This window comes from Sphaeramia orbicularis, chromosome 6 (genome assembly GCF_902148855.1).
Source record: "Sphaeramia orbicularis chromosome 6, fSphaOr1.1, whole genome shotgun sequence".
NCBI lineage: Eukaryota > Metazoa > Chordata > Actinopteri > Kurtiformes > Apogonidae > Sphaeramia > Sphaeramia orbicularis.
Genome location: NC_043962.1, coordinates 44,868,191 through 44,940,279, shown reverse-complemented (window position 1 = coordinate 44,940,279; position 72,089 = coordinate 44,868,191). Strand labels below are relative to the sequence as shown.

General features: G+C 37.4%; 2 protein-coding genes across 11 annotated transcripts; both read left to right on the top strand.

Moving 5' to 3' along the window:
• Positions 1-36,619: 36,619 nt before the first annotated feature.
• Positions 36,620-67,846, top strand: ankrd26 (ankyrin repeat domain containing 26). Of its 10 annotated transcripts, XM_030137589.1 has the most exons (45): positions 36,620-36,701; positions 37,790-38,078; positions 38,909-39,023; positions 39,219-39,392; positions 39,693-39,799; positions 39,903-40,040; positions 40,277-40,437; positions 40,598-40,624; positions 40,980-41,016; positions 41,100-41,169; positions 42,056-42,107; positions 42,474-44,620; positions 44,746-44,905; positions 44,987-45,051; positions 45,130-45,229; positions 46,076-46,143; positions 46,225-46,288; positions 46,381-46,425; positions 46,533-46,544; positions 47,409-47,675; positions 47,789-47,890; positions 47,975-48,039; positions 51,240-51,418; positions 51,683-51,898; positions 52,829-52,859; positions 52,955-53,096; positions 53,211-53,424; positions 53,576-53,759; positions 54,138-54,284; positions 54,392-54,854; positions 55,042-55,547; positions 56,049-56,201; positions 56,345-56,520; positions 56,920-57,013; positions 57,192-57,218; positions 57,616-57,693; positions 59,426-59,560; positions 60,182-60,294; positions 61,960-62,098; positions 63,495-63,785; positions 64,407-64,642; positions 64,829-65,042; positions 65,429-65,485; positions 66,716-66,761; positions 67,137-67,203. In XM_030137589.1, exons 2-43 carry the CDS (start codon positions 37,879-37,881, stop codon positions 65,480-65,482), a joined length of 7,968 nt encoding a protein of 2,655 aa, XP_029993449.1. In that variant the 5' UTR covers positions 36,620-36,701; positions 37,790-37,878; the 3' UTR covers positions 65,483-65,485; positions 66,716-66,761; positions 67,137-67,203. The 10 variants fall into 10 exon arrangements, with proteins under 10 accessions (XP_029993449.1, XP_029993444.1, XP_029993451.1 ...); XM_030137584.1 differs by lacking the exon at positions 65,429-65,485 and having other exon boundaries at positions 42,477-44,620; positions 67,137-67,846; XM_030137591.1 differs by lacking the exon at positions 65,429-65,485 and having other exon boundaries at positions 42,474-42,820; positions 67,137-67,846.
• On the top strand, positions 48,860-51,232 carry LOC115421620 (coiled-coil domain-containing protein 144B-like). Its single transcript, XM_030137594.1, has one exon. The coding sequence runs from the start codon at positions 48,935-48,937 to the stop codon at positions 50,084-50,086; it is 1,152 nt and encodes a 383-aa protein (XP_029993454.1). The 5' UTR covers positions 48,860-48,934; the 3' UTR covers positions 50,087-51,232.
• Positions 67,847-72,089: the final 4,243 nt, after the last annotated feature.

The window sequence follows — 72,089 nt, the reverse complement described above, 5'->3', positions numbered from 1 at the left end:
AGTTGGTTTATAATGTTGACATTTGTCATCACATGATGTAAGGATGTGCTTACATCTGTGTGTGTGCACTTTGTACTCCACTGAATGATCTACAGTCCATTTTCTGACAAGGAGATAAAAGACTTCAGAAAAGTAGAAACAGACACGCTATAATGAAATGGACACCAACCTGACATACCATCCTTTTCACCCATAATCCATGTTAATCCCATCTTTGTCAGGTCAAGCATCATTCCAGATGAGCCGTGTGGAGGAGACAGCAACTGCAACTTTAGTGTAACTGTGCTGCAACATGTGAGAACCTTCAAGAACCTCTCATTAGTGAGGACTTCATAGCCCTCACCTTCTGCAGCTCAGTGTGGTCTTACCCTCATTAATGCAGTGACTGAGAGATACATGCACCAGCAAAAAGAAAACACTAACTCAGACACTTAATGTACTTATAGTGGCTTTTGAACTGAAGTTTCTTATGGATCCCTTCCCCCTTTGAACAGTTTAGACCAGACAGATGTAAATTTACGATACTGAGAGTTTGATGACTGAATCCTGGCTGTTGTTTGGAGGTTGCTCAACCGAGTTTGAAACATGAAGCATCTGAGGGTGAATTAAGGCCACTCTATTGAAAGCCAAAGAAAAATGTTTGCAAAGGGTTGGCATTGATCATAAATTGGTTCAGTGGGATATAATGACACATAATATGAGTTCCTTGACCTGCTGTTTTGAATAAAGGCTCAGACCTTCACTCTCAGTAATTACAGTCACTGAATCTCACCCAATGGCTTTTTTCAGAATCATATTTTTGCACATATGTTCATATTTTTACTCTTTTTCTCTCCGCAACTGGTGAGTTGATACCAGATAAAGGGAGTCTTTCTCATTCACAGCTGTGATAAACAATATATTTGCCAAGTTTCTGGTATCGTTCTCAAATCTACAGCGAAGTTTTGCAAGAACAAGGATCATTATACGTTATTTTTGTGTGGCTGCCAACTGTTGACTCCTTTATCACACTCACTCATGATCTGTAGGGAGAGATAATGGAATTATTTTGAGTTAAAATGCCTTTAAACCAGCACATTTTCCAAAAACAATTGAATTGCAAGAGCTCTTGACTTTGAAATAAAACTAATACTGCTAAGATGCTTATTTTACTTTAATCTCATACTGTTTACAATCATACTGGAAGGGTAATACAGGGTCAACTCAAGAATGTGTAAAGACACAAAGCAGCAACTTTTAGACTGTCACTGGCTGACTCCGTTTACAGGCTGAACTTTCAGTGTTCATCAACCCACTTACATAAAACTAAGTGCAGAAGTTAAACATCCCCCAGTCCTAACAAGTGGGGCTGTAGCGATACACTAATCTCACGATACGATACGATACACGATATTCAGCTCATGATTCGATATATATCACAATAATCAGCCAAAGATATGATTCAATGTGCTTCGATACAATTTGATACACACATAATTTTCTGAAAGATTTTAAAGGGGCAGAGTGATTTTGGGGACATCTTGTGAGTGTTCCATTGACTTGGATTGAATTACTTGAACTGAAAACTGAAAGCATCGATCAATTACACAATATATGGCTCTGACTGGACAGAGAGTCTACAGCTTGCAAATGCTGGACAAAATTAATCAAAGATCTGACTAGAAAATTTGTTTGATTTACTGAAACAGTACAAACTGTGGCTTCCAAGCCTTTGAAAAGTGCAGAATCTATAACCCCCTTATTAAACTTTTTATAAACGTATACAAATCAGAACTCCCATGAGGGATTATATCACAGCTTTATAAGAATATTTCAAATCTCAATAATCATTCTACCAAATACATTAAAGAACTAGAAAAGCACTCGGAAAGCACTTTTTTTTTTTTTTTAAATCACACGATGCCGATTAAAAAAAAAAAAAGAAGAAGAAGAAAGAAAAAGCACCAGAATTTTAGTTATATCTTACATCTGTGGTCTTATCTGCTCTTGGCATAAACTCTCCAGTCCTCTTTGTCTGAAACCAAGATAAGATAAGACCATGTAAAAGTGTACTTTCAAGTGTAAGATGAAACCAAGACCTTCAATAAGTGGTTTTGAGAAGCTGCAAAACCTATTAAAAACCTATTACACTTGTACATTTGTATTTATCAGTGTAATAGCTTAGATTTTTTTCTTCTTAATTAATCATGGGTGATTTGCATAAATACTTGACTTGACTAAGTGATACTCAGTACAGAGAGAGACTACTATAGATTTTATTAACAATGCATGAATGAAATGAAAACAACCTCTCTTATTTCAAGTTGACTTTGCTACAGGGCTTATTTGCAGGTGATAATAAAGGCAGGATTGAGTAAATTATAGTCACTTTTGTATTGAAGCAAAAATAATAAGCCTAGAAAATGAACTGAGGGTAAGGTCAAGGTCACGGTTACTTTATTTATACCCGTAGGTAGATTTGTTTTGCAGTCTAGGTTATTGCCTTGGCATTACAACAACACATACATTGAACATGCAAGACAGGCACTTGATCACGCTTACAGACAGGACAAAAAGTGCTCAGTGTTCCACCATTCGTCAGTATAGCAGCATGGATAAGTAAAAGAATAAAATAAATAAGATCAAATAAATAAAAACAAGATGCAATAAAAACACAATAAATACCCCTAAGGGTTAGGGTTGAACTGCATCACCAGTAGGTCAGAAAGGAGATATATGTAAAATATTTCTGATGCAAAACACATATGTGTAGATTATTAATAAATATCTACTACACACCAATCAACTCTGTTCTGCAGCATTCAGCTTCACCTACATAGAAGATGGTCACATTAGCATTCAAGCCCTGAACTTACATGGTTAGTTCAGGGTCAGTGTTTAATCTGTTACGGTGTTTTCCTGTTTCCACCACTGAAGAGCTGATCACTTCCACAGAGGCACCAGTTCTTTGCTGGGCAGTGGTGGGGCTAAAACCAAACATCAGTGCATCAAGAGAAGCAGGACTGTCATGACCAAAGGATCAACTAAAATTTGTAAATACCACATATAAACAAGTGGTGCCAGGTACAACAAACTCCACCTCTTGCACGTATAGAGGGTATGCACATATGTGACTTCCTGCCCGGGCCACGTCCCTCTATGTCAGACTGAGTGGCAAAAACCAACCTGCTCAACATGACGGAGTATAGCAGTAAACACAGCGAGACCGGAAAAGTGTGAAATATGAAATTAAATTACAGACAGTTGGACTGGACATGGATCCATATGAGCTACCAAAGAACAAGGTCCATGAACATTGACATGTGGACAGAAATCGCATATCCGGACATCCAGGGTGTAGGGATCATCACTATTTTTACCTGAAACAAGTATACATGGTTTCATCATTACTGACAACAGGGGCTAAAACTAAGCAGAGAACCAGCTGATCCAAAGTGCATTTACAGTAGACTGTGTACTGACCCCAGTGATTATATGCATGATCTACTGGTACTGAGGAGATTTACATCTAGTTCAGATCAAGTACTTTATACAACACAGATACTACTGCTTTGTACGAGCAGAGTACGACTTTATTCTTGTAAATTGTGATATTTTTCCCACCTGTTTTTAAATTACAACATTATTCTTGTTATATTATGGCTTTATTGTCAGACTATGACAACTTTCATCTCATAAATGAATGACATTTTTGTTAAATTTTGAGTTTTTTTATAACTACAACTTGATTTTCATAACATTGTGATTCTTTTTGTATTCTACTTTATTCTCATAAAATTACGAGCTTTATATCGATATTTTATGACTTTATTCTCGTAGTGACAAGCGTCTTTATTTTCTCATGTGGCCCTAATACGCCGTTGTAGCTTTATTCTCCAGTTCCCTTGTATTTGAAAAACTAGGTTAGCCTCAGTTTAAGTTAGTTTACTAATCATGTAGGAGCACAAGGTTCAGAATCACAAAATGAAAAAAACAAAAACCATGAAAGATCTGATCATGAAACTAAGAGCTTTACTAAGAAGTAACATTAGCCAAAACAAGACATAATTTAAGGTATGATTTTACCCCAAAATACAGCATAAATTAATGTTACTTGACATGAAACGGATCCACAAATCTAGGTTTGGTTTCCTGGATTTGTGGATCCATCTACTTCTCTTTTCTTTGTCTTTCAGTGTCTGTAAAACGATAGCTCTGACTGCTTTTCAAACCTGTTCATACAATCAATCGCACAACAGCTCTTCCCCATTTTTTATTAAATATTATTCTTAAGTTTAGACAGTATTGAAGCCAACGCTGCCACTCATCTCCCTCGTTCTGCCACTCAGTGGACGGAACTGCGGTGACTTCCGCTAGCAGTGACGTCATGTGCGTACCCTCTATTGTAGCTTGTTTCGGCATCAATCCAGCTGATGTCATGTCTATGCATGTGCTGATGTTAGCATATCAATTACCTCTATATATGTGCCAAGTTTGAAGTAAATTGAAACAAAATTGATGTTTTTTATAAACATTTGATATTCTGCCCATTATAAGTGAATGGGGGAAGACAATTTTTTTTTTAAATTCATAAAAATTTTGGAGCCTTGACCAACATTTTCCAAAATGTAACCACATCTATTTTGGATCATTGGCAATCTTTAAACCAAATTTGGTATGAATTCAACCAGTAGTTTAGCTGCTAGAGTGTTAACAAACAAACAAACAAACAAGCCGAACCGAAAACAATACCCCTTGCCTCCCTTTCGGGCGCAGGGTAATAATAAAAATAGAACATGAAAGGGGTTCAGTACAAAACTTGTCGTGATAAAGATGGCAATTTATTCATCTACAGTAGAAATTAAAGCAAATAAATTAATAGTTGTGCAAAACACACACAAATTTCAATAGTATGATAGTCAATGACATTATGTTACTAAGGCTTTATATTAATAAGCGCCACATAAACTTATATTTAAGGAACTAAAAATCAGTTTGAACCCATCTTTATTGGGCTTGGGCATACCTTTTTTTTTTTTTTTTTGCTCTTTCACTCCAGGCATACCACCAACCACGAAATAAAGCCCTGGCTCAGCTGCTACTTCCTGTTGACTTCTCTGCTTCATAAAGGTGCTTGATAGACTGTAAATCTGGTCATTTTGCCAATAACAAACAAATCACTCAGAACAATAGATATTATTTAACTGAAAATATAAAAGAACTGATAGTCGTCATTAATTAACAGCTCATAATTAAGCTTCTCTGTGGAGAAAGCAGCGGTCATCTGAAGCAATGACGCAACCAGTGAACAGCACTTTCTCTGAATTCTCCAGTGCCATCTCACTGTTTACTATGAGTAACACCAATGAATGGATTACAAGAACATGCCAGGCATTTACATTTCACCAGCTGTTTGAGCAGCTGGGGTGACGAGAGGAATGTTGGCTCCCAGTGAAAGCCTCTGTGGAAACTGAAAAAAAAAAAAAAAAAAAGCTAATATAATCTGTTGACATTTTTATTGAGTATTCATGGGTTAAAGGAATATTGGAAGCTGTACTGATTCCATGTATTTGCAGCCACTAAATCTGCAACTTTGCAATGTCTTTCTTAAGCTTTTTTGTGTGGTCCCTTCAGGAAAAATAGCCCTAATATCCTGACCTCATTTGATGGATGACACATATTTGTTGTTTTCTCAAATGCTCAGACAATATGAGCATTACAAACTTTTTCCATTGAAAAATTCATTGTATCCTGTCAAGTTGACTTAGTGTGCCAGCAATTCTTTCCCAAAGCAAAACGTTGGGCAACCTGACACTCATCTGTCATTTCACAGCAGCATCGTGCTGGGAGTTGCTATTCAGTGAATACCAGAATGATGTCACTGATGCCACTATTTTCTCTACACTGCTCGATAACAAGATGAATGATGCAAACTTGGAGCCTTCACCCCTCTATGGGGCTGTAATTCTGTGTGTGACAATAGCTGCATTCATTCGGTTCTGCTGTCATGGTTCTCTGAAATAGTAGCTAATATTTCACAGTGTTAGATCAGTTTTTTGGCATGAGTCTTTTCATATGATTATAATTATAAATAGGTAAAAGTATGTTGGAAGTTAACAACAGTTGACAAATTATTTTAAGGTCTTCATTCTTCCACTACATCTGTGGCTGTTTTACCCAAGGAACGTCTTGAAATTGAAGCCAGTGTGGAAGTATTAAAAAAAAAAAAAAAAAAAAAAAAAACTTGGCTCTCACTGACCTGTACTGAGCTTCCTTCCATCTATACACATTAAGACAATACTTTCTCCTGGATTTTGGTCTTATTTGCTTTATTTGAACCCACTAATACATACACTGGTAGTAGCCACTTTTTGGGATAACACAGGACTTGGATATTTTCTGAGAGCTTTCACTGACAGATGTGGTTGACAGCTCATTGCCTGCTGAAACTGGCCTTTCTTTATATTCTGTGTATTCAATCAAAGGTTTTTTTTTTTGTTTCCCTGACACACAACTCTACTGTAGTTGTAGCGAAAAAGTTACTCTAAAAATGATTGTGTTATGTAAAAGTTTCATGAAGTTTGTCATTTTACTGAGTTATCATGACCTTTGTACATTTCACCCATTCTACCAACCATGGATGGATGGAAGGATGTATGAAGTAGATAGATAGATAGATAGATAGATAGATAGATAGATAGATAGATAGATAGATAGATAGATAGATAGATAGATAGATAGATAGATAGATAGATAGATAGATAGATAGATAGATAGATAGATAGATAGCAGTGGCAGCTGCTCATCTTTCAGAGAGGGAAAGCTCATTGTCGGCTTACATAAAAAAAAAAGTCAAGTTATATAAACATAAATTCGACCCTCCATTCCTTTTTAAGAAAATGGTCAGTGACCTTATCGTACCAACTAAAGAAGAAAACGTCGAAATTATGTTAAATTGAAACAAAGAAGTACAATGAGTGTGTTTTATTCACAGTGCAAGAAATGAACAAGTAATTTTGTAGTGGTTTCTCTCTGGATTTCACAAGCAGAATGCGTGATGGTATTAAACTGAACTCTGTCAAGTGAAGGAGTGGATCACAAAATAGCTGTCAGTCAAACGGGATTCAGCCTTTTGACTGATCCTCCAATCAGCATGTGGAAGCCTGGCATCCAGCCCAGCCGAGCTCCGCCCACACCTCCATTCACCCCCAGAGACACTGAGCGTCTGGGGGCGGGACAACATCGTGGCATTTATCCAATTACCGACCATTTAATTTTCGGAATTTTAGTGGAAGCCAAGCTTCCCTTGCAGTCTTTGAGAAATTGTCTCTGATAGATAGATAGATAGATAGATAGATAGATAGATAGATAGATAGATAGATAGATAGATAGATAGATAGATAGATAGATAGATAGATAGATAGATAGATAGATAGATAGATAGATAGATAGATAGATAGATAGATGAAAGGATGGATGGATGGTGACTTACAAAATATAAACTCAAGGCTGCAAAATGTTGATATTAGGGTGAATTGACTGAAAGAATGGTCTGTTGTGATTGGCTGTTCCAGTTTTCACCAGTGTGGTTGTTAGGTTGTTGTGTTGACCTTAACTGAATTAGGCACGTAAGTGATCAAACTTCGTCAACAAATGATGACATGAACTGCAGGACACTGGATGAAGATTACATCATAATAATTCAAACATATTTTTGATTTCAGAGAAATGTCTGAGAGGTTTCAACAGCTATTCTTCCCCAAATAATTTTAAGTGGGGTGTCACCACTGCACCCCTTATGAGCCAACCAGTTATATTACATGTAGTTATATTTCAGCATAAGCTACCATATAAATTATATGAAGACCATCTTGTGAATATTAAATCCCTAGTATAAGTAAAGTTGAAATGCTTGGATGGAAAAATAATCAATTAAAAAAAAAATAAGCTGCCATTTTTGTGAACATCTATTGCATAAAATACAAAACCTTAACGAATCTACCTTTTTAAATGTATGAAATTTTTCCTTTTTCTGTTTTGATAATTTGGTCTGTTTGAGCCATTGGTAAGACAAAACAGAATTGTCGATAAAGTTCTGAGACTATTTTCTGAACTTGTACAAGCTTTTCCTTTTAGTTCAGAGGTACTATTTGTGTTTTCAGTCAGGGCTGTGAAAGATACAACTCAGAATGGAGTGGAGAGTGGTTGACCTTCTCAAATCAGCCCCTTGAAAACATAATCTCTCAGTGACTGTGTACTTCTATCCTGCCTGTGGTTTTAGGTTTTTCAGGTCTCAGTTGAAGTCCAATGTGGCTGCTTATATCAGGAAACGACCGTCTAAAAACAAACATGTTATGTACATTAGAAACCAGACTAGTGAACACATGCAATCCTAAGCCATTTTGGGCCAAATGTTTTCAAATTATACCCATTAAATGCTGACCATTAATATACATTTGACAGAAATTAGTGTCAGGCTCGAAGCCAGCGTCATTAGTTCTCTAGTAAATAAATGATGTGAATGATTTGAATGAAAAGTCCTCAGAGCCAAACAGGCTATTATTCCAGCATGCTTAAGAATGTTGTTTTAATTGCAGAAGTGGATTAGAAACTGTATTTGTTCAAAATCAATGTGGATATCCTTTTTAAGATCCTAATAAACATTCCTGCTTCAAATTAAAACAAACGTGACTTTACATTATTATTACTGACCTTTATTTAACCGGGAAATAAGACTCGTTGATATTAAAAATCTTTTTGCAAGAGTATCCTCACCAAGACAGCAGCAGCAGAAGTTACAGACAACACTTTTATTGTGCATATTATATATTTTATATATCTTCTATTCTTTTTCATCACTTCTTACCTTGTATCTCCATTGTTGGCCATCTGTTGGGATGGGTCAGTGTGTTTTTACTGCAGTCGTAACCAAATAATTTCCAGCAAAGGATCAATAAAGTATCTATCTATCTATCTATCTATCTATCTATCTATCTATCTATCTATCTATCTATCTATCTATCTATCTATCTATCTATCTATCTATCTATCTATCTATCTATCTATCTATCTATCTATCTATCTATCTATCTATCTATCTATCTAGAAATTCAAGCCATGCATCCACACCTAAAACCATACATAAAACACTATACCAACAACATAGATACGAAACACCATCAGCGAATCAAAAGGTACTAACTAATACAAGGTACTATACAACAATGTTCCTTAAAAGCATTTCAAAGCAGAACCTGATTCAATCAATTAGAAAAACATCTACTTCCAGATTTATCCCTTTCCAGTTCATTTAGAATGACTTTGAATGTATTTACAGAGGCCGGCTCCTGTATGAAGATTATTTTCAATGAAGCTTAGATTGTCAGAAACAAACACACTGTAAGACCGGATAAGTTGAGTTTACTTAAAAAATTTGGGGAAATCGGTTGCCTTAAGAAATTTAAGTAATGAGTAATGACAACTTGAGTGTATTAAACTTAAATGCTTGATTTCAATGGAATTGCTACTTTAAGTACAACACACTAAATGTCAAATAGGTTTAAATTAAAACAATAATATAAATTACTAAATTGCTTTGTATTAAACTATTAATTATTAAACTTAATATATTGTAATGATGTGACACACAAACGAATCGAATCTTTTGAATGGCTCTTTGAAATGAACGATGGGAACCGAGTCTTTGTAAAGAGCAGTTCTTTTATTTTAAGGAAGGAGTGTCCGATTGCCTGTCAATTTAACGTCACTGGGGAGGCATTGGGCAGGAGGAGAATGTTTGAGCAGAAAAAAAAGAATGCTTGCACACTGCACATGTCTCATGGCAAGAAGTTAGCAAAAAAAACAACAGTTTGAAGCATGAGGTGAGCATACTTGAGGAGGCGGAGCTGGAAGACTGGTCAAAACCAGAGAAAAGTTTGAGAGTGAGTGGGTGACCACCTGTGAGTAATGAGCCGAAGAAAAATGTTATTTCATGAGAAAATATTTTATTTTCTTCTTCATTTTTCGGATGGTCAGGAGGGAGGCGGAGGACATGACCGAACCAGCGGGTGCGAAGTTGCGCGGCCAGGCTGGATGCTTTGGGCTGGCATGTGCGGGCTAGAAGCACCTCACTGGAAACCCGCTGGGGCCACCTGATGGTTTCAATGGTTCTGAGAGCCCTGCTATCAAAGCCATCTATTCTGGCAACCAGAGTCTTGTTTAAGGGCCATGTTTCCGAGCCATAGAGCAGGATGGAGAGGACGGCAGAGTTGCAGATCCGGAGCTTCGTCCTGCATGAGATGGTCTGGTGCCGTCAGAGTGGTTTCCAGAGAGACCACAGAGCTGATGCTGCCAGGACTCTTCTGCAGAAAATCTCTGGTGTTAGGTCCCTGTTGTCTGTCACTATGGACCCCATGACACAAAGCTCTTGACAGGCTCTACAATGTCATTACCAAGCTGCAAGGCAGGTGGATCCAGCCCATCACCGACATGCATGAACTTGGTTTTTGTCCAGCTCACTTGGAGGCCAAGCTTCTCTGCCTCTTCACTGTATATGCCCAGAACATCTCTCAGCTGACTGTAGGATGTGCTGAGCAGGATGGTGTCATCAGTGTACTCCAGGTCAGTCAGGTGGTAGCTGCCAAAGGACACTCCGGGGACCCTCTCACAAACCCTGGTCATCAGATGGTCAATGATGCAGTTGAAGAGGTTGGGAGCAGCCACGCAGCCCTGGTGAACACCACTGGAGATGGAGAACCAGTCAGAGTGTTTGCCATTGATACAGACACAACTCTGTGCGTTGCTGTATAGCAGCTTGAACAGGGCAACGATCTTAGGTGGTGCTCCGAGGGCCTGTAGGACGCTCCACAGTGAAGCATGGCAGACAGTGTCAAAGGCAGCCTTCAGATCTATGAACCCGATGTAAAGATTGCGGTTTTTGCGGAATTCGTAAGTCTTCTCTATCAGCAGACGAACAGCGGAGATGTGGTCTGTTGTGGAGCGGTTAGGCATGAAGCCAGCCTGTTAGGGATGGTGGCTGCTTCTAATGGCTGGGAGAGCACAAGTGAGCAAGATCCTGGTGAAGACCTTACCTGGGACAAGACAAGAGCCATCCTTCAGTTTGACCCGAAGGCTGCAGACTGGAAACAACCACGAGGTAAGCCCTGCACCCAATGGATTGACGTCATTGCGGGTGACCTCCAACAACATGAAGTTACCATGGAGGATGCAGAGCAGCTGGCACAAGACCGCCAGCAATGGAAAAAACTGGTTCACCTGGTCGGCTCAATGCAGGAGCCCTAACTAACTAACTAACTAACTAACTAACTCTTCATTTTTAGGCTACAGACTAGTCCACATAATGTGATGTTTATGGTCAAATTCCAGCATTTGCCTAATGTCACCTCTCATGTCATGTATTTAGCCCACACATTTTAACTAACTATTCTTTTTTTACGGTAAGATAATATTTACTGCCGCGCTAATTAAACACCTTTAAAATGTAATGTCAATCATCACATGTAGCCTATTTAGTCATTAAAACGTTGGTGTCTCATAGTAATGCAAGAAAACATAAAAGAGCCAGTCTTTTGAACAGCTCTTTACAGTGAACGGCTCCTGAGTGAATGGCTCCCTTCAAAGAGCCAAATGTCACATCACTAATATATTGTAGCATGGATGGAAGTGAAGCAGGGAGTTTGCTTAGTGTAATTTGTCAGCACAGGAAGTACTCTTAATTTGGCTTGGCATGAAGAATTTTATTGAACACAAATACTTGAGCTGAACAGGAAAGCCATTGTTTGTCCGATGGCTCTCACTCATGGTGCAGCTCTACAACAATACAAAAACAAACACAAAAAGGCCAATAAACATTGCCATACACACATTAAGTCAAAATTAACACTAACACCACAACCCCGCTGAACCCCTGCACGTAAAAATAACACATTTTCAGCAACATACCCAATACCCACAATGCATTGCGGAGATAAAATGGTGTAGTCATGACTAAAACTTAGTGATTTAAATCCATTCAACTTCAACTTTTTTGTACTTTCAACTATGTCTACAGATAAGTAGAATATACTTAACATTTTATAGTAATGTAATAAACTTTAATCATTTAAGTAGACTGTAATTAAAGCATTTTAGTAAATACAAAGGCTTACAGTGCAGGGTTAAATTCATGCACATATCCTCGGTTTACTGTGTAATTTTTTTTTTCTACTAAAAAGAGCCCATTCTGTTCTAAAAAGCAGCTGAAACATGTTCAAGCCATCCATCAGTTCACATTTTCACTCTATATTACACAGCTCCCATTTCCTGTACAGTGGCTTTAGTGGCTCATATTGTAGCCTGTGCCTTCAAGGGTTTATTTTTTACAGCAGAATGCTACTTTGCTGTACATTTTAGAGATTATACTGCAGAATTCCAGTATATTATGTAATAGCTATGTTGTATATTAACAATGTGTAGAAAATCAAAGAAGGGGGAAAAAATTCCAGTAATTATTGTATGGCTTTTGAGGCGCAACCAAAATACCTGAGGGGATTTCTAATGATAATGAGTAAAACTTAATGTGCACAAACAATCACAACTTCCTTCTGTTCTTGTAAATATCTATGTACTCATCTATACATCATACTTACATAACCTGTCGGGTAACTTCTTGGCTATGAATTGAAGGCTCACATTGCTGTTGAAAAGCAAGTGTTTGGCCTCGGTGGGTCTGTCTGGCTGACTGAGTTGTTAGATTTTTTGGGGGGGATGAGTCACTTTCCACATATACAGACAGGGCCATGACATTCTCACAAAAAAAATTAGTTTTCCAAGTTTGAGGACCTAGAATTAAATTGTGATGATTTAGTCCTGGCATTGCAAAAGCAGCCTTTATTTCATAATCATAAGTTATTTTAAAAGCCAAAAATAAAATATGAGTAGAAATGTAAAGAGGTAAGTAGACCACAATATAATCATACTTGCGGCTCAGATTTTCATGCTATAATTATTAAATATTTTATGTCTGGTGATGAGCTAATATTAGACATAGATACTATACTCATCAAATATTCACATTCTAAAACATCTCCCTTTTTTTTACACTAAGATTCAAATTGCTGCTACTTCCTCCAGAAAACAAAATCAAAGCTTTTTTATTGTTTACAGCATGAACCAGTTCTGTCTCACATGAATTACACAAATTATTTACAAGAGATTTATGTCGACTGACACTTCCTCTACAGGAAGCAACAGGGTGCTTTGAGCCATATCCCATCTCCTACTTTAAATCACTCTAATTTTCCCACTATTTAACAAAGACCACAATATTTTCCCTAACCGTAGAGGCACACTCAGCCAAAACATGTTCATTCAACTATTTACTCAAACCATTCCTGCAGTGTAATCCAAGTCTCTGCTGTTGGCCTATATGTACTGTACACAATGTTCCAAATAATTGTTTATGAAAATAATGCCCTGTCCACACTAATGTGAATATTTTTCTGGACGGATATTTTCTGCTTTGATTTCTGAAGAAGAAATAAATAAATCTGTCCACATGATCTTCTTTTTACAAAATATTCACATAATCCATCCATGCAAGACTTACAAATTGGTCCAAACACTGAGACAAACTATAGTTTATGTTGGGCTTCAACCGGTTGGGGTTGGAGTTGTGGAAGCGTATTCTTTACATGATGTGGATTTGTGCAGTCTGTTCAATTTCCCAAAGGTATCTGTGCTGACCTCGATCTACTGCAGATCATACACTGATTTATACACCTGGATTTGATGCATTAGGTGCAGGTTTACTTCAAACAATAGTAGACATGAGAAAAATGGAGTGTGACACGTTTGTTTTCCAATCTCTGCGTTCCCCTGAACATATGGATGCACATGACCTAAAATGCCATTTTCGAGTGGACAGGAGGTCAAAACACAGAGAAAACTGCACATTTGCAAAACACTCACATTATTGTGGGTGGGACATACTGTAAATCTACTTCTTCTAGCAGAGTTTTTGGGGTGTTAGTACACAGCAACAACAATTTCTATCTCACCCTTTCCATCCATCCATCCATCCATCATCTGAACCCGCTTTATCCTCACTAGGGCCACGGGGGTCGCTGGAGCCTATCCCAGCTACTTATAGTCAAAGGTGGGGTCCACCCTGGACATGTCACCAGTTCATCGCAGGGCTGACACAAAGACAAACAACCAGTCACTCTCACATTCACACATATGGGTAATTTAGATTCACCAATTAACCTATCAGTGGAGGTTTTTGGATGGTGGGAGGAAGTACCCAGAGAGAACCCACGCAGATATGGGGAGAACATGCAAACTCCACACAGAAAGGTCCCACCCATTGACTGATAATGGAATCGAACCCAGGACCTTCTTCTGTCTGTATGTCTGCACCTGTAATTCAACAACTTCAACACTTTGACTTGAAATTTTTACAGAAGGTACATCGGTCTGTCCCATGTTTCAGTCCTTCTTGAAAATAGTCCAGATCCAAATCCACATCCAGGTTCTATTATTAAAAGAACTTTCACCATCAGTAGATAGGGCACTTCGTGACATTTTTGTGTTTTTCTCAGAAATGAAAGCAGTTTCTGCTCTGATAAAAAAATAATTGAAAATTTTCTCTGCTGCTGATGAATACGGTGGCCGACAAGGGCCAAACACAGTACAACGGCCCAATGCGTCTCATTTAGAGAAAACAGCTGTAAGTACAGAAACGATGCAAATTCACAAACTCAAACACAAGTCTAAACGAGATACAAAAAGAGGAACATGGTGCAAATGAAAAAATGTGCCAAAAACAAATGCATACCCAGATAGCAAAGAGACACTGGGACGGATCTGGAACAGAATCGCACCCCGACTCAGCCCGAAACCGTTTGGCAGATCTGTCCTGGTGTCCAAACACACATCGGGCCAAAACAGGTACTGCTCCGCGAAACGGATCTTCTACAGAAATGGTCCAGCTCTGGCCCAGCTCCATTCAATCACATCTAGAATATACACAAGAATCATGTTGGCCCAGATTTGTATTACGACTCTGGTCCAGATTCATATTACGATTCTGGTCCAGATCAGCATTACAACTTTGATAATCAGCCTTGGTTGTGTGATGGGGGACTATTCTGGGCCAAATCTGTAAGCCAGCACAACTCTGGAACTGCTAGAGAGAGCTGATAGATGGATCAGATGCAGATTTGGTCCAAAGTCAGAAAACGGATGTGAGCTATAAACGGATGTAAAAGCTTTAATGTGGATTTGGCCCAAAGGTAATTGCTATCTGGGTAATCATCAAATGTTCTGCAAATAGAGAAACGATGCAAAGCACAAAACAATTCAAACCAAGAAAACATCTGCAAATGAAAAACCACTGCATAACCAGTCACTACAATGGAAGTGCTCCAAACCTGTAGGGAGCACTGTCAGCAGAACAGCTCAATGCAGAGACACACAGGATGGAGAGAGAGAGAGAGACAGAGAACAGCTGACTGACAGTGTTTCAAACTACAGTGGGAACAAACTGAAGTAACAGCATAGTGCGGTAATGTTGCTTTTATTTGATTCTATTTGACACTAGCCTGTTGTCTATAAACACTGGCTGGCTGCAGGTTTGGAGCACTTCCTTTGTAGTAACTGGTTATGTAGCGTTTTTTGTTTGCAGATGTTTTCTTGGTTTGCATCGTTTCTATATTTGCAGAGCATTTGATGAATATGCATTTGTTTTTGTGTCCTGTGGCGCATTTTTTCATGTGCACCACGTTCCTCTATTTGTACCTCATTTAGACTTGTATATGAGTTTGTGAATTTGCATCGTTTCTGTACTTACAGCTGTTTTCTCTTAACTGAGATACATCGGGCTGTTGCAATGTGTTTGGCACTTGGCCACCATAGACTAATGAAAGAGATTTCTGCCGGCCGACAAGGTTTTTATGTCTTTGCAAAGAAAGGTCAGTCTGCACACGAGCGTTGATTGTGAAGAAACACTCCAGGATCCATCTGTCAAGATCCATCTTTATGGGGTGGATACCATCTCTCAGGTGACACCTAAAGGGGGCTTCAACGGGCCTTTTGATTCAGTGGTGGACCCCGGATTTTACACCTAGTCAGGAACTGGCACAGTCACCTTTGTTGCTTCGTATTTACATATGCAATAAAGTTGACACCTTCCTAGCCCTGTTGTTTTCCCATGACTGTGCATTTCCATCAGTGGCAGCTGCTCGTCTTTCAGAGAGGGGAAGCTCATTGTCGGCTTACATCAAAAAAAAGTCAAGTTATTTAAACATAAATTCAGCCCTCCGTTCCTTTTTAAGAAAATGATCAGTGACCTTATCATACCAAGTAAACAAGAAAACAATGAAATTATGTTAAATTGAAACAAGGTACAAGTACAATGAGCGTGTTTTATTTACAGTGCAAGAAATGAACAAGTAATTTCGTAGTGGTTTCTCTCTCGATTTTACAGCAGAATGTGCAACAGTATTAAACTGAAGTCTGTCAAGTGAAGGAGTGGATCTCAAAATAGCTGTCAATCAAACGGGATTCAGCCTTTTGACTGATCCTCCAATCAACACATGGAAGCCTGGTGTCCAGCCCGGCTGAGCTCCGCCCACAGCCCCATTCACCCCCAGAGACGCCGAGTGTCCAGGGGCAGGACAACATTGTGGCATTTATCCAATTACCATCCAGTTTTGAAGCAATGAAAAAAACTGTTCCACTCAGTCCCATTGAAGTGCATGGACGCCGGGCTTCTACGGGCAAATGCACTGACCATAGATCGTATGAGAAAACAGCAAAACAGGAATGTATGAGAAGTGAACAACATCGAGTCTGTTGATTTGTGATAAAGCTGATTCTGAACGAACTCGTCTCTGAGATGAACGTGTTCTAACACATTTGTAGTCAATGAAATGTCAACACAACCGTACAGATTTAACCATTTAATTTTCGTAATTTTAGGGGAAGCCGAGCTCCCCTTGCAGTCTATGAGAAATCGCCTCTGATTTCCATACATGTCCTGTGAGGGGGAAGACACCTTGGTAGGTTCCACAGAAAAGCAACGGTGGGGGGTGCTGGGGAAGGAGATGAGACAAAGAAGCTAAAATTCCATTGCAGTTGCAAAACAGTATCCATCAATATGATCTGTTTTCCTCCTGAAGTGTCAGTATCTATTATATTTGACGGGCATTCCTGACCTCAGTTTTGAACATAGTAACTTCATATTTGGTATTTGCAGTTATTGCTCATTCATTTATCATGTAAGACATTTTCATACTGATAATAGATCTGACAACACTGACACTGAAACTACATCCACTCAACCCCAAACAACCTCTAAAAACTGATGATAGAGACATGAATCAAATCCTTAGAGTCTGTTTCAAGGGTCAAGGAAGTAATTTATAACACATGTTTCTTTTAGTGTATTTACATTATAGTGGCATTATTGGGGGATATGAACTAATAAGACTGTGTTGGAATCACTCTGATTGTTTGTAAGACACGGCTCATTAAACAAACTGCAGAAATATACAAATATTCCTGTGTGAAGTCTTGTCTGCTTTCTGGGTGAACTGAATAACTCTGCTGACACAATAGTTGGGATATTACAACAGCAAAAAGCACATTTTCGAACATTTATCTCAGCCACTGTCTGTCAGATTATATAGACATAATAACATAAGACTTTAAGTGTGAGTTTATCTTTAAGTAGTGTAGCATTATATCCTTAAAATAGGCTTGATATCTTTGCTGTGGTGTGGATACGCTGAGTAAAATGAAAAATGTAACATATACAGTCTCAGGTCTTATCTCTAAGTTAGAGCTTACAGATGTAAAGCATGGAAAATCTTAAGTAACTCCACTGCTCATTTTGATCCTGTCAGGAGTTAACCTAATAAATACGCCTGGAGACGTTATCATAGGAGGTAAACTTTCTGGTGTTTTTACTGAATATAAGTCAATATTTTAAAAATGGCCCTTTACCATTTTAAATGTGTCAAGTGCTTTCCTTGTGCTTATCTTAACTACGCACTAAATCAAGTGTGACAGCATTTTATTCATCGCTCTCCGTGCTCAAATTCCATGGGATTTAACATGGTTCCCATTTGTTAACCGTGTTGTTGTCTTTCCATATGTTTAGACTTCAGCCCCTTCTTGGCAGACGCACGAAAACTGGCAAATGAGCATCTATCACGAGAACATGTGAGGATAAACAGCCCCTTCACTAAAACCAAGATCCTACAGTGAAATCATCCCCTAAACACAGGTGTACAGGTGGAAACAGTTGGGCTTCAGCAAATGTGTTTATGTTCTGAGGTTATTAAATATATTTTGGTTACCAGGGATTTATTATGTTTCTGCGTTTGTTTCTACGAATCCATCTTTCAGTCATGTATGGTTATGTTTTGAAAATGTGGGAATTGATAATAAACACTAGTATGCATGTCAAATGAATTCTGTGATAGTATGAGAACATCATTTCAACCAGTGATTACATTTACTAGTGATTAATGTTAGTAAATTCTTTTTTATGATATAATTCCGATGGTGAAATACCTTTATATGTTTTGGGATAGGAGGAAATAAAAACTCAAATATGCCAAATTTATCATATGGATTCTAGGAAAATGTAAAAATTGTAAATATTTGCAAATAGTTAACCTTCAAAGACCTAGAACTATTTGAGCGATGATTTCCAAACTGAATTATCATCATAAATTCTTATCATATTATTCTTCACATTTTGCGTGCTCAGTGAAAAATTAAGTATTTTCCTTTTTTTAATTTACTGATCATTTGGAAGTTCATAAGGTTATTATGTCAAAAAGAAAAAACTGAAGAAAAAGTGAACTTTTCAGCAAAACTATATAGTCATGTACATAAAAACAAGTGTTAATCATCAAACCACATGGATTTTTCTGATGGATAAATGTTGCAGAAGGTGAGTTTTTCCACATTGACTGCAGCCTCCGAATGTTGAAATAACTCATATCTGATGCTGCTGAAAGCTGAGAAGCCACATTTTACCTGAATCATTAAAAGCATTGATAGGATAAGTGATTAAAACGGCATTAAACATTTTGGGTCAGTTGTTAATTTTGGCAGTTTAGCTCTTTGAGAGTTTTCAAGGGGTCATATTTTGCTAAACCCACTTTTATTAGTCTTTAGTACATTTATTTGTATATTTGGGGACCCAGTAGTTTAAAAAGTTTGAATTTGAACCCTCCAGGTGCTGCAAAGCTATCTTTATATTAATTTAGGCAAAAATCGAGTGGATTTGAATTCCTTCTTAATTTGTTACATCTATAACTAGTTACATCATAACATTTGCACACATAAAGTCATGCCTTCCAATGAACATTTCTCTGAGTACGCCATAATTAGTCGGTTTTCCATTGACCCTCAAATTGCGCAAATATAAGTTGCACATAAAAAATGTACCTAATGGAAAAATGACAATTTCACCAAAAGTCTCATTTTTCAATTAAAAGTTTTTGCACTGGCAAGAGGTGGTTTTTCAGGCATAGCGCAAATGTTATATCACGCAAAACGGCAATGGAAAGACCTTTTTTCACAGCTAGAGTCAGGTGAATTAAAAAAACGGATGTTGACGGACGTTACAACAAGCGAAGAAGAAGAGGAAACATGTCGCGGTATGTGTGGACACACCAGGAAACCCAATCATTTTTTAATTTAGTACGAGATAGAGGGGTAATATATAATAATAATCAATATATCTATAAATTAACACTATATTTATGTTCGTCACCATGTTTATGGAATGACTTCTCGTGTCATCTCGCGATAAAAGTTAAAGAAATCATCAAATTTGTGATTTAATGGAAAAAACGATATTACGCACTTGTGTTTTTTCAACATTTAGTAAATATAAGTTTTGCACTGATGTCCAATGGAAAAGCGACTGTTTATCAGCAGCAGAAATTGTAGTCCATACTGAAAATATGTCCAAACTTCGAACCAGTTACCTAAAATGGTCAGCTGTTGGTTGTATTAACAAACACAAATGCCTGAACGGGACAGAGAAGCGTGGTCAAAAGCCAGCGCTCAAAACCACCTTTCTGGTGTCATTACTCAGAAATAGGGTTGAAGATGGACCTGTGGAGTTTAATTAATGAAGAATTCAGACCCAAGCATAGCATTTACAGTTTATGTAGACCACAAGGAAATGTTTAGAAATGCATAATTCCATTTAAAAAAGCAAAATATCACTCCTTTAAGCAGATCCTACAGAGTCAGTTCTTTCTTTTTAGGGCCACAAAAATGCTAAAAATGAACATCTTTTGCAAGGATGGCATGCTATGGTCTCACTTTTCGTCACCTACTGAGATCACTGACATGTAGAGAATCTGTTTTACCCAAACACAATTAAGCTTGGAGGGTGTTGGTCAAAATATCGACTGCGAAATGCAAATTCTAGAAGACCCGCTGTTCCATTGTCTTTAACATGTTTTCTCATGGTCGGTGTCAACTCATTAAACATTAACAGTTCCTCAAGGGTAATTGCATCCACTTTCACCATCTTTGATTCTCAGCTGATGTGACTGCTGTGCTTTCCTGATAGCGGGCCAAGGTTCCCAGCCAAGCAGGCGATGAGAAACAGGCAAATCCTTTCCAGATGTTCCAACCAATGGCCCTCACTTATCGGCAGAGAAGGCCAAAAAAACAGAGGTGATTTCCTTCTATAGCAGCAAGACTCGTCCCTTGTGAACCCAATTGATGGTGAAAATATACAGTCATGTTTGCGGCCTCACTCCACATCGCTCTGACCCCATAGATGCCTCTTGAATTGTAACAATATCCTGCTGATGCACGATGCTTAAATTAGCGCCACAAGCAGACAATGTTTACATGTTAAAGAGAGGAATAAAAACGGAACATCCTTAACATCAGATCAGACTGAACTTTTTTACTGAATGAAAGGAGTATTGTGCTAGGCTCAGCTGAGGGGCTTACAGTGTGTTATGTAAAAATAAACTTTGATTTTGTGGCTCATGCTTGTGGAGTTTCAGATGTACTCAAGTTACTATTTCCTTTTCCTTTCCTTGTCCTGCCTCACTCATACTGGCTGTCTTGCTTCTCTAAAAGTAAAGCGGTTAGAGTGGTTTTAACTTTATTTGCAAAGACACTTGAGATTAATAAAAGTAATTAAAGGCTTAGTCTTTAAGACTTTCCCATTAACTGCAGAAATGGGAGATCATTTTCATAATAACACTTTCACTAGTGTGTAATGTATTAAGAATAAGTACCATGGTGCTTTCAGATGAGAGGTTTTTATCAGAACGAACGTCCTTTTCTTTTTCAGGGACATCTAGTGCTAAAGTGCATTACTGTCACTTATAGTGGAGTGTGAATCAGAGTTATTATCCCTTCAACCAAAAACCCCAAACACTGACTAATGAGGGAAATTCACATTTATATTGGCCACCACAGAGGAAAATAACAAATTTAGAAAACTAATATTCCTAAATCATTGGATTCTGCAGTAAAATAGCTATACACCATACACAGATTTATTATATAGGTGTGTTCTGGTAATAATTATTTGTGTCTTTCTTGTATTTGTACACATATTTTGTTTTGTTCTCACCTCATTATTAACCCTTTCATGCATGAATTATGATAGCCTTAATAAAGATTTTTTTTTTTTTTTTCCTGAGTGTGTTTATTCCTCTAGGCATTAAAATAACAATGCGATTGATATTTTTTTAACCTATTTTTCATGGAGATGCAAAAATGTCCGTTCAGCTGGACACCACGCATTTAATTTTTGAAGCAAAGAAACGTCTTTACTGATATACTGTCTGAAAACTATGACATAAAAACATTTTTAATGCAGCTAATCTGATGTTTTCTTACATTTTAACATACTCTAATACTGGTCATTACTCACTTCATGGAGATAATATGCAACAAAAGAAAGCCTTTTGTTTAACCCATAAAAAACCCAGTGCTACTTTTGTCATCATTTTGTTAAAAGGGAAAAAAAAAAACAACTGCTAATTACAGTCTAATAACAACAACAAGCGACTGATTTACACTCAAACATGTTAGTGCAGATCAAGTTTATGAAGAACAGCAAAGTTACAGTAATTATATGAACTGCAGTGTATGGGATGATGCATGAGTGTCCACTGTGTTGGCTGATATGGAACTAAAATAACAAAATCCATGAATAGAACAGCTGTAAAATAGCTGTCCACTGTAGTGACCACTGTGTATGGAAGAGTAAACTGTTAGATATAGGTCTTGTTTTTGAGTTATGAGTAGTCTCTTCTTCTGTCCACATAATCAATCAAATTTATGTATATAGCGCCAAATCATAACAAAAGTTATCTCATGACACTTTACATTTAGAGCTGGTTGAAACCAAACCCTTACAGATTAAGAAACTACAGAAACCCAGCAGAATCAATCAATCAATCAATTTGTTACAAAATTATTTCAAACAGTCAAAATTGACAATTCATTTACAAGATACATTTTATAATAGGACACCCCAGAAGCAGTCCTCAGTTTATAAATGGGGGCTCTTAGACATGTGATGAGAGACACAACTTACATTATAATCTTTAATAAATTAAAATGTTCTAAATAACTACAAACATATTTTAAAATCTTTACCTATCAAGCTAACAATGTTTCATTTCCTTTTCCTGAGTCCTATTGTAAGCAGCCAATAATACCAATAGTACCAATAATAGAAACTTCTACCATCTATGAACTATATAATAAACACTATCACAAGCAGGACCACAGCAGCAGTTCCAGGGATGATCTAGGGAAAGCCTGTGAGGACATAAATCACAGAGACTCCAGGGAAAACGTTAAGTCAGTAACATGTATTTGCTGGGGTAAAAATAAAGGAGAAGAGGAGGAGAGAGGAGGTCAGAGAAGAAGAGGAACAGAAGGGAGGGGAGATAATGAAAGTGATCTGTTTAGTCAAATTTTTGCACTGCTTTTTTTTTTTTTTTTTTTTCTAACATGGAGACAAAACTGCTCATGCACAGAAAGCACATTAGGTGGTAAGTGTTGACTGAAATGTGAAGGAGCCATAGTGGTTTAAGGACATAAATTTCCCCATCCCAATATGGCTGCAATACAACTCAAACAACACATACACTCTGTGAATGATTGATTACACACATTTTGTAAATTGTATGTGAAAAAAAGCAGACTGCTCAAAACAAAAGGAGACTTTAGGTCAGGATGTTCTTTAAAGGAATTGCCTGGAAGCTGTTCAGATTCTTCGAATGCATCTCCAAACTCTGTTAAAAAAAAAAAAAAAAAGGCCATAACACACAGTGCAGCTGCTACTGCTTCTTATCATTTGTCTTTGAGCAGCCTCGAAGCCTACTGAGATAATTCAGCAACACGTGATGCAAATTCCATCAGTTATTTCAGCAGGATATCATTCTAGTTTGGCAACTGCGGCGTTAATGTCACCCCTAACTGTACAGTGAATTTGTGCAACTCAGTTCTAATGTTTATGTTTCTGTTAAGTGTGGTTTCACAATTTCTGTCTCCTTTACACACATCATTACATCTTAGTGATGAAAGATTAAACATATGATCCAAGCATATGAATTACTCTTTCAATGCTAAATATCAAACAGAGAATAAACACATTTATGCATTTGTCAATCAAGTCAACTTAGTTATTTATATACCAAAAAAAATCACAAAATTTCCTTTTGTAAGATATAACACTATCTGTCCTCAGAATGTGGAAAAACTCTTACGAAACAGATGGAGATAATGAAAGCCAGAAAGGGCAGAAGAGGCACATGATTTAGGATCAAGACTAGAGCGAGAAAACAGAGAGTAATGCAACATGTTGATAGAGTTCACAAGTTATAGGTATCACATCAGGACACTCATTGGCTAGTCTGTAATTATTTATCTTCAGCAGAGTCGGACTGTCATGATGTCAGCCAGGAGGTTAAGAAATGGAACAAAAAACAAGAAAAACTTGGCTCTTTTCTTGATTCTATGCATAGAGGAGGGAGGTTTAATTAGGTCTGACCAGAGTAAGACACATACCTCTTTAAAATTCTGTAAGTTATCAGAAGCACCTTGAAGACTAATAGGACATGAATAGGGAGCCAGGGAAGGGGAGATCAATGGTTAAGTCTGTAGAGCTTGATAGTTCTTTGTTTGTTTGTTTTTTTTAAGCATTATTCATTCCCTTATCACAGAAAAAAAATGCAGGCAATGGCAGAAGATTAATTCATCCATTGGCGACCAAAATCATTCACTGATATAAAATGTTAAATAACTGTTGATCCACTAATCCTATCAACACATGTAAATAATTGGTGTAAAATGCAGTTTGTCATCTTTTCATGGTCATCACATATGACCCATTTGGACGTTCAGAGGCTCTGTAGTGAACGTGGAAACACCGTCATCTTCTACAACATTGATTCACCAGTAAAACCCATGGAGTTGGATCAATGACAGTGGATGGAGACACTTCTTTTATGTTCAGTTAATGATATATTTGCAGAAAAAAAAAAAAAAAATCTTCGGTTTTCTCTGTTTTGGACGTAATAACCCTCTGAGCTTTAATGAACATAATCAGTGAATTAAATATAGGAAGAAATCTGATTTTCACTTAAAAATGAAAAAAATACAGAGCACAATATTAGAATAAATGGCGATAAATCACTCAAGAAAGTTTAAAAATAGAGAAAACTTCATTTGAGAACTGCCATAAAAGCAGCACTGGGTCTTTATCTGTTAAGTTATACTATCATTTACCCATATGGTATTTGTATTATGGCATATGAGAGCAGCTGTGGCTCTGTTGTATACTGATGTATGAGTGTGTGTGTGAATGGGTCAATGTGAGGAACTGTAAAGCACTTTGGGCACATTAAGGTGTATATAATGGGCTATATAATTTACCATTTTTTTTTAACCATTTGTCAGGAGGAGCAGCAGGCGCATGATGAATTAAAGGGGTATTTGTTCAAAAAAGGTTGTGGAACACTGATTTAAAGGATAATTTTACATGTCAAGAAAATCACAATTTGTAGCAAAACTGCTGAAGTATCAGAGTGTGAAAATACTACACATCTAAAAGTCATGGAGGTAATGTCATCGAAACTGTACAATCTGTTCAGAGCTGTTTAAGATTTTCTGGATTGTCAACATGACCAGAGTTGTAGTAATTTGCATCTCTTTTAATAGTTTTTCATCTCACTCTTTTTTTGACTGAGGCAAAATATCAGGGCTGTTTTGGTGTTGGTGACATGTACTGTATAATGTGTAACAAGACATGCAGTCCATTGAGCTGCTTAACCATAAGCTACAAGTTTCTTTGCAATTTTTTCTCCAAAGTGTGACTTTCCTGACTTGTAAAATTATCTTTTAATTTGACAAACATCATATGTTTAAATTGTGGCACCATTCAAGCAGGATCAAAGAATTATTTGTCTCTCACAATGCACAATTTATATTTTTTAGGCAGAAAGGGCTTTGACTTTCTATTGGAACTCATATGATCTGAGCAGATTCAAGAACTGTATTTTCTTCAAACAAGTAGGAGGGTTAATATTAGATTGACAGCTGTAATGACCAATCACAGATCACATTCTGTTACACTTGACCTGGGTGCAATTCTATGGTTAAACTTTGTGTTTCAACATGGAAGCTTGGAAAAGTGGCTTCACGTTTTCATACCAGCATAAAACACTATTATATTCATCTAGATGTATATTTAGTCCTTTAATTTATTGCAGAGCGGAGAGAGAGCTGTAGATGGAAGATGTTTTCAGATTTTGATGTTTTTACTTGCAGCTTTATGTGAGTGAAATTTTCTGGTTCTAGTCCAGCTTCAAATTGAACCGTGCAATTATACATTGTAATACGCTGCTGCATGATGCCGGAAAACAAAACATTTACACTAATTAAGCGTAGATTTTTAAATTTTCTGTGTCCACCAAAGAGAACAAAAATACAATGTGCTTTGCAATATTCACTATATACAAAAGCATTATAACGGAGAGCTCTTTGTGTTAACATTAGCTGCAACTGTTTCTCATTAAGTCAGTTCTGTTTCCAAAATGAGGCGTGTTAATCATCTTTGCTCCAGCTATCAAAGCTGAAATATTTATTTGCATTTTTACATGGCATAACATAGCAATGAAGTACTTCCAAACTAAATACAGAGTAGGAAATGTTCTCATAGCTTTTACTTCGGTAAGTCTGTTGTTTTGTGCAACAGTCTAATGCATCATGTATCATGAATGTTACAGAAATGTCTTAACCTAAATGAGTGGGTGACTAGAGTGAAAGCTTCCAGGTGAATTAATGATTTTTCCCCCCAATTATTTTAACTATCACCAGTGAAGTTCTAGGGATGTTTGACTATCACAGTCTTTTAAACAAGCTCTTTAAACATCACAGATCCAGGTCTAATTTGTCTTTGCTGGTGTTTTTTTCTTGGTACAGAACCTTTGAAGACACTGATTAGACCCAAATATTCAAGCCAAATTCATCTAAATAGAATAGCATGTAACTACTGAAGACTCTAATTCACAGTCCTATTCTACATCTACAGTTTGTAAATGCATAATATTGTGCAATTTATTTATTTATTTTTTGCTGTATTTGTGTGTGTTTGTTGTGTTCAATGAAACAATGTTGAATAAATGCTAATGCCTTATGCCATGTGTCACATTTGTTTATTTTTGGTGAAGGAATGACTGCATTAATAATGCACTGTTTGTTTTCTTCTATAATTGATTTGAACAGAAAATGAACCATGCAGCGTCAGGATTTATCGTGGAAATACAGTTTGCTAGTCTGAATACCTTTTGTTTCAAGTAGATGCTCTACTAAAGGCCTGCAAGGAGAGATAACTCACCTGACACCTGCTCTAGTAATCCTGTCACTATACAACTGTTGTTCCATTTAAACAATTTACATAAGAAGAAAAATATCCTTTGAAACTTACAATGATAATTTATGAAAACTAGAGCAGAATGTTATAGAAGCATAAAGGTAAAGGAAGAATCAATCCATCCACCCATCCATCCATCCATCCATCCATCCTCAGTGGACATGCCTGAAACACCTCATTAAGGAGGTGTCAAGAAGGCATTGTAACCAGATCCCTAAACTACCTCAACTGGCTCGTCTTAAAAGATTAAAGGTTAACTTGGTTTATTATCCCCATACGGAAATTCAGTCTCTGCATTGTACCTGTCCGAATACATACACAGTATCTAATATTAACGTTATAACACCAAACGTATCATATTTGATACATGAGTTTTGAAACCTTCTACTTGATCAATGTGATATTTGTTTTTCTAGCAAAACCTGATGTATATGTCAGGGTAGAGACTGCGATCTGGTAGGATCGGCGATTCTACCAGTAGAGACTCCGATCATAGTCTCTACCAGTAGAAACTCCGATCAGAGTCTCTACTGGTAGAAACTCCAATCCGAACCCTAACCCTAACCCTAACCCTAACCCCTAACCCTAACCCTAACCCTTCTACTGGCAGGATCGGAGTTTCTGATCCTACCAGATCGCAGTCTCTACCCTTACATATACAATTAGATACATGCAATACACAAATAATCCACCAGGAGGGAGGAATTCATTCACCAAAGGCCCTTTCAGTGACACTACATGACTGTCATTAATGAGGAAGCGGGCGGAACTTTACCAATTTTGAAAAGGAATTACCAATTTGTTAGACATGTTTGTGTTATGTTTTTGTTTGTTCAAAAATAATAACATTTGAGCATTGAGACCCCATGTATCAAATATGATACATAATTGAACCTCATAGATGGAAATTGATATTTAAAAAAAAAAAAATGTTTGGGTTGTTCAGAAGGACCAATAAAGGCTCCAGTTTCAAAGAACCGGAGTTTTCATTCAATAATTTAATGGTTCAGGCTTTACAGGGTTAACAGCATTAGCACATAGCATACACACATTAGGAGCAGTGAGCTGCCATTGAACCATTGGACCAACTCTAGATCTTCATCAGCACCAGGAGATTTTATGTTAATTTTATCTCAATAACTGAAATAAAATTGTATGTTTGATTATTTCCTAGAAAAAACTCTCAACTACATGGTTGACAAGTTGTTAATGCCACCTGCAGTTGTAGATAATACTACTGAAATATTATCCCCAAGAGAAAAGTTTAAATAACTCTTTCAAGAGACTTTAGAACTTGAAAGAGTTTAGACTTTAGTGACTTTAGAAGGTCAAGGGGTTATATAAATATGACCTCTTCAACAGGAAACGTTTTTTCCTGTTTGATGTACACAACAGAAGTGTTTATGAGGACTTCCTCAAAACCATTTGGTGTTAACCTTTTGTTTTCACTTTTGAGAAGTTCACTCGGTTTCCGCACAGCAGCATCTTTAACAGCAGATAAAATAAATTATTCAGAAAATAGCAGACTGTAACAGATTGAAGATGCTTGACTCTAAATAATGAAACTTTGGTACTGTCAGAACATGAGGAAAAAGCAGTGCACATTGCCTTTTTCTGTCAGGAAACAAATATAGTCACATGTTCACATCAGTTGAAATATTACAATGAAACATCTTAAACTAATTAAAATCATGAAATGTTGTGTATTCAAGTGGTAAGCTCTGACTAAGTAAGTAGACATTCAGACTAAAAACAGTGGCGCAATACAACAACGCAGCTGCACTGGTCCACACATGCTTTTTCATTCACAAAATACTGCAGTTCAGTAGAGTGTAACCTATTTCTTAAAAGTCATATCCACAGTCAGGTCATGATTGAAAGCAGCTCTTTCAATGATTTGAAGGAGCTCGAATGTAATTGCTGTGGGATCATTTTTTTTTTACCCATAATTCTTTAGATGTGTAATTGCAGTGTATAGAAGGAGACCACCTCTACTGGGCTGCTCTCCTGTGCCTATACAGGATTCCCATGGGATGAAGAACCGGGAAGATTTCAACATTTCCATAAAAATGATCCACCTCCATTGGCAGGACTCTACTCTAATTTTATAAACTCACTGTTGACTGTGCTCTACTGAGCTCTTCACCCTGAATTCACCACATGCACTTGGGTATTCATAGAATATCCTTCCATGCATTCTAGGGGTCAGGGGGAGAGCTATACAAGACAATATGTGGAAAGGGATATTTCTACATCCACTTCCTTAAAGCTTGTCTTATCCTGAGCTAAAAATGTATTGGCCTTAACTCACTAGAGTTGTTTTAATTAAACCCACCACATGATGTCTTTTTAACAGAAATGACATCAACTCTCTGATGAAAACAGCAGATGGCTAAGATAAGGAACATCATTGACATCCTGTCTAATACCCAATTGCCTCGAACCCAAAAGGAGCCTCCATGGGAATACTGCGCTCCTCAACAACTGTCAACTTCCACTTTAATGCCACTTGATTAAAAACATAGAGCATTAAGGAGATGTTAGACACGTTAAGTCCCCTGATTCTATACCATAAAAATAAAGATCATACAATCCACTGTAAAAAATGACTGAAGGATTAACACCAAAAAGTTGTAAAATTGCAACATAAAAAAACTGTAAGTGATGATACAAAGCAAAGTTGTTTATTTGAAAAGATTTTTGTGTTAACGATTAAATCAAATATAGCTGTAGTTTTTGCAGGAAGAGTATGTGAACAAAACCAGATTTGTATGTAGAAATTATGCATTTCTATTGTTTTTAGAAAATAAAAGTGTAAATTGAAAAACAATGTGGTGCCGTTTAAATTGCAAGACCATAATGTTGAAATAACGGCATACTTGCTTCTTTTTTTTAATAAAAAAAAGAAGTTATAAAAAAGTAAACATTTAACAATTTAACATTTTAAACATGTAAATTAATGGGTTGGTAGAGTTGGTAGAGCGGCTCTTCCAATAACCAAAGAGTTGGTGGTTTGATTCCTGGCTCCGACTGTCCATATGTTAAAGTGTCCATGGAAGACACTGAAGCTTAAATTGTTCCCAGTTTGACCTGGTGGATTTGGAAAGCGCTGTGGACACCATGAAGGTGTAGAAAATGTGCTAAATAAGTGCTGTCCATTTACCAGTTAAATCCAATGTTAAATCTACATCTTTAAAATGTTAAATCTACATGTTTAAAACACATGTTACTCTGTAAATATGTTTACAGTTGGATGTGTTTTCTACAGTATTGTTCTGACAACCACAGCTGCCAGTTTTTTTCTGTAAAAACAACAGGATTTTTTTTTACTGTGTATGTACAGTACATGTGATCCAAAAGAGAGAAATTCCACTTATACCTAATATGACTTACTGTTTCTGCATGCTAAATACAAAATAGTTTTATTTAGGTATAAATAATTTGCCAGTCTAGGTCAGACCAAAACAACCTCCATTTCCTCTATTGCTCCTCCATTAACATCAAACGTGTGCTCTCTCAGGGTGTTAAAACTGTGAATCACTGAAAAGCTGACTGATCCTGAATTCAAATGTGACACCCACCCCCCTCCTCTCAGTCTTCTGTACCCCATTAACACTGACACCTTTTACAGATTCATATGGACCATTTGTTGACTTCCAGTCACTTTGACAATATAGATTAGCTACTTGTGAGATAAAGTTTGTCTTATGAGGTGGTGTGAAGGTCTGTATGTGTTTTGACAGGAAACATGAACAGGATGTGACTGTATTAACTCGATGACTGTATTTCTGTATAAATATAGTCAGTAAAATGTTATAGCACTGTGTTATTTAGGTTGTTATTTATTCAACTAATTAAAAAACATGCGAATTAGGAAATACAGCTGTAGCTCTACTACTTTTGATGGTGTACACTGTCAAAATTCCTACCTAACAGAGTTGGTCTGCTCATTTTGTTTCACTGAATGAAGTTGAGCATTATGGATTGTCAACAAATCCTCTTCCCAGTGCAAATCTGAATATTTGTTTTGAATTTGTGCAATAAATAAAAGTAGTTTAATAACAAAAGAAGCAATACTGATAGAAGTTTAAGATGATGAGTCAATTGTTTGATTTTTATACTATATGTTTTATACAGATTATCAGCTCTAAAATATTATATTATCAAGATGAATAAGGAGACTAGTAAGATTATATTTAACTCTGCAGATTTAGGCAAACTGTATGTCTTTTGAGATGCTTAAGATGAGCTTTAAGTCTTTTAAATGCTAAAACAGGATGTACATTTAATAAACTGAGGGGAGCCTCCAAAACAGCCATAAGGCAGACAATACAAGGGAATGAAGATGTACATGATGTTCTTTGAGGTTATGGAAAATGATAGCAATCCAATGTATCACAAAGTTCGAAATAAGCAAAAGGATTTCTTTTAAAGATGGTATAAATCCAAAAGTTTTATGAGTGTTTTGTAGAACTTAATAGCTTAATTATCATGCAATTGTTGTAGTCTGTGCTTAACTGGCTACATGAAACTAACCCAAAGCCTAAAAAAAAATCCAGACAGACAGAGATTAAGCACAAAAGAACTGAGAGAAGAGGAATGACAGGATTTTGTCCTTTTCAATGTATGAACAAGGCAATTAAGGATGAGGAGCAGGACGAGTGAAACCATACTGTTGAGCACCTCGGGTAAAAGACGACGATTATTCATTTAGTGGAGGAGGAAATAAATTAAGAAATGTGACCATGAGGACATCAGATATACATATAATCCAAGCTGAAAAAAGCACGGGTTATGAGTGTGTTACAGAGAATTACAGATGAGGCCAGAAATCTGTTGACACATAGGATCTAAGCCCCCCGAGATGTAAGTCCTAAGCATGTGATGGTTTAAGGGATAGGATGTTTTGGGGTAGGTTAAGGTTGGTTTAAGTCTAAAGGAAATTAATGTAAGTCAGTGTAATGTTACATAAACATATACTGTAATGTGTGTGTTCGAACATGAGCATGAACTCTCTAATGACTACAAACCACATTTCAATTTTAAATTATGTCATCTTTTAATTTGTTTAAACATTGGTTTAATTTCCAATAATTTAATCAGCACAGGAATGTATTAAAGTAATATATTGTATTTTCTGCATGTAAACACATTCAGCAGGGGCAACTGGTGAAATTAGTTTTTGGTGGGGTTCAATTTGCGGATGCACTACAACGCCAAAGTACATGCCCCACTATTTAAAAAAAAAAAAAAAAGTAAATTACAATAAAAATACACAGTATGTGTTTTCGGTCATTTATTTTTCATATGTAAATTTCATCTGTCTATTGTTCAACATGCACATTTATCTATGATGGGGGCAGCTGTGGCCTAGATGGATGGAGAGTCATCTGGAAAGTCGACTTGTGACCAAAGGATTGCCGGTTTGATTTCCTGGACTAGCAGAGATTTGTTGGCTGGTGTGCCCTTGAGCAAGGCCCTTAATCCCCCCATTTGCTCCCCAGGCACCTGTTATGGCGATTCCACTACTCCTAGAATGCAGTGTGTGATGCATGTATGATCTAGTGATGAGTTGAAGGCAGGTTTGTGGTGCATGTTTACATGTGTGAACCCCTACTGACTAAATAAAGACAATTCTTCTTAATAAAGTCAGGCTTATCCCTGTGTCTTTAGCTCTAATAGTATGGACAGTGCATTTAGGGCAGAGGTGAAGGTAGTGCAGATAGATCGCATGGCATTAAAAACATAGAAAACTAACGGCTAAAAGATATTGTCACACACGCTGGGAATCTAAACCCGGCCTCTCTCCTCGAAGCCAGGCGTGATCACCACCGAGCCATCCTGCTGCTAGCATGCGTCATAGTAGTATTAGTTATGGATCTATTCTCTAATTGCATTTCTGAGGAAGGTCTTGATTCTTTTCAGGATGTGATGTTTACTCCTGTGGATGTGCTTGGGTGTAAATTTTTGTATTCAGAGGCTCTCCTATCTGTTGTATTGGAGGGAGGGCTTCACTAAGCACGCACCATTTATAACGAGAGTCTATTATGGAAAACAGAGAGCCTTGGGCACAGATTTATTGCCCCAAACAGGAAACACTTCAATTGACTGCTCAATAAAAGACCGAAAACATTTTGAAACTATGCTTGAATGCAGATGATACACAGGACTCTTTGGCTGTATCCTGTATAGCTCATTTATTTAAATACTCATGTTTTTGTGAAATTATTTTATGCAATTTCTATCATTTTCTTCTCCATGTGAGACAGGCAGGGGTGGCGCCCTAGTGCCTTCTATTGACAAGCCGCCACTGACATTTAGATTTTGATGCCTAGAACTCAAAAATACATATTCAGACTGAGAATTTAACAGACTATTGAGAAAACAGGTGAGATGATCAGGGAGGGAACATCTACCACAGGTTTTGTTGGGTCATGGCTCAAAACTTTGGGTCAAACTTCGTAAGGTAATTTTCAGTCAGCAAAGAAAAGGAGTATTTTTCAATGCAAAACATAGGTCTTCAAGCATCTATAGTACATTATATTGTGAAAAGTGTCAAGGTCTGAGACTAGTGGAACTCAAGTGCGTGTGGTGAACAACAACAGACAGACTCAGATGAGCGTGAATGCGATTTAAACATTTATTTGTCCATAAAACATATTGAAGAAAAGCAAAAACTCTGACAAAGGAGAACCAAAGGCGTCACCAAACCAGGAGATAGACACGAACCGAACCAAGGGAACCGGACCTGAAACACAGCAGAATGTGGTGTTCAAAAACACACACAGGGAAAGAAAAGCAAGATGGAAACTGAGGGTTGATATGTACGACGGTCTGAACTTAGACACAGACTTAATTAACAAAAGACTCAAGCACCAGGAAACCACAATGCAAAGTACACCAAAATGAGAGAGACCCCCACCTCACCAGCATGGGAGCAAAGACGTTCTGGCACACAGCACAGGAACTGCAGGGCTTACAAGCAGGAGGAGAGCTTGATTGCAGATCAGCTCCTGGTGTGTGCCATTAACTGGTCAATCACAGATGGGGAGGAGAGGGAACAGAAGACACAACCAAACCAAACTAAAAAGTGGATCATGACAAAAAGATTGAGGTTGAGTGTGTGAAGGTCAGAGGCAGAAACCACTGTTGACTGTCCTTTGAGCTTTCAGGCAGCATTGAACGAGAAACTGTCTAGAACTGCATTAAGAAAGAAGCATAGAAAACTCATACCAATTCTGTGCAGAAATGGTACTCTGAGTTCTGAGGTTGAGCAGATCTGAGATGGACTGAAACAACAGAGAAAACATGCTGATGTGCCCAGTAAAAAGTAAAAAGCAGCATCAGTACCCACATGCCTGACCTGCTTAGTATGTGTGAGGGCACCCATGATGTGAAACAATATATTGGACATTTACAGAAACATATGGTGCTGTCAAGTTGACACCTTTTTGTGGGAGGTCCATGGTTATCTCAGCAGGACAATGTCAGGCCTCATTTTGCACTACTTCCAACCCTAGGGCGTCAGAGTAATAGAATGCATGTGCTGGACTGTCCTATGTGGCCTGCAGTCCACATTAGTATTCTACTGAAAATGTAGATACATTTTAAAAACTAGAATCAAACAACAGATACCACGGACTGTTGACCATCTGAAGTGATGTAGCCAGGACAAAAAAAATCACTTATTGAAGTGCAACTATTGTCCCAAATGATTAAGATGTATAATACATAGGAAAAGTCATTTTTTATTTAACCTTTATTTAACCAGGAAGTCCCTTGAGATGAAATCTCTTTTTCGAGGGAGACCTGACCAAGAGGCACATCAGTGCAATACAAATTAACTGACAGAGAATAAAACTACATACAATTAAGACAACATAAAATGGCTAAAAAGCTAAAAACCAGTTTAAGAACAGCAGTTGCACACTTCTGTTAGACAGTTTGACAGAAGAGATTTGAATTCACCCAAGGTAATGAAATGCTGAAGCTGAAGTGAGTTTTGCAAATTGTTCCATGACCAAGGTCCATCATGGGAAAAAGCTGTTTTACCAAGTTCAGAGTGGATTCTGGGGACTCTAAGGAGGAGCCGATGTGATGAGCAGTAGTTGTATCCACTGGTGGATGGAGACAGGAGGCAACAGAGATATGGGGGTAGTTTGCCCAATACAGCCTTGTAGATAAATACAAGCCAATGCCGCTGCCTCCTGAGCCTTGAATAAGCCTGAGTAGTGTAATATAGTGGTAAATATTCCTCTCCTGTCACAACTTTTTTGAGTGTTTCACCAGCATCAAAAGCTAAATTTGTTTATAATAACAAAATACACTTACGATTTTCAGTGAAAACATTAAAAAATCTTTTATTTGAACTTGTGTCAGTTAAACAAAGATTCAAATGAATGAACATACTTTTTGGGTGGGTTTTGTGGATGCATGGCCCTCATTATTTTACCTGCCACACTGTGTGACACCCAATTTGTTTAAGCAATGTAAGAGACAAAATAATTACTCTCTAGGGTCTCTACTTTTGGTAAGATTGTTAATTGTTACTTCTTATCCAGAAGCCAAACAAGGTCAAAGAACAATAACTGCTTGTCATTCAGAGCCGATGAGGACATGGAAATTATTCTTGCTCAAGTGAAACAGATACAATACAGATTAATAGACATCATTCTTTTGCATATAACTAACTCCCTCTTTAAAGAGCTTTGGGCATCACCAGCTCATGTCTTTAAAATACAATGGCATCATTGTTCTATTGAAATACAAGTGATTATCTACATCAGGGGACATAAAGTTATTCAAGGAGGTAAGTTCAGTCCATGAGTCACTATAGTTGTTTGAACTCTACCTCTACTTCAGTATGATTTACAGATGGGTTTTGTAGTAACTTACATTAGTAACGTCACAAATGACTTGTTGTGGCATATGATGCCAAAATGAATATCATAAAAGGTCTCAATGAGTTCCATTATTCACCTGTCGACTGCTGAGAGACGATAATAAAGCTGTTCACTTTGGACCAAAGCATCTGTTTAACAGAGCTCAAGAGTTTATGGGGCCAAATGGTTTGGATCTATTCAGTTTATCTGAAGCTTTTAGAAACTTAAGGTTCTTGATGAATTTTTACTTTACATACCAAGCAGTGGTCTATAGTACATCAGGCTGAGAACAACAATCAACAATGTTTTTTTGGAATATTTATTGACACTATTTAACTCAATTTATCCATTGTTACAGAGTTCATTAAAGAGAGATAGGGCATTTTTTTTAGCCTCCACTATTTCAAATTATTATTTTGTAAAGCAGCAAAGTTTTTAAGGACTGCCAAGATATGTCAAAATGAATAAATGTGGTGGTAGATTGAAAACATTTGTCTATTGTTTATTTTTCTGAATAATTTATGTTGTAGTGTTTTGTTATTTTATGTAATTTACATTATGGCCAGTGTATTACTATTGCAGATTACGATGGGCTTTTTGGACTGACTGAAAGGCTGAAATTCCTTGCCTGTAGTCATAAAATTTCAAAACAACCGTCGCCATCTAATGGTGTATCTTGGCTATTACACAAGCTTTTTCACCATCTGTAACATGTAAACCAACCTTTTACAACTCTTGTAGCCGCCTATTGGTCAGTCAAAGCAGTGTTTACCTCAATCTAATTTCTGATTGGTACATTGAAAATCCTACAGTAAGCATGTGTGTGTGAGAGAGGGCTCACGTTCGTTAGCTTTAGCTGTGTGAAGGGATCTGATTTGGACATTCAACAGGTTAGTATTTCAGTTCATATACTGTAGTTAGCGTCCTGTTGCAAAGACCACTACGCCAATAAAGGCACTTTGACCCCGAATTCCATCTTCTTTGTAATTTGATTGATGTTACGCATAATAGCATGTGCTTTATGGTATTTGATGCTAGCGTTTGCTAATTAGCGTTGAGTTAGCAGGGCTACGTTAGTTTTGCCTTTCGTTAGCTAACAATGTTGACTCCAGCTAAATAGTTTTGCGCTCCAGTTTGTAGATCTACACAAGTCTTCCAAATCGTGTAAATTACTGAAAGGGTGGACCATCAGCGTGGTAGTGATAACATCCCCTCCGCTTGCCAGTGAAACAACGTTTAAATGTGGCGGTTTGTATCAACAGTGAAATGACGACGTGGGAGGTGCAGCACTGAGCCAACTCGGGAGGCTAGGTGTTGTTGCTAGGCAACATATGATTGTGAATATAAGTGACCACGTATTTTACGTCCACTCATTTTTATGTTTCTAATTTTTTTATGTGGTAATTATTTTAGACAAGTTAGTTAAGCACATGGTAGAAAAGCAAAAAAAAAAAACCCGTGCCAAAGGAAATGTCAACCGGTCGTAGTGAAGTTAATGCTAGTCTGCCTGTCAAATCGATTGTCATGGTAACAAGCCACAAGATACAAAGCTTTAGCTAGCCCTCAATATATTGTAAAACACCTCTGAGTCTTGTCTTGTTTCTTTACATCTGATAAACTGAGTTCTATTAATGAATCATTGTCATGTTTTCTTCAAACCTAACCCACAAGGTTATTAAGGACATCGTAGTGTAAGGTATCGTCAAGGAATAAAGGTGCATGTAGCTAATCGCTTCCTGAGACTCTGTCGTTAGCTTGACAGCTGTGTTTGCCTTGATCCAGGGCTGCTTTAGTGTAATTGTATATTGGTTAAATGTTACGTGGCGCCTGTCGACGTGCGCAGTTCGTTATCGCTTATGAATCTACATGTTTTAAATTGCTGTTCCTTGTTTAAGGGTAGTTGATTAGAGGTAAGGTTCTGAATTGCTCTTATCACGGTTTATGGGCTGCTAATCCGCTTTGTACATCTTATTTTTAGGAATGGCAGAGCCGCCTGTGGTGATCCTCCCGCAGTGTATGAGTAGCAGGTAGTGACGGTGCAAAAGAAATGTTGTACCGCTACGTACAATGAAGAAGATATTTAGCTTTACTAAGAAAAAGAAATACCCATCTGGTACCCCTGACAATGGGAGTGTGCTTTCTGTGGGCTATGATCTGAAGGACAAGGACCTAGGAAAGGTTCACAAAGCTGCATCTGTAGGTGATTTGGCAAAGTTGAAGCAGCTTGCCAAGAAAAGTGATATCAACCAGCTTGATAAAGAAAACAGGTAAGTGAGATTGTATTGTTCCTTGGATTTAAAGGCTGTAAATGAATGGAATTGCAATTTATGTGGGTAAATTGCTCAAATATAATCTGCGTTTCATACTTTTTCCACAGGGTCACCAGCAGGTGTACTAGAGTCTTTCTAAATTGTTTAATACATTTGTCAATGAATATATGTATTCTATTTATATTATAGACCTGCCAAATAGTGTGCCTACATCTTAGTATGCACTATGGATTTTTTGTTTTTTATTTGTTTGTTTATTTAGCATAGCAAAACTAGTTTGTCAAGCAGTTTACAGGGCAGGATTGATAAACACAGAGTGCTATGGTTGTTATAACCACTAAGTAAATGCATATGGCCTCCCATTGTTTCTTTTCTACTTAAGTTTCAAGGCAGGATCTGGTTACCTTTTACAATTAGTAAATGTCAGAAGTAACTGAGTGGTGTGAGGAGAATACTTGACAGAACAGCACTTTACAGAGAAGCAATCAAAGTTAATACAAAATCTTTCTAATTATTGCCTAAAAGTCCATCTGAAGAAATTAATATCTGAAGTTGTTCAAAGTATGGATTTTATAATAGTAGGTGGACTGTAGTACAAGCACGGATAGTTTTGTGTCATTTGTTGCAACAGAGAAATTGTATAGTATGTTTGCAATTAAAATATTTGTTCTTAGAGAGCATCTCTCAAGGCAAGACTTCAGAATATAAATCTCTATATGAAAGAACTAAAATTAAGAGTTAGGTCTTTGGTAACATATTTGAAAGGGTTTGGGCAACTGTGTGGTAGTATGGGTGTGTAAGAAGAACTCTCACCTTTATTGTTACAGAACAGCACTTCATATTGCTTGTGCAAGTGGACATGTTGAAGTGGTGCAGTTCCTCGTTGAGAGCAAAGCCAAGCTTAACCTATGTGACAATCAGAATCGATCCGCCTTAATGAAGGTAATCCTAGATGATTAAACTGTGAGAGCAATTTTTAATCTCACATAAAACATATTGTCTCATAATAACTTACACTCTCATTACTTAGTATATTTTTAATTACTTCTTCACCACATTATTGAGACAATTGACCTGTATGTGAAAAGCTCACAGGTAATAAACCCATTTCTGATTGTGGTCTTTTCTCCATGTAAGGCGGTGCAGGGCCAACATGAGCGCTGTGTTAATATACTTCTGGAAAATCATGCTGAACCAGATCTCATAGACATCAATGGGAACACAGCCTTACATTTGGCCGCAAATATCCCATCTATCTCCACCGCCCGCTTGCTACTAGAACATGAGGCTGATCTCAATGCCCCAAACAAGGTACATTTTTCTGAGTGTGTGTTAGCTCTGTTGTTGAACTACCATTTTAAAAAGCAGTTATCACACCATTGGCTTATATATCTTATTTAATTATGACATCTTTATTTCTATATACTATACAGCTATTGTAAGGATAAAATAACTATTATGGATAAAACATATTAGTAACTGTTAGCTTTGCACCACAGATTGAAGTGCAAGTAAGGATATGCAAAAAAAGAATGGATAAGCCATAGCTATCTCAAGGCAGGCATCACAGAGGGACTATGCTTAATGTGACTGCTATGATCTAATCTGTAGGAGGGGTTCACACCGTTGAGTGTTGCAGTCCGTGAGGATCATATAGAGATGGCTGAGTTTCTATTAAAAGAAGGTGCTGATGTGAACTTTACTGGTCAAGAAGAAAGGTCAGTCCTTAACAATGAGAAGTCTGTGATACATATGGACGCATCATAATGTGGCTGAACTAACTATTAAGACTATTCTCTCTGTTTGTGATTTTACATGCAGGTCCCCACTAATGATGGCTGCTGGCAATGGGCAAATTGCTATGTTGCGACTGCTCTTGCGCTATGATGCAGATATTACACTAAAAGATTCCAAAGGATGGTCAGCAGATGACTATGCAGTAATGAATGGGCATCATCCGTAAGCTTTTTTCTTTTCTCTTCTTTTATTAGAATAGAATGTGATTTTATGCAGGTGTGTTGTGTAGATAAAGGCAAATCAAACAAACAGTGGAAACACACAAATAGAATATTTAAATTGTTTTGTGGTTAATTTTATTCAATAGAAACAATTTTTTTTTTCCCTCTTTGTTGCATCTCTGAATGCAGTTCACTTCCACAACATTTATATTCTAATGTCTTTTGTGTGTTTTGCAGTTGTTCTCTTCTTATCATTGAGCATGGTACCCAAAAGAATGATGGTTCCTCCCTCTTACATCAAGATGGAAGCAAGAAGAAGAAAAAAATACTGCTGGGCAGTCCTTCCCAAGATGCTGAAGCAGGCTTCTCTTTAGGCGGACCAGCCACTGACAAAGATGGTATGCATGTATATCTGCTTCAAGACAATAAGTTAAATGGTGTGAGGACATTAGCACTTTTAGGTAGTTGGACTGTAGAATATTCCATTAATGTATCTATTTTTTATTGACATTAATTATTTCATTTATTCCTCATGCAATACCACTTGACTGGATCTAGAGCATGGATCAAATGAAGCAGGGAGAGGTATTACTTTGCTTAGATATAGCTTTGTTGGCCAAGTGAGTTAAATGCTGCCAATTTCTTGTCAAAGTTTTTCATAGTTACAAAGAATGGATATTTGATGGTACCCCTATTTACAGGAAATTGCATTTATTTTCTGCTGCTTGCCCTGTAGTGCTTTGTGTGTCTTACATATCCTGCTTTTTTAGATTTAAATGCGTTATAGATCAGGTTCTAAGATTCAAAACACGTCAAACATGTTTATTGCATAATGTAGGAAATAAAGAGAGGCTCAAAAGAGTTGGATTTAAAAAAAAAAAAAGACAAAAAAAAAAATCTCTGATTCTTTATTTTCTAAATTCTTTATTTTTCTTTGCAGATTTTGAGGATAACTCTCAGTCTGAGTCACTTAGCCGGTGAGCAAATGTTCTTACTTTCTAACTGCATTAAATGGTTGTTTTGCACTTTGTTTCCTGACTAACATTACTCTTTATCTTAGGGTATCAAAAAGTGCTGCTGATGAGTGGCCTTCATCTGATAATGATGAAGAATCAGTTTCAATTGAAAAGGTTGGTGCTACAATTATATTCCTCTTAAGCACTATTCAGACTCAATTAGCATTACATGGGTACGTGGGGTACTGCCAGTTTACCACAGGACGTCGATAATATTAATGGCCAGTTCACACAGGATAAGAAATATCAGTAAAACTAAGTGGGATGGATAAATCCATTCACGCACCGCCGTCCCCTCCTGTCGTCATGTGCGTATGATGCTGCTTTCCAATTCCAAAATCCAAAATAGAGCCTGGCTCGAGCTGCATATTTCTGTCCAAACCAGACCTGTGCCCAACACTGTTGCGTCTGAACCCGATGGGTATTTCAATGTTTGTGTCCAAACCTGATCAGTTAAATGCAGTTGTTCCCATATTTATGTTATAGATGTTATTAAATTTACTTGTTTACACATTTGTGGTATGTGAACAGTACATTTATTAAATGACTACATGTGCAACAAATGCTTTGCATTGCCACTACAGAAACGAAACCTTAGACTTGGGGTGACACAAGGTTTCACACGCACTTGTCTGACTGCCTACTGGAAAACTGAATGCATCTTCAAGAGTCTCCATGCTTAAAAATTTGTGAAAAACCACTTGTAAACAGGATATGACAGAATATCTGCAGACATATTAACTACTGGTCTATTCGCATGGGATTAGTATTACCTTGGGTCATTTTCCCAGACTCTTTTACAGAAGATAAAAGTTGCGCTAATCTTTACTGACATTGTGCGGTAATGATTACTGACATAGCACATTCGGACGGGACTAAAATCTCTGACAGTTATTACTTTACCCCACGTACCTAAAAACTAAAACTAATCCTGTCCGAATAGGGCTTTAAACATCTTTTTTTTTCTTGAATTCATTTTTACTTATATGCTCTTCCTCAGAAACCACAGAAGGTGAACCTTAGGAAAATGATTGCAACTAAAAAAGGAGAAGGTACAGAACATCTTTAAACCTCATTCACTTATTCATGCCCCTTCATATTTTGTGGTTGTTGGTAGTAATATTTTATCCCTGCCTGTACTGTAGCTTCTGCGCAGCCTGACAGGTCCCTGAGTGGTGTAGAATCTGAACCAGAGAGTGAGAATGTAGTCCAGAGAATCCCATCCTTCCCAAAGGTTACACCCTCCAGCAATGCTCTGCAGCACCCAGTAGACCCCTACCCTGATTCCTTCATTTCCAAAGCACCCCAGATGACTTCTACCCCTCTTCCAAGCCATAGAAAGGTACTATTTTATGCCAAACTTTATCAGTTTCATTTCTATAACACCTTTCTTTCTTCCTCTGAAATGCATAAACAAGCAGACCATGGAGCTGAGCAGGGGAAAAGAAAACGTTCTGAGCAGCCTTCAAGTAGTAAAGCAAAATCAGAGGGAAGTCCAGAGGCGGAGAATTCTGAGGAAGAAGAAGAAGAGGAGGAAGATGATGATGAAGAGGATGATGAGGAGGAAGAGGAGGAGGAGGAGGAAGACGATGATGAAGAGGAGGAGGATGACGAGGAAGAGGATGAAGAAGAAGATGAAGAGGATGAAGAAGAGGAAGATGAAGAGGATGAGGGTGAAGAAGATAATGAATGTGAGGAAGATAATGACAAATGTGTGGCATCTGTTGAGACCGCTGGTTTTGAAGACATACCAAAACCATCTCCCGTGAGTAACCTTAAGAAAACTAACAGTGCTAATACTCAAAAGATAAGTAACACTGACAACCTTAAAAGCCATGTTTCCAGTCTGGACCATGCACCTGTGGGCGAGAGCGTAAATGCCTCTGAGAATGCTGCCAAAACAGAAACTCAAACTGATGACAGTGACCGTCCAGTTGAAACATCACATTATGCAATCCCAGTCACATTGGGAATAGAAGAGGACTGCATTGTGTCGGCCATAAGGGTCGAATCTAAATTTTCTGATGAAGATGACAGCGTTGGGAAGGAATGTATGTGGACGTCGGGTAAAAATGTAAAGTCAGGCCGAGGTTCAGCCGGCAGTTCTAAAACATCCAACAAAAAAACTCTTTCACCAATTAAGCCTGAGGAGAAGTCTGACAAAGAGATGGAAAAGGATGATGATGAAAATGACGATGACTTGTGGAGCAAAAAAGAAGATACTGGTGACACTGTGTGGAATGATAGTGACGATGAAGAAAATCAAACAGGCGGACTGGGTCGTAACACAGTACTTGCTAAGCTAAGGAATATATCACCTGAACATAGCCATTCTGATGTTGAAGATGTATCAAATGAAGAAGGAGAAAAAAAACGTAGGTCCTCATGGGGTTCTTCATTAGACAGTGACACAGACTTAGCCAATGATGATCAGGGAAACGAAAAGATTCCAGAGCAGAAAAGAGATCTTAAAGCAACAAAGCTGTTTTCAGAAGACGCATTACCTCAACCAAACGAGGACCACCATGATACGTCACGGGACACTCCTAGATTATCATCCTCAAAATGTGTCTCACCTCAGCGCGTGATGGGTAAATCTATGTCACCTTCAAAGTTAAGTTCAGCAAGCTCTCCTCGGTCACTAACGACACCAGCGAAAGCAGCTGCAGATGAGTCTGATTGGGATTCTTCATCTGAAAATCATGACGTAAAATACAGCCGTTCCCCTAATAAAAAGGGGCCACTGTCAGCGGTATCTGGAGAAGATGCTGGAAAAGTAACTAGAGAGCCACTGGGTTCTGCTGCCTCCTTTAGTAAGAAAGTTCAAGACACTCAAAGGAAGAAGTCACATGACCCCTCACCTACAGCATCACCAGCAAAGCAAAAACTACAAGACTCAGAGAATCCAAAAGATGATGACAATAGTTGGGATGATGATGAAGATGACAGTAATCAGGAATGCATGCCTACTTTTTCCAGTCAAAGTAAAGGACAGCAGTCACAAAAAACTGGAAAAGATCTCTCCAAATTTCGAAAAACTAAAGGAAGTAAAGACAATAAAAATATCCCTCTGTCTGTGATTGACGGTAATGATGATTTCCCAGAGACAAGAGGACTGGAGGAAGAAAAACCTGTAGGTGTGAAGAAAGGTGATCCAAGTAAAGATGAGACAGATGAGGATTCTGACAGCATGGATGAAAAGCTACAGTACGATTTTGTCAGTTCAACAATGAAACTGTCTGATGTAGGAGATGACTCTGTACGTAAAGGTCATAAGTTAGAAAAAGAACAGGAGGCTAGATTAATTTCTTATGTTCCATTACAAACTCGAAGTGCCATCGCTACTAAAACAACAGTGTCAGTTGCCAAGCTTAGGGAGGTGTTTTCCCGCCCACTCACCAAAGACAGTGGTCCAGCTGGTCAGCAGACCGATTCAGATGGGAACACATTTTCTGATGAAGCACTACCTCAAACTGACATTGATGATGTTGATATAGATTCACCTGATGAGAGTTTAGGCATGAAATGTCCAGAGATCAGGAACACTGAAGAGTATCCCAAGCAGGTAAAATAGGACACTGGCTGTTTTTAGTTGTAGTATATCTGTAGCTAGCTGTGATGCAAATACACACACACTGGCTACATTTCAAGGACAAAAAAATGGGAAAAAAACTCTCTTTTTTTCCACAGAAAGATGATTCCACTGAGGATGAGGATGATCAGAATGATGAAAAAGATGACAAGGAGGACGATGTCTCCGAGGACGATGAACAACCTGAAGAGAGTGGAGACTCACGTGATGCCATTTCACCCATTCCTGAGGGAGAAGTCTGTAAAGATAAGAAAAGAGGTAAAGTTTACAGTCCTCATACAGAAGACAGCCCTGTATATCTGTCCATATTTTCAAATCACTTTCAATCTGTTGAAATAGATTTCCTTTCTGAGCTGGGTCTGGACAGAGGAGACGAAGGGGAGCAGGAATCTTGGGACTCTGAGGTATGGATGCATTTGAAATATCTTCCACAGTCACATTTGTCCCATACTTTCTTCACTTACTGATTGTTTTTCTTTCAGTCCGGATCAGAAAATCCCAAATTACAACATGAAGAGAATCAAAGCGTACTCACTAAGGATCAAGAAGAGATACCCACTGTTAAAGAAGACAATAAAGAAAGTATGTTTATTTATTTCATTTTTTTTTTTTTTTAAAGCAATTGAATCATTTCAAGCACCATTTCATGCTGCAGAAACAGTGACCTGCAGAAAATAGTGTTGACTAGTGTAATCATAGCAGCGCATTAGAGTACAAATGCATGCATCCATTTTTTTTCCAAGTAATGACTCAAGCCTTCTACTATTAACTTAAGTATGATATAGAATATGCAATCAAGCAGTAGATTGCTGCCTTTCCAACAATATTTTACATTTCTTTTGTAGACTTGTTTTATATTCCCTCTTTTTTAAGAGGGGAGGGGAGCAGTAGGATGGCAGTGCTAGAGCCTCGGAGGAGTGTAGACAGCCCAAAAAGCAGCCAGGGAGAGGGTATGAGTGCTTGTCTTGCCTAATAAGTCTAACGAACAGCATGTTTACCATACCATAGACCTGATCATCATATTGTGATCACCGTAGGATAAAGCATGCATCATACCATACTCCATCCTGCATGGAAAATCTAAACCCCCATGTCCCTAAGTGGGGATGCATAGGGTTACAGTTTATGCTCGGCTCTGTTGATCTCTCAGATACTGCCTAAAGGTAAAGGTAAGCGCGTGAGATTCATGATCATAGCACATCTCGGGCTTCTTTACAGAGGCTGAACCCAGTAAAACTAGAGCAGGAAAACTTACCGCTTGTCAAATGCCTAACCATGAAACTTCATGCTGACTAACCATGAACGCCACTGCATGGGAATTTTATTTACACTGTCTTGACAAGTCATCCAGCTTCATCACCATGTCTTTGTTTTCGTGAGGAAGTTACTCTGTTGTCTCAAATGTAACGCCTATATCTTTTCTTGTAGCTGTCAGCAGCAGTAAGGCAGATAATGGAGGAGCAGAGGTTGATAAAGATGATACTACGCAGAGAGAGGTAAGTCCATTGACCCAGTGCCAATATATGTAAACAAAACTGCTTCACTGGATCAAATGGCATCTTTATTCTCATTATCAGACCGAAAAGGCAAAATGGGAACCACTTTTAAGCAAACTTGAAGGAGGGAGTGACAGAAAGACAGGTAAATGGAACCAAACCCAATTTCTGTTGATCTGGAATCAAAGATTTAAACAGTATTTGTTTCTGATGTGGTACTGTGTTTCTGTTCGACAGACTTAATGGAGGAGCTTGGTTTGGGTGATGTTGATGATCTTGAAGGTAAAATTAAAAAAAAAAAAAAAAAAAAGATATGTTTGTGTTGTGTTTTTGAGGTGTTTTTTTTATCTGACTTTTCTACTCTGTTTATGTCATCACACTTTTTGAAGCTCAAAAAGCAGGTCAGTAATATTAGCTGATTAGAACATGAGGAGTTTATAGACTGGTAACTTCAAGTAGATGGTTCCACTGCAACGTAGCATAATGTTCCTGATCAGCTACATTATCGTGTTATGGTTGAGTAGACTGAAAATTTATTACAAAAGCAAATGAATAGACAAATCTGTGGAAATTATTACGATATGAGAAGTAGATACTGAAGTTTTTTTGCCTCATTTAATACACCTCTATATGGGCGCCATTAGTTGCATGAAGACAGCACTGGATTTGTTTCCATGTTGGCTGTATTATAGCCTCTTCAGTGGTGTCAGTGACATCAGTGATCTTTTACTTCAGGTCGTTGATGTCCTGCATCTTTGTTTGATATATGATATCTTTAACATAACCCCATAGAAAGAAATCCAGGGCAGTGGTATCTGGTGAATGAGGTGTCCAGGGAAGTGGGCCGTCCCTTCCAATCCACCGGTCTGAAAATGTTTGATTAGGAACCCACCAACATGCAATCCCCAATGTGGTGGTGCACCATCTACCTGGAAAATGATGGTTGGTTGAAGGTCATCCAGTTGTGATGACTCATATTCAGTCAAAAGGTCAAGGTGAACATTTGCAGTAATTGAAAAATGGACCAATGATTTGATTGCACATGATCCAACAATGTGATTAACAACTTTGAAAACCACTGAGTACAAAGAACAAATCTGATCAACATATCTCACCAATTGCTTTTGTAATATTTTTTTTTTTTTTACTATAAATAGAATTTGTAGACACCATGTATAAACCCACAACTAGTTTCTCCCCCCTGCAACAATGATAGCACTGTTTGTACACAGACATACATTGATTGTCTTGTTTTATTGATACAGATGCATCAGACTGGGACTCAGCCAGTACCACCAGTAAAAGAACTCTGCCTGGTCGCAGAGTTGCTTCACCTGGACTTGAGGAGTTCCCAGAATCCTTCAGTTCCCCAATTAAGGAGGAAGGGGAAGGCAATTTTCCAACATCAACCCTTACACCACAGAGCAGCATCAAGTCTAACAAGAGATCCCTCCCCACACTCTCTCAAATGGCCCCTCACCCCCAGCCTCGTGCAAGGAAGATGGTGCCTCAGAAACCAGAGAGTCAAGAAGGTAAGATACATTAAGAAACTCCAACTTCTTTACAGTGTCATATATGTATTCCATTGTTTAAAAATGTTATAAACCTATAACTTTTATGTGTCTCTTTGCCTTGTTTCATTCAGACTCTGACTGGGAATCAGACGATTTAATGTCTCCTTCCAAAACAGAGAAACCTGACAATCACTCACAAGAAACAGTTCATCAACAGGCAGAGATTAGACCAGGTAAGGGTTACTGCTTGTTTTTCAGCTGGCCTATTTATGTATTCACATCATGTGCTCTGGATAAAGACTTTGTTTCCTTATTAGATTCTGCTGAGCTCACACAAAGATGCAGTGAAGGTCATGTAGAGGCTGAAGAACAGCAGCAGAAGGTGAGAAATTAGTCCAAAATACCATTTGAACACCATCGTGACTTTCTCATCAGTCTTTTATTCACAGACTATGGCTGAGCAATGTGTCAAATTCATTTGATTAATCAAGGTTTTGCTTTCTAACTATTGTGAAAAATGTTTAATTCACAAAATCGAGGTTACTCTTTTGGAGACCTTTCTTGCTCAACATAAATTATAAATGCAAACAGTTTTATTCTTGTTATATATTAATTGGGAATGTGTTTCTCCAAACATACTGTATGTGCCATATTTTATTAGAAAACTTAACCAATATAACTTTTGCACCCGACTCTCAGACATAAAGAGCCTTCATTTTCTCATCAAAATACATAATCAAGGCTTTTATTTTAAAAGATAAGTATGTCACAAATTAGTTACTTTAAGTTCAATCATGATGTAGCTTATTATGTATCTATTTCATTTGGTATTCTTAGATTTTGTGTTTGACTCTTGTGAAATGTAACATATTGTCGCTGTCGGGCAGAAACCTCTTATGTCCAAAACAGTTATTTTTTTTTATAAAACTGGAAAAACGATGTATATTCCAAGTAAATGAATGGAGTTAAGAGATGTGGTCACAAGCCATTTTCAACACTTTTCATTGGTTAAATATTTCTAAAATCATCAGGCCAATGTGATGACAAAAAAGACCAAAAATGGACTTGTACCCCCAACAGTGACGATACCTAAGTTATCTCAGAAAGATTTATATTAATGTTGTTTTGTTTTTCTCTGAAAATGAAATTTGCTTCTTCAGAGAGAGGGAGGGTTTTAGAATATCATCCCATATCTTGTGTTTTTTGTGTTAATTTAAGTCAAATCTTGGTGTTTGTATTTTTGTTTTTTGTCTGTTTTGTGTTTTTCTTGTCCATCCATGGCAAAGGAGGGAGATGATACAGTAGATGTAAATCCGCTAGATGTAGAACCCCCATGCCCATCTGGCCATCCAAGCTCTGACAATGATGAACAGGACCATGATTTGAGAGATCATCACAGTCCTGAGGATCATGGGGAACTAGGCTCTGACATCCCCTGGGAGAATCGTTACGAAAAGCTCTGGGTAGAGGTAGAAAAAAAGGAGATGAAATCCACCTTTAAAAGTGTTGCAGGAGAATTAAAGGCAAGGTTTGGAGAACTTTTCAAATCAAACCGAAGTACTGCAGAAGATACAGAACAAGAGCATGACAAAGCTGAATGCAGCCCAGTAGAAGATGACTCAAGTGATGAAGAGGAGGGGGAGGTCATTGTAAGACCCACAGCCAGAGCACGGAGCACAGTCCTCCTCACCATACCTGAGCAGAGAGAATCTGGACTGGAAGACTCGATGACAGAATCAGCTGATCACTCTCTGTGTGAGGACAGAATGGAGGTGTGTGCAGCCTCAGGTAGTGAAACCAACAAGTATCAAGAGCCAGAGCAACTCACTGATGAGGAAGAGCGCAGGTCTTCTTCACCACAACCTCCTATGGAAGACTTTGATCACGACGTCACCACCGATTCGACTGATGGTCACGCCATCCCCACGTCTGTTATTGACCATTGCACAGTCTTAGAAGATAATAACACACTTGCTCCATTCTCTGAGGAGCAGCTAGAAAAGAACAAGAACAATAATTCAGATGAAGCTGAACTGAAGAACAGCAGTGTGAGCTCAGAAGAGGATCCGGAGGAGTTCACAGAGCTCCACCCCACTCCACAAGGCAGATCAGCATCTGTTCCAGGTGTTTCTGATGAAGAGTTGGAAGAGGACATGGAAAGGTTTAAACTTGAGGTAGGGATGCTGAAGGTTGTCTTCCTGGATTTGGAGAAAGAAAAGGCCCAGCTTCAGAAAGAGGTAGAGGATGGCCGCCCCTTCCTCCCGTACTCCCTTCTAGATCGCTTTTCTTTTCTTTCATTTTACCTGTGTATTTCATTTTGTGTAAAAAGTCTTTTTAACAGACCCAAACTGTGGCTTTACATAAAGACATATTTCTCTCTTTTAGACATTCATTTTGTCTGTCTTTATACCTATATTCCATATGTGTGATTTCAGCTGGAGTTTATCTTGCATGATTCTACCATTTTTGTGTTATTTTATTCAATAAGCAAGACATGAGAATTTTGTTGATGGCCATTACATTCAGTAAGCCTCTGGTGCCGTGTTGCAGTGTGTGTCTGTGACATTCTGGATTACACTCTGAAACAAAACGCGCCATCCTGAATCTTCTCATAAGTAGTCATTCATCCTGCATGTAGTGTGCATGCTTATGTGAACTAAACTCTGCATCTTGGTACAGTATTGTAATGAAGGTTGTGTAAATTATAGCCTTCTTTGTCATAGAAGAAGTGCTATAATTGACTGAGATGATATTGCTGTGTAATCTTTTTATTTTGAATTTGCATGCTGTTTTTCAATTATTTATTATGCAAACTTTTTTTTTTTTTTTTTTTAGAAACTGACTTCACTGGGGTGTTCATGTTTGGTTATTTGTGTGTTTGTTTTGTTGTGTTTTGTTTTGTTTCATTTTGCTATAAATGTGAAAAATGTCAAACATGCTGAATGTGTACCCTGGTACATTTCAGAGGAAATTATTGTACCTTTCGATAAGTTTAATTTCAATTTACTTTCTAAATTATCATGTTTATGTACAGAATAGTTTAATAATCAGTCACAGTAAGATATAGTGCCTAGGGAATATCTTTTTCTGATCCAATCCACTTAGTTTCTCTTAAATAAAAACATATACTTTAAATATCAGTTAACAATGGCTGTTGCCTGAGTTTCGTGACTCTTGTAGCTGTCACAAGAGGCTCTACTGACCAACTGAAGTCAGGTAACCTACAATTAACATTTAATTTAATAATGTAATAAGGTAATGTGAATACTTTCTGCAGAGACCTCCGTTAATTACTACAACACTGCCAATTTAACCTCAAGATGTTTACTGTTAACATCGAACTTTCCAAAATGGATAGAATGTTCAATTATGCTTCTTTGTAATTAACTAAAAATACCATGTCAAATAGAGTAGCCACGCTAAGGTGTTAGGTCTCCAAAAGGAGGGGTGGCACTAAATTATGTATGACAAAGTATACAGGTGCCTGCTCCAAAATGCATTTTAAGAGGCTGGCTCCAGCATGTTTCAGTTTGGAATAACTTCTTGTGTCCAGTTATAAAATATTTACCTTTGTCTTTTCAGATTGGCAAAGGCACAGCAAAGACTTCATTGAGGGAGCAAAAATCAAGTGCTTCCTGGGATACTGGCGGAATTGCATCAGAGGATGTGGGTGCTGAGAAACTTGAGACCATGTTAGGATGCAGAAAAGAGATGTCAAGTCAAACAGCTCTGCTGGAGCAGCAGCCTGCGGACATAAAAAGGTATGCACTGTTTTGCTTTTGTATGTTGTATTTTTGGAATCAGTTATTAGCATATCGGAATGTTTACTTTCATTTATAATAGCCTGAAATAAATACTTTTATACTGAACATGCAAAATGCATTTAACAGAAAGAATAGTGTGGCCAAATGTCAATTTTTTTCTGTTTTGTTGAGATTTTTTTTGTTTGTTGTTTTTTTAAGCAGTGCGTCCCCAAAGTTTACATGTAACAAATCAGTGATTGTCAGGTTTACTGTTCTCCATAGCACCAATGGAGCACCAGTGCAATTGCAGCTCCCCCTCCAGCAGACCTACATTAAGAACAAACAGGATGTGCAAGCTGTAGAGGAGACCATACAGCTGGAGCTGGTCAGAGGGGCCCAGCGCAGCAGAGCCCCTCAGACCAACACCCACATTAATGGAGATCCTCTCTCTGTGTTTGACGATACTTCTTTAAGTGAAGTGTCTGACGATGAAGGAAGGTATACATGCAGTATGCCCGTTTTTTTCAATCAATTTTATCTCTCTGTCACTAACCCATTAAATGTGTTTTGACTGAGTGCAAAGTGAATCTCTTCATTAATAACTTCAAATTCATTCAAATTTGCATAATTACACACTTTGTGTTCAGTCTGAACCAATTTTTACACTTTCAATACTGGGCGTCATTTGACCCTTTGTTGAGTCCCACCCCCAGTTGTTACAATATCTGTCAAACTTTGACCATAGGAATGTCGTCAGAGAGACATTTCAAAGGAAACAATTGGAAACATCTGTGATAACAATCATGAAATACTCTTTACAATGTCTCACATGTCCTCAAACTAATATACACCCTACATATTAAATTTAATCTATTTATGTGTGTCTATTATCAGTGATGATCCTCTTAAACTCTCAATCTGTCTGTAATAAGTAATATGGTCTCTAATGTTCAGTTGTGAGTGACTTGCAGCTACAGAAAAGAAAGAAGTATGTCTCTCTAAATCAAAAATATATCTGCAGTCGGACTTACAGGTTCAATTATAGGTACATAAACACTCATAAAAATATAATCATTAATCATTTGCACAAAATTTGTAACTAACTGTGCTAATGTCTATATGTATGTCATTCATTGTTTTGGCCTTCAGTTATTCTGTAAGCTAGTTACAGTTCCTAGCATAAGATTGGACCATTACATTTTTGGGAGGGGCTTAGTGAAGGGTCAATTAGGATGCATTTTTGTCTTTTTAATTATTTTTTGTCCAGAGTAGCTGCATGACTAACAACAGATTTTTTTTTTCTATAATATAGTATACTGCATTATACCATTATACTTCAAATGGTTCCTCCCTGCAGCTATGTTGAGAATAAAGACATCAGTTTTTTAAATAACCACTTTTCCTCTTCTCTCTGTTTGTTGGGATCAGAATGCCGACAGAAATAAAACAGAAAAATGAGGTAAAATACCAACTCACAAACTTTTTAAGGTTTCTATACTCTAAAAAATTATGGAATTTTGTTGTATTAATGCCATCTCTTGTGAACACATTCAGAGTCCAGACGAGGTGGAGATGGCAGAAGACTTTGATGAACTCACCCAGTCCTCAGACACAGCCACAGATGACCTTGACTCTCCCACGGCAGGCTATCGCCATGCATCTCTACTCATTCAGAAGTTGGACTCTGCCACTTTAGGTATTAATCAAGCAATCTCAACTTTCTATACATCCATTAATAAAGATTTGTGTATTTTATGAAAAATAGACTCCAATAACTACCTTATAAACTCTCCCGTATTTTATTTCTCAGACTCCAGGAGCATGGTAAAGCTGCAGAACATTTTCCATGAGTATGAGCGCTCCATCCAAAAGCTTAAAAGCCGGCATGGGTACCTAGCAGACAAAGTAAGTCAGCTGGAAATGGAGCGGGTGGAGCTGAAGAGCTCTCTGGATGAAATGAAGGATGTTAAGTCTGCATTAGAGCGCAATCAGCTGGAGTTGCAAACGGAAGTCACAAATCTAAAGTAAGTCATTTTGAAGTACATTGTTGTCATTTCTTTCCATTTTTTGGTTGTCTCTCAAATTTTTTGTTTGACATCATACTTGTCTAGCTGTTTTTTGTTTTTTTTTTTCAGTTTTACAAATTGATTTAATATTTTTTCTCTATTAATGTAGATTTCAGCTCAAACAAGAGCAGGAAAATCGCCGCAATGCCACTATGATGTACAACACCACCAAAGATAAGCTGAAGAGGACAGAGGAGCACCAACAGTTTGAGGTTCAGGAGAGACAGAAGGTGGAGCTCACTCTCAGGAACTTGGAGCTGGAGATGAGGACACTGGTTAACAATATGAAACAGGTACACCTGTTTCAATCTTTATTTTTTCCTCTCCAAACAAAGAACAGTGATTCATATGTGTGAATGAATAATGGATCCATAATGTAAAGTGTTTTGGATGACTTGAAAAGCACTATAGAAATCCAGTCCATTACTGTGTTTATTGTTTTGGTCTATTGTCATCATATAAATAATAATTGCATAGTATTTAATATCAAAAAATTATGAAATTAAAAAAATGTTTCTTATCATTAAGCAACGCAACAATTGTAGTAGAAATACCTTTTTTGTTGTATGATGATTTGGGATTTTTGAGATTGTGATTAAAAACTTGGTAGCTAGTAGGTTCTTGGATGTATGTATCATTTATGACTTGTGCTTTGTATGTCAATCATGTAGCTTGAGGAAGACCACAGTGAGACCCAGAGGCTGCTGGCCCAGGAGCGGAGTGCACGAGCCTTGCAGGAAAACCTGCTCAGTAGCCATCTTCGTAAACAGCAAGAGATTGAGGAGGAGAGCAAAAGAAACATAAGCAGAAGCAACGAGGTAATCTTCACTAAGCTATAACCACCATATCATCTTAAAAAGTTGAACTCAGACAGAAAAACCTTATAGTGATGAACAAACTGACAAGGAATTTGTCCTTTCCATAGGCCTTAACTCAGCTCACTGAGGCCAGTGACAGGGAGAAGGAGCTACTTCAGCAGACTGCTACTTTACAAGAACAGTTGACCATCCTGAGAGCAGATCTGGAGCGTTCACAAGCAAGCAGCAGCCTTAAAGAAAGCCACCTCTTGGAGGAGAATGAGGGCCTCAAGGAACACCTAGAAGACGCTCGACGAGATCTCAAACTCAACAGTGAAGCTCTGACCCAGACAGTCTTCAACTGCAATAATCAACTGACAGGCTTAAAATCTGAATTGACTAAAATGACAGCCCAGTTGGAAAATGAGCGACAAAACCGTGAAGCACTGGAGACAGAAGTTGAATCAGTTCGTACCCGCCTGGCTGGGGCTGTACAGGAGGCTGAGCGTTGCCTGGCTGCCCACGCAGATACTGAGAAAGCTCTGCTGCGGGAAAAGGAAGAGACCCAGCGCCTTAAAGACAGGCTTACAGGTGAGTAGTAGTGGGAACAGATGGAAAACCCAAAGCAAAAATGTAACATTAGAATTCACTTCTTGAGTTAGTCAGGTGCAATTCTGCCTCCTGCAGTCGTCTTCATAGATGCAGCATCTTGAATGTCTTCTCTTTAGTAGTCAGATATTTATCCTGCAGTCTTCTGAGCCATGCACTTTATGTACAGGTGAAGCAGTCAACCAACGGGACACAGTCAGCAGCCTGTCCCAGAAACTGTCCAAAGCAGAGGCACAGACAAACAGCATGGAGAATGAAGTTCATCGGGTCACACTGCAGCTGACAGAGAAGGGACTACTGCTGGACGTCCTGCAGAGAGAGAAGGACCAGGCAGCTGCACGTGTCAAAGAGCTAGAAACTCTTCTGCAGGCTGAAAAAGAGCTGGTCACCCGGGCTGGTGCACGCCATGAAGCCACACAGGAGCGGCTCGCCCAGGCCCAGAGTGAAGTTATGTTACTACGGCAGCAGTTAGAGGAGGCCCAAAACAAAGGAGATGCAAAGGAGCGTGCTGTGACAGATGCTCAAGAGCGCTTCAGTGACATTCTGGCCAAGTTGAGATCGGACTGTGAAGAGAGGGTCCAGTTAGTAGAGGAGAGAAATAAGGAGCTGGCCAGTAAGGCTGCTGATCTACGAGATCAGATCTACAAGTTAGAAGAGGAAAAGAATGAAAGAGAGGTGAGATGAGGATTAGACATGGTAAGAGGATTAGCTTCCTTCTTCCTTCAGACCTCTTTTTAGCGTTCCTTCCACAAGCCATGCCTTAAACTTAAGATCTCACTTTGTGTAATGGTCTTCCTACTATGTATCCAAAAACCACATATGAGCTGTTGGCATGGAGATTCTAATCTGAATGACAAGAGATGTAATCGGGTTAAAAACTTTTAATAAAATAAAAAAAGTTCATTTACATTAAGTCACACGATAGAAAACCTGTATGCTCACACACTCAGCAAGTTCCCTTTGTCAGTGCTGCACTGAGAAGTCACATGACACACTCTCTGAGAAGGTGCACTGAATAACAATACAGAAAATCAGGCATTTTTAGGTTTACACAAATCAACTTCAAAGTTGCTGTGTCACATAAACTTCATAAACTTGTAAATATTAATTCTTTCTTATCATCATATTTTGGCTCTTACACTTTGTATCTAACCAAACCCTGTTTTCTGAGTGCAGACCAGTCTGAGGCAGATGCAGCAGGAGTTAGCAGACTCACTGAAGAAGCTGTCAATGAGTGAAGCTTCTCTGGAGGTGAACACACGCTATCGCAGTGACCTGGAGGAAGAGAAGGGCCGTTTCCTTAAAGACATTGACAGACTCAAGGGAAAGGTAATGGAAACAGTGCCACCCTGTGGCTGCATGCAGACATTATGTCTGTCCAAGCACCTGAAGTCCGACACCACGTTACAATACACGTTCCTTATTGAGTCTCCTGTAAACATAACAGATATGAATGCATATGTGTTGTACAGCTGGAAGAAAGTGAAGACCAGTATGTGCAGGCCGAGAAACGAATTAACGCTCTGAAGACCAGTCTGGATGAAAGGGAGAAGGAACTCACCACTGCTGCTCACAAACTCCAGGAGGCACTGTCAGCCTCAGCAGTTTCTGATACTACCATCAAACAGCTGGAGGAAGCTGTGCAGAAGTATGCACCAACTAACATGCACCACGGGAACACAGGGAATGAACAACAGACTTTTAAAATTCAGAACTACAGAAATAAAGAACTGCTAAACAACAATTCAGTTACATCTTTACAAAGCACTTTTTTTATTTTAGATTCTGTTTTTTTTTTTTTTTTATAATTTTGAACATGTACAATAAATGCTATATAATTGATCAGTGCATATAAATATACAATGTAGCTGATTCACACTTTATATTAGACGCTTCAGATACTGTTTTATCTCCTTACCTTAATACCTATATTCTTTTGAATTCAAAGTATCTCAAGTTTTAGATGTACATCTCTTTTACCTCAAACTGCATATGGATACAGTGTCTTATTATTATTATTATTATTATTAATGTACTGTCACATTAGGCTGGAGATAGAGAATGCCAGGCTGGAAGCTGCTGCAAAGCAACAGTCCAACAAAATAGATGCTCTACAGAAAGGGGCTCAGGAGGCTGCCATGGTGAGTGTGACAAACCTGTCAAAATGTGCACATGTACTTTTCACAGGGCGAACGGAAAACACAGCATACTGAGTCAGTTAATAAACCTATTTGCTGTGATACCGCATCATTTATTAAACAATACATATGAGTTGTCATGACAGAGCCTCTTGTATTAAGGTATTCAATCTTTTTCCAGCCATCTGACTGCACACCTGGAGGAGGGGTTGGTATTATGGATGTAGGATTAGTTTCTTTGTGTGGGTTTACCTCTGTGTTTAATTTCCCCCTGTAAATGATCGTCAATTAATGTAAACCAGAATAAGCTTGTGCTTAAGAAATGAAATTCACTCTGGGTCTGTGGGCATTTTATTTAGTGGCTGCATATGTAATACAAACGTTCAAAGAAAATAGTAGTTTCACATAGGTTGTGGGTTTTTCCTGGTTAATCACATGTTTTCTACCTTAAGTCTGATCTTGGTATGTGGGATCTTCTGCTCCTTTTGTTTCAAACTGCATGATGCATGTTACTTCTTCAGCTTCCAGTCTTATTAAAGGCGATTATTTAAACAATAAATGACAGTAAAAGGGCAAACTACACAACCTTTCTCTTATTCTCATAGGTCAGAGGTCATTTGGAGGACTTGGTTACAAACCTCCAAAGCAGTAAGATGACTTTGGAAGACCAACTCAGTAGAGAGGTTGGTGGCATTTTATCTTCTTCATTATTAAAACTTATACTTCAGATTTCCATTTCTCAACATGATCTTTTTTCCCAGCCTTTGTTTACATTGTTTATCATGTTCACTCTTACCGGGGTTAGGCAAACGGGAAAGTTAGTGGCAATCATACACAAATATTCTCTTTCCATTAGAGCTGCACAATATATCGTTTGAGCATCGTCATTGCGATGTACGTGTGCGCAGTAGTCACATCACAAGAAGTGTAGGAAGCAAATGAACTCACTGTGTTCTCATCTAATTTCAAGGGTATTTGACACACACTGCGTGTAGCAATCAACCAATCACAATCATTCTTAATCAGTTTGGAGTGAGTCACTGGTGACAACATTGAAAAATGAGCAACAAATAAGAGAAAATGACCGTAAACGAAGACTTGGTGCAAAAAAGAAAAGCAACGTCAGTTATCTGGAATTATTTTGGTTCCAAGAAGGATGATATTGAAACATGTGTTCTGTGTTGATAGCGCCCTGCACCTATCGAGGTTCAAGGTTACTTTATTTATACCTGTGGGTAGATTTGTTGTACAGACAGAAGGAATTGCATTTGGCATTACAACAAAGCACACACTGAACCTGTTAGGCAGGTACTCAATCGAGTGTCAAGACAAAAAGTGCTCAGTGTTCCATCATTCATCAGTATGGCAGCATGGATAAGTAAAAGGATAAAATAAATAAATAAAATCAAATAAATAAAAACAAGATGCAAGATGAGACAATAAAAACCTCAAGAAGATAAAAAACAGTCTCTGGGATAAAAACCAGGATAAAAACATAAAATTTAAAAATTAGAAGTCACAATAATAATAAATAGAGCAAAGAAATAGGATAAATAACTAAATAAGTGGATAAAGTGCAGTGTCACTATTTCTTATTGAGGTCAGTGACAGCGACAGGAACAAAGCTATTGCCACAACGAGAGCAAACACAACTCATTTGTTTGACCATTTACGTCGGCACCATACAGTTATTATATACTCCTGAGTATTTTTTTCATATCGCAATATATATTGCGGAGTTAAAAAGAATTGCAATGTCAGTTTTTTCCAATATTGTGCAGCCCTACTTTCCGTTGTTATAGGTTGTCTTGGTCATGTGGTTTATGAAGTTCTGACCTGATTTTATTAAAATCACAATTTTGTTGATTAAAGAAAGAGGCCTTAAATAAACTCAGTTTAGTACTGATGTTCCTTAAAGTTGTTGAGTTTCTCTATTTTCAGGGTTCTTGCAGGGTCTTAGTAAGTCTTAAAAGTCTTGAATTTACAAATTTGCTTTTAAAAAGTCTTTAAAAGGTATTACATTTGATGTGGTAGGTCTTAAGTTATGTTGCCATAAACTTGTTCACTGTATTGTGTTTAAATGTGTCTATGTCCAAGCTGCAAAAAAAGTAATGTTATTCTACTCAGTTCCAGCATGACAATTTATGTTGAAATTATTTAACTAATTATTGCTGACTTTGCATCCATCAGTGAGAAATGACTTGGAACGGTGAAAATCAAGGCGCTGGAGTAACTAAATACATTTTCCCAAATGCTAGGAGTCACAAATTTTTGCCAGTATGTCTGTGTATTGGGCATTAAATTCTGTTCTGAGTAGTCTTAAAAAGTCTTAAATTGAACTTGTAGAAACCTGTAGGAACCCTGTATTTTATAATAAGTAAATGTCCTTGTTTCCCTGTTTGACTGACCTCTTAGGTCCAGAAGCAGAGCATGCTGTCCCACACGGCTCAGGACTCACAGGCCTTATGGGAAGAGGAGCTGAAAAGTCGTTCAAAGTTAGGACTACGCCTGGCAGAGCTTGAAAAAGAAAAAGGAGAACTTACCTCACAGGTGATCATAGCAATGTGCAGGATAATGTTACAGGATAAGTTTAATGTCATCAGTCAAGACACAGGGTTCATATGGGTGCTTGAAATCCTTGAAAATACCTGAATTTCAGTGTTGTGTTTTCCAAGGTCTGAAAAGGGCTTGAATTTTAGTTTAAGTGCTTGAAAGTGCATGCAATTATAACCAAAGCTATTTACAGAGAGGTGATATATTTTGAAAAATAAAGCTTTATGTCAAAAAGAAACTTAGCGGGTGCTCTCAGGTCGACTCTAGGTGAATTTTTATCTTAATCTTTGTGTCGGTGTGAGTGTGTCTGAAGAACGCTAAGTGGCTTCCCGTTTTTTTGGATAAAAATTTGTGTTGTCCTTTAATTTCTAAACTTTTTGCTATAATGAAACATAATTTTAAATGTTTATAGCATAATACAATGTGCATCATTGTGATAAAAAGTGGTAAAATTATAATGAATACACATATTCTTGTATATATGTATTTTATATCAATGCTATGCTGGAAAAATTTGAAAATGACCCTTAAAAGTGCTTGAATTTGTATACGAACCCTGTAGATAGTACATTATTGTTGGAATATGAAGGTTCATTTGGCCTGTGCTTTGTGTTCCAGATGGAAATAGAAAAGAAGAAGGCGAAAAAAATAGCAGAGCAGAAGAAGTCCGTAGACTCCCGCCTGGAGCAGGAGATGAACAGAAACACAGAGCTTCAAAAAGAAATGTACAGGTGACTCCTATCTTCATCCTTGCACTCTTCACACCCATGGCAGTACCTCTTCCTGCTGTTAGAGACACCAGGACCCAGTAGAGTGCAGTCTTTCCTGGCTTATGTGACTGTGGTGCACCAGTGTATATGTGTAAGGCTTTTTTATTTCATGTTTACTTACACGTTTAACCCTGTTTTGTAGGATTATTGATCACATCCTTTAGTTGGTCATGGTGTTTTATCTCTATATTTCATGTCATGTTTCTATAAATGTTGTTTTTTTGAATCTTTATGTGTAAAACATCCACATTTACTAACTCTTAAATATGATATTCTATATTCTCCCATGTTTACTATAGTACAGAGGTGTCAAACATGCCGCCTGCCAACGGTTCCAATCTGGCCTGTGGGATGAATTTGCAAAGTGCAAAAATTACTTCGGTTTTAGTTCGGGGACCACATTCAGCACAATTGCAATCTCAAGTAAAACAATAACATAATAACCTATAAATAATGACACCAAATTTTCTTATTGGTTTAATGTGGAAAAAAAATTTTACATTATGCATATAAATAATAACTCCAATTTTTTATTTTTTTAAATGCAAAAAATAACATTAAATTATGAAGAGATCATTAACTTTCATCAATTATGAGAGAACATTAACAAACTATCTTTTAACAATGAAATGTGACTAACTTGAACAAATATGAACAACCTGAAATGTGTAAAGAAAATTAAGTGTGATTTTAATAATATTCTGCCTAGGGATGTAATGATATAGAAAATTTCATATCACGGTTATTGTGACCAAAATTATCACGGTTGCCATTATTATCGCGGTATTGTTGAAATGTGCTCAGAATGTTCAAAAAGTACTTATACACACACTGAAATAATTTAACCAAGTTGTATTTTGAAAAAAACAAAACAAAAAACAAATAAAATAATAAGCACAATGTACTTTCTGTTGGCAGAAACATTCAAATATTAATATGTAAACATCAAACATACAAATGTGCACTAAAGATGGCACCTTCTGGCCATTGTTTGACCATTTTCCATATCAAGTTTGAGTTGTCTTAGTTTCTTTTTCATAGATAGATAGATAGATAGATACTCTCTCTTTCAAAATGCGGTAATCAAACGCTGTTATCATGATAATTAGAATTTAAACGGTAATACTAACCGTCGGGAATTTTACTGCGGTTTATCGTTAGACTGGTAATCTGTACATCCCTAATTCTACCTGTTACTAAGCGTTTTGTGCCTTTTGTAGATTCGATTTATAATGCATGTGTATAAATGATGATGATGAAGTTGAGGCATAATATTGGTAAAATTACACTTTTTTTCTTAAGAAATTTAATTTTTTCAGGTTATTCATATCTTTTTGGTTTGGATAGTTTGCAAATGTAAATATTTTCATAATTTATTGTTATTTTTTTTCACTAAAACAAGGAAAAATATTTGAAGTTGTCATTTATTTATATGCTATTATTTTACTGCTTCGGCCCACTTGAGATGAAATTGGGCTGTATATGACCTCTGAAAGAAAATGAGTTTGACACCCCTGCTATAGTGGGTCAAATTGCATGGCAGTCGTTAAGCTAATTCACATGTTAGTAGTAGACGATACGTTTTAGTGATTGTTTTACTTAAAGTGTATTTTTTATGCGTTTAAGGTTGCGAACTCTGCTGAAGACTGCAAAGAAGAAACTACGGGATCAGGACATGGGCGGAGCTGAGTTTGGCTCTCCTATGGGCAGTCTAAGGATGGACATGGGCAGATACAGCCAGGCTGACGGGAGAATGAAAGAAAAGGTTTGTTCATCCAAAGGAGATCTGGGTGCTTCTATGAAACTGGGTACATTTTGGTACCTGGCACTTTGCCAACTTTTTAGACCCAATAATAAAAGTGAAATTTCGACATATTTCCTCCCAAGATGTACCAAATGATGACCTCAGATAAATGCAAAAAAAATTATGCTCTTTCTTGGAGCCATCCCAAAATTTATTAATTTTTAATAAAATATTGGAGCCAAAAATAAATTGGGTGTCAGTGCATTTTACCTTGAAAACATCACTTGAAATGGTCTTGTATGCTGCTATAAATAAAGACAGTGTTAAATTTAATGATCCTAGCAGTTTTTCTAATCCAGACATGTGGGTTTTTCATGAATCTCAGTCTCATTCCAGGTTTTGTATGTAACCCATTGTGTCCACTTGTGTTACACACAGAACCTGCCCAGTTAAACACATGTAAATCGCAAATGATTTTGCAAGAGCAATCATTTTTGTGAAACACTCTGCCTTGCATAATTAGTTCAATTCCCAAAATGTACCTGTGAGAAAAAAGAGATATTCAAAAAAAATAGTAGCATGTCATTTTCGTGTCCTTTTGACCATGTTACATGCAGATTTTTGTATTGAATATAATGTTAATAATATAAAAATGTGTTTTACCTCAAAAATAGTTTTTCTTTTATCTCAGTAAGTATTTATTTTTTAAATAGACCCAAAGTGCTTCCAAACTTGCTTCATAACATTCGTCTCCATCTGGTTTGAAGTTTCTGTGTGGAGTTTGCATGTTCTCCCTGTGTCTGCGTGGGTTCTCTCTGGGTACTCCGGCTTCCTCCCACCATCCAAAGACATGCACTAATAGGTTAATTGGTTAATCTAAATTGTCCATAGGTGTGAATGTGAGAGTGATTGTTTGTCTCTATATGTTCAGCCCTGCGATGAACTGGCAACTTGTCCAGGGTGTACCCCGCCTTCGCCCCTATGTAGCTGGGATAGGCTCCAAGCGACCCCCGTGACCCTAGTGAGGATAAAGTGGGTTCAGAAAATGAATGAATAAATGAATGAATGGTTTGAAGTTTTAGTACCCATGTCCTGTTTTTAGGGACCAGTTTCATAGAAGCACCCATTTAGATTTAACTACTGACTAATGAAAAAAAAACGTCAGTGGTAGAGTCAGTTTTTTGCAAAAACTATCCACTGCCCTCTACAGCTTTGCAGATTGTTTGTAAAATAATAGTCAGGTATTTCTCTTTTTGTTTGAAAGCATCTTATTTGTACCATAAGTCAGTCCTGTACAATGTGGACAAATGGACAAATAGAAACAGTTTTTACTCTAATCTATCAGTCAAGACATATTGAAATTAGACTGAAGTTTTTTCTTTCTTTCTTCACCTCTGTCCATCTTATATAAAACTAGGTGGACGATCTGCAGATGCAGCTGGAGAGAGAAACATCGCGTCGCAGTCAGTTAGAGAAGGCCAATGATGAGCTTAAGGATCAGCTCGCCTCCCTGAAACGCTCCAATCACAGTAGTGAGCAGCTGGAGAGGAGCAAGCATCAACTGGAGGAGGAGTTACTGGACCTGAGACGCCGACTGGAGGCCGCCCAGGCAGAGCAGAACCAGGTGGACCATGTCCGCCGTGATGCAGAGGACAGGGCCCGGCAGGAGATACAACAGAAGTTGGAGCAGGTCAACCTCTTCCTGCAGGTAAAATGTCTGAGGGGAATTTTTAGTGGCAGTTACAACAGTTACAACGTACACCACAGGAAGAAACATTTAGTAAATGAAGGACAGAAAGATCAGTGAGATTAAAATAATTCATTCCAAGTTTATTTACCATTATTTATTTATATATATATATATATATATATATATATATATATACACACACACACACACACACACACATATATATATATATATATATATATATGTACATATAGTACATATTCTATATTAGCTGTATATATCCTTATTTGTTGTACATATTTCTCATCTGTAGTACAGAGTTAGGTTTTTGTATATTCCAGTAGTTTTTGTAGTACTTTAGTAGTATATGTATATTTAATGTTTTGTCTTGTAGCTTTCGTACATTGTTTTACATTTTTCAGTATTTTGTGTGATATTTTTGTACAGTCCTTAATTGGTTTTGCTGCTGAACAGAACAGAGCTGCAAAACAAATTTTCATTGTTCCTGTGACAGTGACAATAAACATCTATTCTATTCTTTTCTGTTCTATTCTATTCTGTGTACTGCCTACATGTATAATAACAAAAGAATCACAAAGCTAAATTTCATTGGATTGTTTGATCTTGTTTGTCTTGCAGACTCAGGCGGCTTCCCAAGAAGCACTGGATCAGATTAAAGCGGCCAATGAGGCTAACCTGCGCTCCCAGCTGGAACACAAAATCCGGGAGCTGGAGAATGAACTGGGCCGGGTTCGCTCCACCCAGCAGGACAGCCTCAACCAAAGAGAGATGACACGCACAGAACTAGACCGATACCGCCAACTCTACGGGGAGGAACTGCGCCTCCGCAAGTCTCTGGCTGCCAAATTAGAAAGGTAAGAAATGGGTAACTCAAAAAGAATCATCAGTCATGCTTTTCAATGTGTGAAAATGAATTACTATATCGGGCGGTGCCTTTAACTCTATGGATTTTTCTCTTACAAAGAAAGAATCATGTGTAATGAATGAGACTTAATCAAACACTTCATCAGTCAATGACTGATCTCTGCTTTCTTTCGTAGATCCAATAGTCGGCTCTCAGACGCCAATTCCAAGTTGCTCAGCGAACGCAGCAGGTCTCTTATTGCCAGCAGCTTTGCAAACAGTAGCCTGGGAGGGCCCTCGCTGGACAGGGGCTCCCTGGGACCCCTTAACAGGAGTCTAGGCCTGGGACTGTCCCTCCTGAACCCTGTGAGCGAGGGACAGAGCAGCAGGGTGGAGGACTACCTCGCAAAGGTCTGCACTGTTCCTTATTGAGACACACACATCCCATAATATTCTGCATACATTTGGCCCATTATCATTTCCATAGCATCACAGTGTTGTTATTGTGTAAGTTGTCACTTATGTTAAAGATGTTGCTTTTTATATGCTGGTTGTTGTGTTGTTGTATAGTCATAACTTCACAGATGAATTCATCTAAGGGTTCTGAAACATGACATGAAACAAAAAGTGTTTTCCTCGTGCTCTTATTCAGACTGCAGAAACAGTTCTAAATTGGGTTATTTGTTCTTCAGGTTTCCTCTTTTCTATCTCATCGTTGTTTCCTTGCTGTTCTGTCTGCAGGCCTTTTGGTAGTTCATCTTTACAGCTAACATCTCTTCTATTTCTCACTCTTTTAGCTTCTAGCTCAAAAGTCTGTCTCTCATCTCTCCTCTCTTCAGCCAGACTCATAACAGGTGTGTAGCTGTTTTTAGCTCAGTGTCTCATTGGCTGATATTCCCTTTACGCTGCAGGTGGGAGTCGCCCATTGACTCTGTCCACATGCAGATATAATGTTTGGGGTTCATGCAGTAATAAAACAGACTAAAGATGTCGACTACCATCAAATCTGGGATCATCAAATCTTTGAGTTGTTCAAATTAAGGTAGTCACTGATCCACCGGAATCAGTGGGTTTTATATATTATATATATTGAGTATTTATTGAAATGAAAGAAAGAAAAGTATTTTACTGTCTTTCCCATCATAGTAGTATGTATGATTTGCTGATCATTTTATCCACACAGTAAGGCAAGGAACACACAAATGTGTTACCGGAACACACATAACACATATATTCCAATATTAAACCTTGATGATTTGATATATACAGAAATGATTTAAAGCTACAAAAATACTTTTCTGAGTAATAAAGTCTTGAAAAAAAAATCCAGATCAAAATGGAATATTACATTTCAAATGTGCAGGAACCCTGGGTTTTGCTTTGTGTGGATTGCCAGTAATTAACTGTATATTCTGAAATCCACCTCTCATCTCTTTCTCCTCTTCCTCTCTGCTTTGAGACTACTTTCTCCATGCTCAGACATTATCTGGCGCAATGGAAATTATCTGTCATTTCAAAGATGGCAAAAATTAAGTAACTACATTTATTGGAGAATTCATTCATTTTCTGGTGCAGTTTTACCTTGATGTCATGACAAAGTTTAATACAAAGATCAAGCAAAATTGTTCAATCCATCAACTGATAAAAGCATTTAATCCCATTTACAAACACACATACGACATGCTTCCCTGTGTCACTGTACTAATGATACCATAGATAAGGCACACACACATTTATGTGTACACACAAACACTGTTAAAACCATTTTGGGAGACATCTGACTTGAGTTACCATATCATCCCAGCTTTTCCAGCTGACGTTTTTCAGTAAAAGGCAACATCACACAGCCTGCAGAAACTACACTAAAGCAGAGCGTGCATGTTTGGCATGTCCTGCTGTGTTTCTCAGAATACTCCCGATTGTCCTGCAGTGTTTCCTTCCCAGTGTTTAAGTCATGATGTGGTGAACATTTATCACAGTGCTGTGTTTGGTGATGAGTTCTTTATTTTTCATCCTCATCCACTCAAAATAAATGCTTCCAGAGCATCATCACATGTGATTATATGTGTGTGTCTTGTCTTTAGATGCAAAGTGAGTTGGACAGAAACATCTCGAAGGAATTAAGCAACGGTGAGTGACACTGGAGCAGAAGTCACTGCACATATTTACCTCCGCCAAGGAGGTTATGTTTTTGCCAGGGTTTGTTTGTTTGTCTGTTTGTTTGTCTGTCCGTTAGTGTGCAACATAACTCAAAAAGTTATGGACAGATTTGGATGAAATTTTCAGGGTTTGTTGGAAATGGGATAAGGAAGAAATGATTAAATTTTGGTGGTGATCGGGGGTGGGGGGGGGCCACTGATCAGCCTTGGCAGAGGTCTGCGCTCTCTGAGTGCTTCTAGTTAAATATGTGTTTACCTAAAAGCTTTAGTACTAACTGTAAATGCATGGACCCTGTAGCTGCTCCTGCGTGTCAGTGGGTAACTGTGTTCTCCTTCTGTTCGTCAGCCACGGCAGAGCTGGACGTCGCTTCAGCCCGGATGTCCCCAGTGGGCTCTGCCTCCCGGGTGGATTTGGACCCTCTCAGCAGAGCGAAGCAGCAGTACTTGGAGGTACTGAAGAAGAACCACAGGATCTGATCATGGCTGCTCACCAATGCTCGTCTTTAAGGCCAGGACTTGGCTCACTGCCCAGTAAATACACACTGGTGTGTGACTGGTACTCGGTATCAGTTCATATCAAAGCCTGGGAATCAGTATCAGCCCTGACAAACACAGATCAGCGCATGTCTACCCAGAGCTGCACAGTGAGCCCATAAATAAAGCTGGAAAAGGAACTGCACAGCTTTTATCTACCATCGCCTCCTGGCTTTAGGTGTCATTAAAAACACACACAGAGCTCAGATCAGCCTTTATTTTGTCTCTTAATGCAGATATTTTACACTAAAAGACAGAGAAGACTGACATGGAGTCACAACACTCCCATCAACTGAGAGAGACATTTTAAGTATTTAACAGATAATATTTTGGATTAATCAAATGAATTAGACAGATTTCCCAGAATAATGTCAGACATTACGAAACTTTAATATTAACTGCTTCAGAACACTAAGGCCAAAGAAACCGCCCTTTCGTAAAAAAAAAAAAAAAACACCCAGAAAGTTTCTTATGTCATGTTCTCTCCCTCCTTAGAAAGGAACTAATGCACATTGCACTTAACCACTCAGGAGCAAAGGGTAAGAGTCATATATATATATATATACACTGTATACATATATATATATATATATATATATATATATATATATATATATATATTGCATTGTTGATGGGTACAATTAGGAATGACCTTGAAAGTATTTGTTTCTTCAGATAAATTTTGTTCAATCTGCAACTGTTTTGTTCTATTGGCACAATACCTTCATCTATCTACCTATAAATATATATATATGTGTGTGTGTGTGTATACAGAATTGTGGTTTGGATTTTCATTTGTGAATATTGGTGTTGATAAATTTGTATAAGTATTTTATGTATGCATCATTCATAACTTTTGCCATGATATTTCATTTGGTACGTGCCATCAAATGGTGCAATATCAGTCTTGGATTTACTTTATTAGACTGTTATAAGTATTGTGTTTATGATTATTCTATTTATTCTGTTTTTTTAATGAACATGATATACTTGAATAAGACGAGCTGGATTACTCTCTGGCTATTGAAACAGGGTGACTACATTTGTACCACTGTACAGCTACCAGCATTTATTCATGAAAACTGTAACAAAATACTTACAGAAAAGCCTTTATGACGCCTGTACATTACAGAAGAGTTTAATGTTGAAAATAAAAGTGAAGAAAACCCTGAGTCGGTTTTGAATCATTGACAGATTACTGGGTGGGAATGAATATTATGAATCTACAAAAACAGCTAATGTAGGAATTCTATTAACACTTATTTTGTTTGACTTTTATTAAATTATGTCACAAAGGAAAGACCAGAAAAGGATCCGAATTAATAGTTGAGAATTAGAAAATTTGGAGAACTTTTTTCCTTTTAAACTTTTGAAATAGTTGATTAAGTTTATGGATGATAACTAACCAATGAGTTTCTGTAGCTGTAGACTATCAGTGCTTAAATAATTGAAAAAGTGAAGATGAAAACAAAACGGATTCACTGTGAGGCATGGACATGTGGTGGAAATTAACCTTTGAACACCTAAAGAGCTACCAAAAGCTTCTACTGATCTAAAATGTTTAATAACATTTAATCTCCAGCTGTTTGTACTAATACTTACAGGTTAACTGGGTATACTGTATATGTGAACTAATGCTATGTAATGTATGGGTATAGCCTTAATTTTGAAAATGTTTCTAATTTTATGAATGCTGGCACTTCTTACCCAGGGACAACAGTTGAAAAATAGCTTTTTTGCTAATACTGGCACATGTACAGAAATGCTCATTAATGTGTACTGTCCCTGTTAAATAAACAAATAAATAAAATAAATAAATGAATCCACTAATCCTATCAAAACATGTAAATAATTCACATAAAATGCAGTTTCTCAGTGTTTCATGATCATCAGATATGATCTATTTGGACGTTCAGAGGCTCTGTAGTGCATGTGGAAACACCATCATCTTCTACAACATTAATTCACCAGTAAAACCCATGGAGTTGGATCAATGACAGTGGATGGAGAGGCTTATTATATTCAGTTAATGATATATTTTGCTGAAGAAATCCCTTTTTTCTGTTTTGATTTAATAACCTTTGAATTTACTCGGAGTTTTTATGAACATGTACATGACAAGTAAATTAAAATACGTTTAAAATTTATCTAAATTTATTTATTTGATAAATTTAGAGTAAAGTAGAAAAGCACTTGGAGAGCATAGACCTCCGCCAAGGCAGATCCCCCCACCTACCCTATCACCACCAAAATGTAATCATTTGTTTTTTGTGTCAATATCAACATTTCCTGAAAATTTCCCAAAAATCCATCCATAACTTTTTGAGTTATCTTGCTAACAGACAGACAGACAGACAAACCTTAATGAAAACATAACATCCGCTGTTACACTTGGCGGAGGTAATTAAATTGAGGAAAATACCTGATTTTCACTGAACTATGCAAAATACAGAGGATAATATTGTAATAAATGGTAAATCACTCAGGAAATGATAAACAGAAAAAAAAATATTTGAAAGCCATCATAAAATTAGTTACATATCTTTACCTTTTAGTAAAACTCAGTTCAGACCTTCTTATAGTGTCTTTATTGTGTTTTTTACAGACAATATAAAAATGTGATATAATGAAAGATATTAATAGGTTTTTAGGGGTTGATGCAAAAAGTAAATGAAAATGACGGCTAGGGATGTAATGATATGAAATTTTCATATCACGGAGATTGTGACCAAAATTATAACGGTTATCATTATTATCACGGTGTTGTTGAAATTGTGCTCAAAATGTTCAAAAGTACTTATACACACTGAAATAATTTAACCAAGTTGTATGTACAAAACAAACAAACAAACCAAAAAAACAAATAAAATAATTGGCACAATATACCTTCTGTTGGCAGAAACATTCAAGTTTTAACCCTTAGTGGTCTGAGCCTATTTTGTCTGTTTTTCAGTCCTTTCGATTTTGCCTTTATATACTATATAAACAAATGTTTACTGTACCCATGTTTGATATCTGTTTTTTCAGCACAACTTCATTTATATCATCTGTATATTATATTTTTCACTTTAACCTACTATAGCAACATAAAAGGACAAAAAATACATAAAATCCGATTTGAAAAATGTATATAATTTATTGCATTAATAACACAAAGATGCTTAACGAACCTTTTCAAAGACTTTAAAAGTGAGTATTGGTTCCAAATATTAGGTATAGAAAATCAAAATTGTAATAAATTAAAACTATACTCAAATATTTGACGGGTATTTTCCCCTGAAAGTGTGGTAATCAAACACGGTTATCATGATAATTAGAATTTAAACAGTAAAACTAACCGTCTGCAATTTTACCGCAGTTTATCGTTTTACCGGTAATCATTACATCCTTTTTTTTTTATTAGTAATAGTTAACAAGACAATGTGGACAGAAAAACAACAACATATAAACAAGTAGAAACTAAAGCAAATAAACAAACAAACCAAAAACAACAACAATGACAGAGTACTGACAAACAACAACAACAACAACAACGTCATATTACAAAGAAAAAGATCATAAATGTAAATAGCAACTAAACCATATAGCTTGGTTAGGGGTGATAGGGAGAAGGGGAAGAGGGGAGTGTAAATGAAAGTGAGAAAGAGAGAGGGGGGAGTGAGGGGGAAAAAAATAATTGTTGTAATAATACAAAAATATTTAATAATACCAGTAGCCTAATTTGCTAGAATTATTGTGGCAGCGGTAGCGGCGGGCAGTCACAATACTACTAGTTGTAAAATGTATATAATTTATTGCATAAATAACACAAAGATGCTTAACGAACCATTTCAAAGACTTTAAAAGTAAATATTGGTTCCAAATATTAGGTATAGAAAATCAAAATTGTAATAAATTAAAACTATACTCAAATATACTCAAACTACCGGCCCATTTTTCTTCTCCCACAATTCTCCAAAATCCTGGAAAATCTTTTCAATGATAGATTAGATATTCATAGAAAAATACAAATTACTTTCAGATAGTCAATACGGATTCAGAACCAACTGATCAACATCACTAGCATTAACTGATCTCATTGAAGAAATCACAAACTCTATTGACAATAAAAAATTCATAGTTGGAGTTTTCATTGATTTAAAAAAAGCATTTGATACCGTAAATCATGACATTTTAATCAATAAACTGGAACATTACGGAATCAGGGGAGTGGTGCTGAATTGGGTGAGAAGTTATTTGGAGAACAGGAAACAGTTTGTGATGATGGGAGACTGTCGCTCTGAATGTTTGGGTATTGTGTGTGGTGTCCCCCAGAGGTCAGTGTTGGGACCCAAACTGTTTCTAATGTACATTAACGATATATGTAAAGTGTCTAAACAAATGAAATTTATACCATATGCTGATGACACAAACATTCTAGAAACCGGTGAGGATTTACAGCAACTTTTGGACATAATCACTTCTGAGCTAAACAAAACTAAATTATGGTTTGACAAAAATAGGTTGTCGATAAACCTGTGTAAAACAAAATTCATGATTTTTGGCAAATGTAAAACAAGTAATCGGATAAAGGTACAAATAGATGGTGTAGATATTGAAAGGGTGAATCAAAACAAGTTTCTTGGAGTGATAATTGATGATAAAATTTGCTGGAAACCTCACATAAAATATCTACAAAACAAACTGTCCAGAAGCATCTCAGTCCTGGCCAGAGCAAAGAGGATATTAGATCAGAAATCACTTCAAATTTTGTACAATTCATTGA

What these genes read in the sequence shown, in the direction of transcription:
- ankrd26 (XM_030137583.1), top strand. Translation starts at nt 37,879, where the DNA reads ATGAAGAAGATATTTAGCTTTACTAAGAAAAAGAAATACCCATCTGGT. An exon ending in CTGTAAAGATAAGAAAAGAG is followed by an intron (nt 44,906 to 44,986) that starts GTAAAGTTTACA and finishes CTGTTGAAATAG; the next exon opens with ATTTCCTTTCTGAGCTGGGT. An exon ending in ACATAAGCAGAAGCAACGAG is followed by an intron (nt 54,285 to 54,391) that starts GTAATCTTCACT and finishes TCCTTTCCATAG; the next exon opens with GCCTTAACTCAGCTCACTGA.
- LOC115421620 (XM_030137594.1), top strand. Translation starts at nt 48,935, where the DNA reads ATGGCAAAGGAGGGAGATGATACAGTAGATGTAAATCCGCTAGATGTA.